General features: G+C 44.6%; 6 protein-coding genes across 7 annotated transcripts; 4 read left to right on the forward strand and 2 right to left on the reverse strand.

Annotated features, from left to right (window-relative positions):
* The first annotated feature begins 75 nt into the window (after positions 1 to 75).
* Positions 76 to 2,182, forward strand: LOC124462722 (uncharacterized protein KIAA0040). The gene has a single exon (XM_047014325.1). It carries the CDS (start codon positions 799 to 801, stop codon positions 1,117 to 1,119), a length of 321 nt encoding a protein of 106 aa, XP_046870281.1. The 5' UTR covers positions 76 to 798; the 3' UTR covers positions 1,120 to 2,182.
* A 2,657-nt stretch (positions 2,183 to 4,839) lies between these two features.
* On the reverse strand, positions 4,840 to 23,313 carry tnn (tenascin N). 2 transcript variants are annotated; one of them, XM_047014332.1, is made up of 15 exons: positions 23,105 to 23,313; positions 19,104 to 19,511; positions 18,602 to 18,976; positions 15,927 to 16,190; positions 14,955 to 15,137; positions 14,754 to 14,843; positions 11,362 to 11,625; positions 9,107 to 9,370; positions 8,576 to 8,706; positions 8,121 to 8,259; positions 7,675 to 7,826; positions 7,236 to 7,332; positions 6,927 to 7,091; positions 6,504 to 6,667; positions 4,840 to 5,818 (listed from the first exon to the last, which is right to left on the reverse strand). In XM_047014332.1, exons 2-15 carry the CDS (start codon positions 19,507 to 19,509, stop codon positions 5,732 to 5,734), a joined length of 2,781 nt encoding a protein of 926 aa, XP_046870288.1. In that variant the 5' UTR covers positions 19,510 to 19,511; positions 23,105 to 23,313; the 3' UTR covers positions 4,840 to 5,731. The 2 variants fall into 2 exon arrangements, with proteins under 2 accessions (XP_046870288.1, XP_046870289.1); XM_047014333.1 differs by lacking the exon at positions 9,107 to 9,370.
* A 7,526-nt stretch (positions 23,314 to 30,839) lies between these two features.
* mrps14 (mitochondrial ribosomal protein S14) lies at positions 30,840 to 32,259 on the forward strand. Its single transcript, XM_047014328.1, has 3 exons — positions 30,840 to 30,948; positions 31,224 to 31,388; positions 31,749 to 32,259. Exons 1-3 carry the CDS (start codon positions 30,880 to 30,882, stop codon positions 31,929 to 31,931), a joined length of 417 nt encoding a protein of 138 aa, XP_046870284.1. The 5' UTR covers positions 30,840 to 30,879; the 3' UTR covers positions 31,932 to 32,259.
* Positions 32,260 to 32,561: 302 nt separating this feature from the next.
* On the forward strand, positions 32,562 to 35,627 carry LOC124462723 (calcyclin binding protein). The gene is made up of 6 exons (XM_047014326.1): positions 32,562 to 32,726; positions 33,354 to 33,558; positions 33,764 to 33,860; positions 34,122 to 34,221; positions 34,631 to 34,725; positions 34,964 to 35,627. Exons 1-6 carry the CDS (start codon positions 32,709 to 32,711, stop codon positions 35,124 to 35,126), a joined length of 678 nt encoding a protein of 225 aa, XP_046870282.1. The 5' UTR covers positions 32,562 to 32,708; the 3' UTR covers positions 35,127 to 35,627.
* A 1,348-nt stretch (positions 35,628 to 36,975) lies between these two features.
* Positions 36,976 to 43,174, forward strand: plk3 (polo-like kinase 3 (Drosophila)). Its single transcript, XM_047014334.1, has 15 exons — positions 36,976 to 37,289; positions 38,125 to 38,232; positions 38,328 to 38,444; positions 38,669 to 38,798; positions 38,960 to 39,047; positions 39,155 to 39,250; positions 39,558 to 39,756; positions 39,853 to 39,979; positions 40,128 to 40,237; positions 40,846 to 40,963; positions 41,093 to 41,176; positions 41,405 to 41,567; positions 41,660 to 41,789; positions 41,973 to 42,080; positions 42,233 to 43,174. Exons 1-15 carry the CDS (start codon positions 37,071 to 37,073, stop codon positions 42,431 to 42,433), a joined length of 1,998 nt encoding a protein of 665 aa, XP_046870290.1. The 5' UTR covers positions 36,976 to 37,070; the 3' UTR covers positions 42,434 to 43,174.
* Positions 43,175 to 43,533: 359 nt separating this feature from the next.
* LOC124462730 (dynein light chain Tctex-type 5-A) lies at positions 43,534 to 45,693 on the reverse strand. Its single transcript, XM_047014335.1, has 2 exons — positions 45,422 to 45,693; positions 43,534 to 44,865 (listed from the first exon to the last, which is right to left on the reverse strand). Exon 2 carries the CDS (start codon positions 44,851 to 44,853, stop codon positions 44,131 to 44,133), a length of 723 nt encoding a protein of 240 aa, XP_046870291.1. The 5' UTR covers positions 44,854 to 44,865; positions 45,422 to 45,693; the 3' UTR covers positions 43,534 to 44,130.
* Between the last annotated feature and the right edge of the window lie 17,278 nt (positions 45,694 to 62,971).

Here is a 62,971-nt window from a genome sequence, read left to right on the forward strand (position 1 = left end):
GAGAGAGAGATATGGAGAGAACGAGTTCAAAGAGGGGAAGATCAAGAAAATGAATTAGAGGAGGGGGTGGGAGGTTGGGGAGGGGGGAGTCGGGAGACACCAGAGTTCATTTCACTTACCTTCTCTCTGTGTTACTCCCCAGAAATGTCCTCATTCTATCACTTCTCAATAAGCCAAAGAGGAATGGATTGAAACAAAGAGAAGGATACGAGACTCCAAAGGACGATGGGAAGACCTGGTATCCCAGAAGAGAGAGATAAACAACACTTTAGCGGCATATTCTCCCTCTGTGCAGCACAGTCTGCCCCAGCTGGCATAAGAGATCAAAATCATTAGAGCCTGGCATTTCAAAGAGGGCTATCTCATAAACAATTGATCTTCACATTGTGGGACTTTTGTAAACAATGCTTTGGTCCCCGGGCCCCCAGACAAAACATTAAAAGAAGAAAAGAGAGAATCCCCGTGCCATCTGCACTGTTTCTGATCTCTCTCTCTCTCTTTCTACATTTTCTCCATCCTCTTGTGACGAGTCCATATAACAACATCAGTAAAACCTTCCCAGGAAACGAAGACTGACATCAGATCCGAGTTGATTTAAAACAGGAAGGGATCTGACCTGAACGTAACCTTGATGCAGCTGATTGAAATGGCATTCGGCAGTGACCCTTGCGGACATCCTTGTGGACCAGTTCAGTAGACATTCGGCAACAGCGACTGGCTCAATCTTCCTTCTCCTATTCTGCGATTGGCTTGTTCTACTGATGACTCCAAAGAGAGGCTGAAGACTCTGTTTCAGCCATGGAGAAAAGGGAGGACACCATCTTGGACTTCTTCAACAATGTGTGGCACTTTGCCACAGACAAGCATGACCAGGGGGTCTACAACACCGTGTGCCTGGTGGTCCTCCTGGCGTTACCTCTGGTCGTCCTTCTCACCTCCCTGGTGGTGTGCTGTCACTGTTGCTGCTGTCGCCATGCCACCTGCCGCTGCTGCAGAGAGGGTTGCGGCGGCAGAGCCAAATCGGACAAGAAGAAGAAGAACTCAACCCATGAAGACCTGTGGATCTCTGTGAAAACGGGACCTATGACTCCAGACAGAGTGGCCCTGACTATGGTGTAGGAGAGACTGCTGTAAGGAAGCACAGGGCTGTTTTGCTGTTTGAGGCGGGCGTGATTTTTACTGTTCGGTACATGCTGGGTACTGCTGTTTAATATGCTCAAGTGAAAGACTGAGGTTCCTGACATGAGGTTCTGAGAAGGATCTAAGTGTCAAAGAGTGTCTGTGTGTGTGTGTGTGTGTGTGTGTGTGTGTGTGTGTGTGTGTGTGTGTGTGTGTGTGTGTGTGTGTGTGTGTGTGTGTGTGTGTGCGTGTGTGCGTGTGTGTCTGTGTGGGTGGGTGTGTGTGTGTGTGTGTGTGTGTGTGTGTGTGTGTGTGTGGGTGTCCATGAGGAGGTATACCCACATATGTGTCCTGGCCAGAACTTTGTCTATACAGGCCCTGTTCTCCTCCTCTGGACTTCAATAACCTTCACACAGATCTCAGAGAGTAAAACGTTTTGACTCTCATCATTAGCCAGGTACAGTTCAGTTTGGGGTTCTCAGACCTAAACCCTTAACTCAACCGTGGGTTGTTTCAAAGTGACTCCTGCCTTGATTTGGTTACAAACTTTGTTTCATGTGTCAGAATCTAGCCTGTCCAAGTGGTTGTCTTCTAAGAAAAGAGAACTTCCAACTGTTGGAGATGCAGGGTAGAGTCAAGGCATAGTGAAACGCATCAGCTTACATAAACAGCAGCTATTTATTTCCACCAATCATGTTCCCAGCTTTCAGGCATCATATTTTTCACCATTCTCGTAGTTTCCGTGACATTTGGCTAAAGTGTGGGAAAATGTATTTTCCCTCTGCAAAAGTTTTACTTTTTAGATCCTAATAGTGAAGAGGAAGGGATTTGCTGTTGGTTTGAACAGACAAGCTGTCATAGCAGATACTTTCACATTCTGTCTCGGCCCAGCTTTGATCAAACCCAATTATGCATGAGAATGTATGTTTTAGTTCCCTTTGTTGCCACCCCACGAAATGCTGAGGTGATCATTTTTTCCAGTCAATAGGACTGCATGCATTATTTATCTTGTCACATTCAATGGAGAAAACAGGGACAAATAATAAAGTATTTTTCTAGCTTTGTTGAGTTTTTGGTTTTGTACAATGAATGACATGATTTGCTGCACAAAGAATGGACAACGATGTTTCAGAAATGGATTAATTCGCCTGCAGGGAGGTCTGTGTCACAAGGGTGTAAACTATTTAGCATCTATGTCAAGGCTCATTATCAAGCCCTTGTGTATGTGACCCAGTAAGGTATGACAGAACAATGCTAGTACAAGGCAATAGGCATTTCTCGTTATTATGTAGTTGCATTAGGAAATCACACACACACGCACTCACAAACACACACTTGTGTTCAATATTGTGCTTGTTAATGAGAATGTAACTGCAATGTAATCCCTAGGATCCAGTTACGATACCACTCCACTCTGTTCCACTCTGTTCTGCTCTACTGTACTGCAGTTCTACTCTGCTCCCTCAATTCCCACTCCCACTCAACCCTGCTCTGACTCTGCTTTATGTACATCCAGACACACACACACACACACACCCACCCACACACACACACACACACACACACACACACACACACACACACACACACACAGGGGTAAAGTACAGCGTAGACAGACGTGCAGTGGAAATACTCCACCTTCAACAAAAGTCCCTTGTTAGAACGCAACCAGGCCTGCTCATGGAAAGAAAGAAAAAAACGTCATACATCATCAACTTCTTTTTTTGTTTTTGCCAATATTCAAATCCAACTACTTGCCATCTGTCTGCCAGGCTTTTTAATACACAATGCTGCTGTTGCCAAGTTTGTCTCATGAAAGGAGCCACAGTGTAGGGTGTACAGAGGGGCCATACCTTGGTGTGGTAGGCTGTGTTTGTTTTATCTGCACCCACGGTAAGTCAGGGAGTCAGGTGGCTGAGTGGTTAGGACATCGGGCTAGTAAGCTGAAGGTTGCCAGTTCGATTCCTAGCTGTGCAAAATTGATGTGTGTCCTTGGGCAAGGCACTTCACCCTTCTTGCCTCGGGGGAATGTCCCTGTTTTTACTGTAAGTTGCTCTGGAGAAGAGTGTCTGCTAAATGTAAATGTTTGTCAATTAATTGAGCCTGAGCAGCAAAGACTACATCAAATACTCTTTATTGCCTGCAGACATAAACGACCTACACTTCTCAGTGTCTCAAAGGCGTGTTGCTCTCTGGGCCCAAAATGTCGTAGTGAAAAGGTCAAGCGGGGTACATTTCCCTATGTTACAACCAGAATGTGTCTGGTGGATGCTTCCTTTTTACGTACGCAGAAAAGGCATTTTCACAACCCTAATATTCAGTTTGACACTTGATCTTGTCTCTGAACATTTCACCACACAGTGTACACAGTGCAAGTTGCATGACACATGTTTTTTCCAAGTGTAAGAGGGCACATAATGGGATCGGTTTGGGTTAAGAGCAATGTTACAATCCACTTACCGGTTGAAATCCCAACTGACCCCATTCCAGTTTCAATTGTGTATTAAGTTGTACTGCTAAATAGTAACAAAGTGAGGATGTAGCAGAATAGCAATTCCTTACAATGTTGTTTCTATAGGCCTTGCTTTCTAGTGATCAGAGATGGGAAGTAACAAAGTACAAATACTTAGCTACTGTACTTAAGTAGATTTTTCTACTTCATTATTTATTTTTGTAGTCAGTACTTCAACTTTTACTAGAGTCTTTATAAATGTGAGTATCTCTACTTGGGTGAAAGATATATGTACTTTTTCCATTTCTGTTGGTTATATGGTTGTTCATGAAACTTTAATTTAAAGTGCTGTGTTGTGGAAAACGAGAGATAGAATCATGCGTTAAAACATAACTCAGGCATTATCAGCAGTCAGCTGAAAAGGTGAACAATGAGAAAGTTGTCCTGTATATACCAGTATTCAATAATAATACAAATCTTGTTCAGGACAGCAGTCTTTTTACTAGGACTTAGTTTACAATTCCAACCATTCCATTTTTGCTCAACTTGCTTTTGAGAAGTCCCTTGTCCTTTGAAACTCTAACAAGAACCAATTTTGGTTCTGTAATTTGCAATCAGTGTGGTTGAAATTGCCTGGTGTATCAATTGCTTCTGTGAGATATTTTTTTTAAACCCAACTAGAGTATTCTACTCAAGGGGGGCAATCCTGTCATACTCCATGCTGCTTCTCTTTTGCCGAGCTATGAATATATTGTGTTCTTATTCACACCATCTCAGGCACGCAAATAACTTATCAGTGGAGATCTGTCAGACTAGTGGGATTCAGGGTGTTGCATTGCAAAATGAAAAAATGCATTCAGGAACAAACCATGCCCTCACATGAATCATTTCACACTCCCCTCCCCTCCCCTCCCCCCCCCCCCCCCCCCCCCCCCCCCCCCCTTCGTCATCCTCTCTAACTGTTGCGACAATCCCTCAGAGGGTGTGGCTTCACATGGGTTGGAGAGGTCCTTGCCATACGATCGTTTCAGCATGGGAAGAAGGACCTCTGTTCTCATTTGTCAGCATGCAGTCAACAATGTGCTGATAGGGCAAAAGAGAGAGTGTCCCATGAGAAAGGGATTAGTTGGTAAACTAACCCCAAAGGTAACTGTGTCACATGGTTCAGTAAGAATAGCAGAAGCAAAACTGTTAAACTGTTCGTTAACCGCAGTGTTCCACGACTGCACATCTTGAAACAGCGATAAACCAAAACCAACAAACCAAAGTCATGTCCATCGACTTTATTTTGATCTGAATCTGTGGCATGAATATAATACAACTATAATAATCGTTTGAAAATACAATACAAGCAGAGGACATAAAAATGTATAGATGAATTTATTTTTACATTTCCTAAGTATGTCATCTGAAAATGGATATCTAAATTAAAATAAGCTGTGGAAAGAGTTTCTATCTGCCTAGCCTACCAGCACCTGGTGCTGTTTTGAGTGTAGAGATAGTCATGCGCTGTGGAACCAGCCTGCAAAACATAATAATATAGGACAGAAGTGATTTACAAACTAATCATACACACATGTAAGGCAAACATACAGACAACTTCCAAATAACACACATTCAACCCCTTAAGGTGTGGAAATTCCTTTGCCTGTGATATAGACTATATAGTGAAAGTTTCCCTTCACTTGCTCCATATATGTAATAAACAATTATAATACAACATATCCTATTCAAAGTGTTTTGGGGTTTATGTAATAGGGTATGTTCTACTGTGTAAGTTTCTAACAGGATTTCACTTCATCCAGGTTTGAAAAATGAGGTTTACACAAGGATCTGGATTCAATTATGAATATAATAGAAATGAAAATCTATCTATTTGAATGCTTGAAAGTTAATTAATATTCAAGAAATGAAATGACTCACAGTACTCAATGAGGTTTGTCATTTCATTCACTAACTTCAATCGTCACACACTTCAATCCTCACACACATTAGGTCAAACAAATGTCTAATATAAACTAGAATTATCGTTAACTTTGACTTCCATTGACCAGTAAGGGTCTATCCATCAGTGGGTCTAGTGGTGGTACTGGGTCGACATCGTTTGGTTTCTTTACCCTGGGTCACCCTGCTTTTCTCTCTGGGTGGGAGCGACCCTGTCTACCTGGAGGCTCCAGCAGGTCTAATCTTCATCTCAGTGAAGTCCAGAGACTGGAGGTGGCCCTTCCACGGCTCCCAGTTCACCCCCTGAAAGAAAGAGTTTGGGGAGATGGAGAGAGACAAAAAGATTTAGTAGGTAAATCTCATAGGAATACAGTGGTATTGGACTTTCTACTTTCCATCTACAGAATGTCTGCCATTTTTACTTGGATATAGTTTAGTACACTGGCGTGCAATGATTCTGTATAGACGTTGATTGAATAAAACCAACAAGACGATATCAATCATTTCAGGAATGTCATAAGTAGAGGCAGGTTTTAATTTAATATAAGAGACAGTATTTCCTCTCAAAATATATATTTCCTTGCAGAAACAAGTTAAATTGAGTCAAGTCTGTATATGTGTGTTGGAGGTTGAAACTGTTGAAAATGTTTTAATCTTAATGGGAAGTGATGGATCTGGGGCATGCTGGTTCTTTCCTCGTGAAATGAAAGTTTCTAAAAGTTGACATGCTACTGCTGAGAGCATCTCATCACAGCACTACTGCCATCTACTGGACATCCCTCACACCACATCCTAACCAGACTACTGCTGCAGTTACGGCACATAGAACATGTAGAAATGTAGCCTAGAAAATGTTCTGGAACCAGTCAATGTTTTAAAAAACGACTGAGTCCAGTCAAAATCCATCCTACAGTACATTTCCATAACTTGTTTCTAAAAGGAGACTTGTCAGACTTGTCATATTCGAGGTGCAATGGGGTTTTCTCACATTGCTGTGGGTGTTGTCGCCCATTCTGCCATTGAGGTTGGCAAGGTGGCAGTTCTTGTACCACCAGGCTCCGTGGTGGGCAAGTGCACAGTTGCTAAGGGCGATGTCATTGTCCGAGTCCACTGTGGAGAAGGGCCGACCCTGGTGGTAGTTCATAGCATCGCCTAGGAGACAAAGTAAATAATGACCACACCTAATAATGAAGAGGGGAGGGAAGGCAGAGAGAACCAGAAAATGATGGAGGATGGATTATTAGTGAGATAGAGAGAGACATGGAGAAAGAGAAACAGTGAAATAAAATTGAGACAGACAGAGAAAGAGAGAGTGACAAAGAGAGAGAAATACAAGGAGAGACATAAAGAAGGAGAAGGCCAGAAAAATGAAGGCTGATGTAAAGGCTCTCATGCTCCGTTTCATTCCCACCTGCTGTTCCACTATATTTGCCGATGGTCAGTTTGAACTTCTGCCTGGCCGTAGCAATCTTGAAGTTGTCGTAGACGGCATAGGCCCTCTCTGAGCCCAGCCCCAGGTCCACCCTCAGCTCATACTGTGTGGGCGTATTGGTCAACTGATAGATCTTTTCCAGACCTGCAGGAAATGTTTGCGTTTCCATCATCCAGAGAGGGGGAGAGAGAGAGAGGATACTACAATGAAACAATCATCCAGTCATTACATATATATAGACCCTACGTTATCCCCCGTGCAATCCACATATCGATCCCCAGCACTGACCCAGCCAGAACTCATCCGTCATGTTTCCGAAGCCTGGCACGTACTGTCTCCAGCCCCTCTTAAAGTCCAACTTCCCAGAATGACGTCTCTGCAACACCTGGACAGGGTCCACACATCACAGCCTGTGAGTTTGCATGTCTCATACCTCTGTTCCAGTCAGTGGTGAATGCAGAGTGATGATGGTCAGTCATCAACACCTGATGGAAGTCTTCTCATTAGCATTGTACCCAATAAAGAAGATTCATTCAAATGCATAGAGAGAAGGTGTCTTTATCTGAGACATTTCTCACAGTCTCTGCCTGTACTTTAAATGACGTCTTCAATCCATGAAGTAGATAATTATGAACCATTATCCAATCACCATTAACGTGTTCTCATCAGTTCGGCAAAGTACCTCCACTCCAATCAAGTCGTTTCACAGTAAGTGGTGTCCCCTTACCACCCAGCCTCCTCCATCAGTATCCATGTCACAGAAGACCTCCATGGCTTTGGACTGGTCGCTGTTGACGTAGATGGTGTAGATGCCACTCTGCAGGTTCCCGTTCTTCATGAGCTGGGTGCAGTCCATGGGGAAGGGGTACATGAGGCCCACTGGGAACGAGGAACAAACAACACAGGAGTCAGACATCCAGTGGTCATCTGGTCAAAGAACAACCAATGACGTGACACCTGTTTTAAACAGATATATCCTGAATCAAGAGATGATGAGTCCAGTCAAGTTTCCATAAAATGTTAAAAAGAACCAACATGTTATGTGTGGAGAATTCAAACAAATTCAGGTAAGGTAAAAGAAAGAAGGCTAATCCAATTGGAATGACAAGTAGCGAATCACGACAGAGAGAACGTTGCCGGTGTGGGAGGATGATGATGGATGGCGCAATGTACCTGTTTTGAAGACGGTCTCCACCACTCGGCTGCGCTTGGCTCCTCTGTATGCGATCAGGGTGACGATGTAGCTCTTGCTCATTTTCAGGTCTGCCAGGGCGAAGCTTCTCTCGCTGGCCTTCAAACGCCTCTCCACAGTCTGACGGCAGGACACAGATCAAACACATATCACTGTCTGTACCCAGGCATCAGGAGATACACAACTGTTTACACTGACACTCAATCCTACTCCACGTACTGGCACACACACACAGAAACAAACAAACACACACACACAATAATTTTAAACTTATAGACTCATACATTTTACACTGCTGTAGATGGATGAAGCATATTGTTACCCACACAATATGGTGCTAAATGACTAAAATGACTAAATGTTACCACTAGGGGTCAGAGTGTTTTTTTCCAGTTGCCCACTAATGTCTTCTTCTAAATGGCACACAGCACAGTACCTCCAGGGTGCTGTCCTCAGACCGGTAGGTGAGGATGTAGCCCTCTGTGTCCGCCAGGGGGGCCAGCCAGGTCAGGGTGGCAGCATTCAGCTGGACCCCCTCAGCCTTCAGATTCTTGGGAGCATCAATCTCTACGGACGGAGAGAGAGAACGAAAAGATCCAATACAGCGATGTCAGTCAGAGGTTTCGCCGTTGCCTTTCATACACAGCATGTTACCACCAAAGAAGAAGAAGTTCGATGTCATTGTTTACTGATCAATGACACACATGTGGAAATCAACCTGTAAAGTCATAACTCCTTTTTTTCCGTTCCTCCCAGATGAATCAGCTCACACCCACAGCTTCCTGTTCTAACTCAGCCTCTATGTTTATCGTTTTCCGGTCCTGTTAGAGAGCTGACCAGACCGGGTCCCTTAAAGGTGGATCGACAAGTGTCCGTCACCTGTTCACCTTCTAATACGGAACCCAAAAGATTTTGATTTGAAGATGGGTTTTTTTAGTTTAGTTTTTTTGCGTTACGGAGTAGTGACCTGTCTCTGCTTGTGTGGAGGTCTTCCTGCTGGAGCGGGAGCCCTTGACGGCCCACAGGAAGACCGTGTAGAGGGCTCCAGGCCTGAGGCCGGTCAGCCTGTAGGAGGTGCTGTCTGCCCCCACTGGGATCTCGCCACTGGAGCCCTCAGCAGAGCTGTAGCTCAGCATGTAGCTGTCGATGTCGGCCTGGACTCTGTCCCACGACACGCTGGCTGTGTCCTCCGTCACCTCCCTGGTCAAGAGGTTAGTAGGAGCATCCAGGTCTGAGGGTTGGACAAGGACAGGTGAAGGGATGTATAGGAAACGTAAAGAGACATAGATAGATCAATAGATAGGCAGAAAGAGAGAGAGAGACATATAGACCCAGATAGAGCAAGACGGAGAGAGAGTGAGTGAGAGAATGACAGAAAAGAGAGGGAGGAAAAAAAAACGAGAGAGAGTGAGGGGGAGAGAGAGATACATCATGCAACACTGCAGAGTGAAACATGTAAGATTCAACTGTGGTCAATGTAAGTGTTCCATATAGTGTAAAGAAAATGTAAATTCACACCAAGATTTCACTTTCATTGTCTTTGAAACCCACTCCTACAGAGGAGGAGTCCTTGACTTAGAGATCCACCTACCCAGCAGCGCTCACAGACCACCCCTCCAATCTCTTCCTCTCCTCCATGTTTCTCTCCATCTCTCTCTATCTCTACCTCTCCTCCATGTTTCTCTCCATCTCTCTCTCTCCCTTTCTCCTTTTCTTCCTCTTTCTCTCCCTCCCTCCCTCCCTCCCTCCATCTCCTCCCTCCCTCCCTCCCCCCCCTCTCTCCCTCTCTCTCTCTCTCTCTCTCTCTCTCTCTCTCTCTCTCTCTCTCTCTCTCTCTCTATCTCTCTCTCTCTCTCTCTGTCCTCTCCCCCCCTCTACCTCAGAGGCTTCCTGTCCATGTGGAATCCCAGCATTTGACTTATGAGACAGGTTAGTGTAACTAACGTCTGTTTCACTCGTTTCCCCACTCAAGCACGCCGCTGCGGTCCTCCCGGCGACAGGCTGCCAATAAACACACGGGCTATCGCGGTCCCGCATCAGCAACCCCACGAACGCAGGCCTCACACACGCGCACATCTTCCCCCACCTTTAACCACACCCACACACCTCATCCATCAATTTCCACAGTCTGAGTGGAGCAGACAATTCTCATTGGGAGCCTCAGGGGGGGGGGGGGGGGGGGGGGGGGGGGGGTGCTGGCGAGGAGTTTGCTGTCCTGCAGGCAGCCGCTCCAGTGGTGATATCTATTGCACCAGGATAGCCAGTAGCAGATTTACTATTCGCTACTTTGGGTTTCCTGGCCATGTCTCGCAACTGGTATTGCACTTGAGCCATCTGTTTAAATGAATCTAACCTCAACCTAAGGATGTTCCTCTGCTCCCCCTCTCCATCTCTCATCCACACAGGCTTGTGTGTATACTGTTACACATCAGCTTTGTTTTTGCGGCCTGGTTCGCTGTAGAGTCCAAGTGTCGCGCAGGATGTCCTCTTGGTCTGTGGGTGGGTATTTGGGTTTATACTGGACAACTGGGTTGGAAACAGTGACAGCGTCCAGGTTCGTGATCTCTGCCCACACAGGAAACACAAATTGTTTACCTTTTTTTCCTAGTTGGCTGAAAAGCCCTGGACTGTCCTGAGGGCCCACTCAGCATGCTGGATCTGATTAAAGGCTCAGTGTGTTGTTGAATAGAGGGACTAGAAACACACAACAGGGCTATTAACTAAATAGAATGAAAAAAGTCAGCATGGGCTTGAATACAAGATTAGTCTTTTGTTGTCACAACAACACCTGCACCTATGGGCAATGTTTAACCATACTTAACTCCTTTCAAAGAGGTGTCCACACCTATTAAGTTCAAATACCTCTCAGGCTTAACGACAGCTTTACTCTTGTCATTGATGCTAAGTGAACAATGGAGGAGATCTAAAAGCTCAGGGCTCTTTACCGGCTTTATATTGACTTTAAATCACAGATTCTTTCACCGTCAAGAATGTTCCCTGGTAGGAATAATCTTACCCATCCACCCTTATAAGAAGCGAAGACCAGAGAGATGGGAAGCTCGAGACACAAATTCCCCTCCTACTTCCTGCTTACTCATCTCAAGCCTCGCAGATCAAAGGAGGCTAAGAGATTCCTCTGGGGAACACTTTGAGGGGGATGTGAAACCAAAAACAGCGGGAGAAGCGAGTCGGCTCCCCTCAGCCACAAGGGGAACAGTTTACCTGTCTCTGCTTGTGTGGAGCTCTTCCTGCTGGAGCGGGAGCCCTTGACGGCCCACAGGAAGACCGTGTAGAGGGCTCCAGGCCTGAGGCCGGTCAGCCTGTAGGAGGTGCTGTCTGCCCCCACTGGGATCTCGCCACTGGAGCTCTCAGCAGAGCTGTAGCTCAGCATGTAGCTGTCGATGTCGGCCTGGACTCTGTCCCACGACACGCTGGCTGTGTCCTCCGTCACCTCTCTGGTGACCAGGTTGGGGGGGGCATCCATATCTGTTTGGTAGGAGAGGGACAAGAAGATGGGGAAGAGGAGGAAGAAATACTTAGTAAGTTTCAAAGAGACTCTAAAAGCCTTAATGGGAAGTGAGGAAAGAATCAAGTCTACAATGACTGCTCCAGTAAAACTTTATCTACTGTTCTCTGAAACCTCAGGTAGCAACACAGGAAGTGATTTCTTTGGAGGCACTAAAATCCTTTTGTGAACATAAATATACAGTAAGTTACAGAAGCCCCATTGGAGCCCTTGTTCCCCACTTGATCTTTAACTAGTCCAACCGACACCACAAAGCAAGTCAATCAAACAGTGAGTGTCTGGACTCGATGGTCCAAGCTTTCCTCCTCTGAGGAGAAGAATCCAGAAGGGGCCAGCAGGGGCTAGCAGGGCAAAGGAGAAAAAACCCAGGCTCAATGCATACATGGGGAAGTCAGGGGGCTTTAAATATCGGAGAAAGACATGTGGGGTTTACACAAAGCCTGGGTGTCAGTGTTGCAGAGTTGGGATGCATGGGGGTAGGTGGTCTATAGGGGTCATGGGTCAAGCTAAATATCTGGAGAAAGCGAGTGAGAGTGGGAGAAAAACAAGAGAGATCTAGAGAGAGAGGGAGAAAGGAAGAAGGATGCAGGAAGGCACAGTGAGAGAGGGGGATGGATGGAGAGAAATCGAGAGGAAGTGAGAAGACATGCAAAAGTAATCATCATTTAGGGCTATTCCTTCGTGACTCTGCCAAGGTCAGAGCTGTGTCAGTGAACTCCCCGCATCATGAAAACTGATTAATGACTCGTACAGCAAAGGGTGGTGGGACCCTCATATCCTTTAACTGCTCTTGCTGTCTGGCTCTCTGCTCTCTCTCTCTCTCTCTCTCTCTCTCTCTCTCTCTCTCTCCTCTCTCTCTCCTCCTCTCTCTCTCTCTCTCCCTTCTCTTTCTACATCCTCCCTATTGCTACTCTGGATGCATTATTTGATAAGATAAATCATTTGCAAGTCACATGAAGGGACTGCTGTGGAAACATTTGCTTTTTTATGTTTTGGACATTTCCAGACATGCCTTAGATTGATTGACTGACTTCCTGTCAGTTGTCCTAGCACCTTCTATCACTTGTCTGTTGTGTCTCTCAGAACCCAACAGCTGTATGTTTGCACCAGCAGGAATGAAGGCAGTCACTATGGCCCAGATGTTTTGCTTACCTAGTGCTTGAACATATTAACACTGGGTGAAGAGGCTGTGTTTTCTGTGGAGGAAACTGTTAAAGACAAGCAGTCTGGCGCAGAGGCATGGTGTAGTAGCCTGTGACAGATGGATTTAGCTCAAGGTTCAGCCCTGCTAGCAGAGTGTGGAGACTACGCAACACCAGTTGTGGCTTTTCCATGTGGAAAACAACTTATCCATCAGAGCTTTACTTGCAAAGTGCTGAGAAGGCAGCTATACCAACAGACAGGCCGACCCCTTGCATGTTAGCTTTGTGTTAAATGTCTAATGACAGTAGACAGTTGGTTAAAGGAGCCTGAGGAGACGAGAAATGTCAAAGGAAAGGGCCTTGCGTGCGTGGTGTGTTGTGTTTGTGTGTGTGTGTGTATACGTGTACATGTGTGAGAGCACCTCACCTCCAGTGTATGCACACGCCTACCTGTCTGTGTACTTGTATGTGTGGTAGTAGACGATGAGGTACATGAGTTTACCCCACTAGCATTAGCAGCTCGTAACTCTTTATGTGAAGGGCCAGAGGACAGATGAGTAATTTCAGCACCTGGAGTCCTCTACAAGACAGATGAGGGCACAGGACTGGTTCAGACTCCTCCTTCGCACGCTGCCAACAGGGCGACCAGCCTGAGCTCCACAACGCCTACGAGTCCAGGGACCATATCACAAAAAAGGCTCAAGCATTTTTCCTTTGGTCCAGCCAGCTGCTGTTGGTTATGGACCAAGCTTTATTGAATTAGAATTGGAGGCAGCAGTATCAGTAGGACCTCTGGGGTGTTTATGAGCCTTGCAATCCCTTGGCAGGTTGCTGTGAAACGAGCGATTCCATCGATTCCATCTCAAAGCGTTCATTCATCATGCATCAGTCGTTGTGTCCTGCTGTCCTTGGCGAAGTTGAAACCTGACATGTGTCAGACCCTCACAAACACAGACTCACTGTCCAACACACATCAGAGACACAGAGAGAGAGAGAGAGAGAGACATATAGACCCATATAGAGCAAGATGAAAAGAGAGGAAGAGAGAGAGGAAAGCCTTTTATAAAACCCCTTAACGCAGTCAAAAGGGAATGAACTCTTTCTAAAGTAAAATCCTTAGCTGTACGTGAGGCTTAAAAGTTATTTTCCAGTCTTGCCTAGAGCCGACTGGTTGGCAAGGTGAGATGGGGGGAGAAGAGGGGAGGAGAAGCGTGTCATTTAGAAGTTGCTAGAGAAGAGAACCGGGCTGTCTAAATGAAGCCTCATTCGCAATCTGTCGGAGGAGAAATCTCACCAGCGCGGCTCAGTTTTATACCCACACCATACCCACATTTCACACGCCCTCACTAACACAAACGCACACAATGGCTGGTGTCTTTATATCTGCTCACATGGTTTTCCGTCTTATTCTTCTCTATTGGTGTGACCATTTCATCCAGAACACACCATACAGAAATAAGACGTGCCCTGAGAAGCTGTTATTTTGAACCAGCACCATGGCTAGCTAGACAGCAAGGGATTTCTCCCCCAAATCCCCTGTAAGCCTTTCGTGCAGCACCTTTCATGTAACCATGGCTTCAGGCCTAAGGATAACCAGAACAAACCTCAAAGATATAAAGAGTGACAAGAGTTCAACAAAGGAAGTGAGCAAGTAACTGGCAGAAGGACAACCACTTCATGGCAGACAGACATATCCAGACGGGTGTGTGGCACGGAATAAAATCGAGTGGGCAGGAAAGACAGCCGTGAATGGGAAGATCTTCAATGAATTCATCCTCACGTTAAAGAAATGTTTCTCAATCATACACGATGGCCGTTGAGAATTATAAAGAAAAATTGCCACCCGAAAAACGTAATCAAGAGTAAGGGCTTCTTACAGTGTGTTATATACAGTGGCTCAAATCCAAGCATCAGAGGTGAAACAGGAAGGGTTTGGCTTTACTCACCAGTTACTCCAGTCACGCTGGAGGCTGGGCCCTCGGAGGGGCCTTTGACGGCCTTGACTGTGATCAGGTATTCGGTTCCAGGCTGCAGACCTGGAACACACAGTTCAGAACACACTATCATAGCCAGTTAGGCTGCTTGCACTGGAGTGACCAGTGATAGCCAGGGTGAACTGTGGGTAAAGTGGGTTTTAGTTGACCGACCTATGATGGTGTGTTTGGTCCGAGCCTCCTGGCTCTTCATGACGTTCTGCTCCTTCTCCTGTCCGTCTTGGTCGGAGTGGGTCAGCCTGAAGTGGTCCAGATCGGCCGCAGGGTTCTTCCAATCCACCTCGATAGAGTCTTCAGTCTGGCCCAGCACCCGGATACCATCCACCCCAGACACCTCTGGAAGGAGGGTGGGAGGACGGCAGGCAGGCAGGGATGGGTGGATGGATCGATGGTTAGGTGGGAGGGTGATGTATGAATGAAATGTTATTGAGATAACTTAAGAATTGAATAAAGGAATGAAAGTCACAAATGATCACAGATTTGTAAAATAAAATAAATCCATTAAAATGTTTGCCTCGTTTTTGTCTTCAAAACCCAGTCAGCTACTCGTGTTTGGCATTCCTCGCCATGAGGCTCGTTTCAGAGCCTTTTATCACAGACATTACAGGACAGATGAAACCCATTTCCGAGGAAAACAAAAGGGCGTTACAGTATGAACTGTGTTCTTTCTCAGGGTAAAACTGTTCAGACTTTCAGGGATTTTGCGTTTGAAGTTAAAGGATCTGATGTGACCAGAGAATGTCCCGCTGTGAGCACGTCATGCCCACATGATGGGATGGTTTCTGGTGCCACGAGAGGAATGCCAGACTCAGAGGAGGCTTTCCATGGCTAACCACACTCACAGGCCCACAGCTCTGCCTTCCTGCCATGTCTGTTCTGTCTGTCTGTCAGCCTTTCTTTCTCTCTTTCTCACTCCCTCTTTGCCCACGTCCATTCTCATTAACATGTCTGTGAACTCATTTGCTTCGAATTAGACACACTGATGTCATTATCTTAGCTCGACCAGCATTTCATTAAAAACACTTCAAGCCCAGGCATCGTACCTCAGGTTGCTCATTGGTCACATATGTGATGACGAATAATGAAATGGGCTTTGCAAACCATGATCAGATGGCGTGGCCTCACCTGTGGTGGCCTGTATCCTGTCCGCTTCACTCTGGATCTCCTTGATGACGGCGTAAACGTCTACAATGTAGGTAACCCCTGGCGACAGGCCAGTGATCAGGTAGGAGGTCTCCGTGTTTGCCACCTGAACCGTCACCATGGCACCTTCTTGGCCCTCTGGGTGATGGGTCAACACATAGTGCTCTGCTCCCCTCACGGCCTCCCACTCCACCAGCAGGGACACGTCTGTCACCCGCACCAGGCGCAGCCCCTTAGGACCCAGAACTGGAAGCAACACAGAGGACGAAACAAGGTTTTGTAACAGATGTTGAAAAAGTCTCTTTTTGGAGGATATATTCATTGTATTTTTTACAAAAACCTGAGCTGGATCGAGAGTAGATATTACTTTTCTGTGGTTACAGTATGATATCTGGCCAGAAAGCTTCACTCATGACTTTGGGAAATATAGGAATCAGATACAATAGTGGTGGTGGTTTTGGGGGGGGTTTTCAATAACACAACGTGAGTCTGGAAGACAGCAAGTCAGCAGTGTTGGATCTGAGAGTTTCCACTTGTGAGCTGTACCTGCGGGTACACAGAATTACATCGACTAGAGTCGATGGTCGTTTAATTTGAGGAATTAAATCTTTTGAGAAAACGTTAACTGAACATTGGGTAAACGTAAAATGGGCGCTAAAGAGCACATTTCAGCAGGAAGGAATGCACAGCAGGTTTGGACATTGTTCCACTGTGGTGAAGGCAGGAAGCTCAATGTTTTTCTTCAATTCAGCGGGAGCTTTTCCATCCAGTAGCAGTTAATATGGCTGCTCCTGTCTCTCTAGCGCTCTCTCTCTCTTTCTCTCTCTCTCTCTCTCTCTCTCTCTCTCTCTCTCTCTCTCTCTCTCTCTCTCTCTCTCTCTCTCTCTCTCTCTCTCTCTCTCTCTCTCTCTCTCTCTCTCTCTCTCTCTCTCTCTCTCTCCCTAGCACTGACACATTAACATCCCTTCCCTTTAATAACATCTCAGAAAGACTGAGGGGACGAATAAATCAACATCTAAAAGCTGGAAAATGCTGAAAACTGTGGAAATTTGTGTCCACACTGATTGATAACAATGGAAGCATATTTTGAAGAAGAAAATTACTACCATAATATACATTTTTTTGGACGCCATAAAGAGAGTGGGACAAACATGTTGGAGCCAAAGACATTTACATTTAGCAGACACTCTTAACCAGAGCAAGTACAAGGACATTCCCCCCAAGGCAAGTAGGGTGAAGCCTTTCCCAAGGACACAACATCATTTGGCACGGCCAGAATCTAACCGGCAACCTTCTGAGTAATAGTCACATTCCCTAACCACTCAGCCATCTGACTCTATGATATAGCAGAACAGTGTTGGAAGCATTGTCAGAGTACACAAAAACAAGTTATCAATCAGTGGGCTGAGATTTGCTCTGAGTTGGAAAAGGAGAAGGGTAAGCTAGAGCACATGCATGATTCACTTGTCATAAACAGGGTGACTCAGAAGATTAAACGTTTGTGATTTTTTACTGTACTTGTGAGCATTTCTCTGACTCAACGGCCATTTCATGAGTTGGGGTTTCCTGAACAAAACAGGGGACCCTCTCTTTAGTGACTCTCACGCCATCTTGTTTTCTCTGTATCATCTACCATGGTAAAGAAACTCCCAATCTCCAAACCAGAGGCCCTAAATGGAAACAAGACCAAATCCACTGCATCTGCAGAGCATTCAACGGGTGTCTTTGAAGATTTCACTTTAATCCCATGACTCCTTTGGTGAAGAAGACTACAATAACACCTCACAAAATATTCCTTAATAACATTAAACTAACGTTCACAAGTTTCTGATATTTATCCTTATCCCAACAACTGTTTTTAATTTTTTTTGCGTTTTAAACCTCACACAAATTTAAAACAGGCCTTCACCCAACTGCCACCACTTGCGCAATGTCAATATCCATCCCCTACCTCTTTGATAAACTGCAAGGACACATACGCATAAGAACGTTGTATCTGATGATATTTTCAGCTTTTGATCTAGCTGGTTCCTACGCAGGAACTGAACTTTCCTCCCCTCTGTCTTCCTGAGAGGCTTGTGTTATTGTTGGACTCCCGCGTTCCTACAGTAGATATGTATCTCGCCTTCATTCCACAGCAGCTAAACAGCTAGATCCCCCGAGGCAGGTAGCATTGATGGCTGACGTGCCACTGTGCCCCAGACCACGAGCTCAAAGCAGACTGAGTCAGCCTTATACACAGTCAAAACCATTAAGTGGAATGATTGACAGCTGAAGAGAATAGCTCTGAGGCTGCTGCAATTATTGTCACTGTTGGGCGTGTGGGAGGCGTCGGTGAAGTGAGTTTAGCTGTCAAGCGGCTTGTTTTTCTGCTTCTGTGCGTATCGGACTAACGTCTCTGGTGCTTAAAGTCAAGAGCAAAACCGTTTGTGTGGAGAACGCTTTTTAACCCTATGGGCAATGAAATAACGCTCTGGAGATTCTCCGAATTCCACTTTTGCGGATCACTATGTCCTAGCTCTGAGACAGGACTCGAAGCAACTTGTCATTCCATATGATGTTGTTTTGTATGCCTTGTGTATGCACACCAAAAAGGACCAAGCAGAAGAAGAATCATATGAAAAACATTTCACAATAACTTTTTCCCCGATGCTCACCTTGAGAGCAGTCGTCCCCAAAGAAGCCCTCATCGCAGACACACTGTCCATCCACACACCGTCCGTTTCCGACACAGTCGTTGGGGCAGCGCTGGACGCTGCAGTCGTCGCCGGTGAAGTGGCTGAAACACACGCACTTCCCATCCACACAGTGGCCCTTGTCGTTGCAGTTGTCCGGACACAGCAGCTGGCTGCAGTCGTGGCCCGTGTAGCCGGCGTGGCACACGCACTTCCCGTCCACGCAGCGACCGTTGTCGTTGCACTCGTCCGGACAGGAGGAGACGGAGCAGTCGGGCCCCTCCCAGCCGGGGTCACACTGACAGCCGCACGTGTCGTGCTGGTACGTCCCATGACCGCTGCAGCTTGTGTCCACACCTGGGGAAGGTCAGGGGAAGGGTGGTAGATGGTGAGAGGGATGTCATGAGTGAGTGAGTGAGTGAGCGAACAAGTGAGTGAGTGACCCCGGCTTTCCCCTTCTCACAGCATCACCGACAGGCCCTACCTGTAGCTCCGGCCTTGCCACAGCAGCCCTGGGAGCACTGGGTCTTCAGGAAGCCCACCTCCTCCTCCAGCCCATTAACCCTGTACAGCAAGGACTTGAAGCTCTCCGACTCCTCGCAGTCACATTTGGGCGTCTGCAGGCGTATGTTGTGCCTGAACACAATGTCGTTCTCCCCCTCGCTGGTGGAGCCCTCCAGGGCCCCGGCTGCCTGGTCCTGGGAAGGGAGGGCCTCTACAGCAGGCCTGCAGTCGGAGCGCTGTGGAAGGTCGATCTTGTAGATGTGGCTGAAGGTCACTCCCTTCTCTACTGCTGGGGTAGGGGCGTCCTCTGCTGAGGTGTGGGGCACGGTGCACATGAGACCCAACAGGAACAGGGCCCTGAGCAGCCAATGGGGTCTAATTGGCATGGCTGGATGGCAGGGGAAAGTAGGAATATTCGTTCAAAGGCTGTGCGGTAACACTTTCGATAAACAGATCATTCTTAGAATTGTAACTTCGGTATACATAGTTGCTTTCAAGACAGAAAAAGGCTTAGCTGGTTAGACCATGAATTGCAACACTGGATGTGGTGTGAAACAGATTGACATTTTACTTATTTTAACTTAATTTTCAATGACATCATTAAATATATTAACATTACATATCCCCAACTGAGAGATTCCCACACGACACTTACATTGTTTCCATGATAGGGCTCATAAATATTAATTAGGGTAGTCTGTGTTTTAACAGCGGAATGGTTTAAGCATGTCTCCGCTTCCACAGCAGAAACCCAGGAGTCATCACTTTCACTGAGACCAACTCATTCCAAACCATTAATTGTCTTCAGCCAACCACGAGGCCTTCCAGGGGCTATTTCCAAAAGATGATGTCATCATGTGTAATAACAGTGATGCCCAATAACCTTCCTACATCCCTCGAAAGAGAAATTACATGCTATCAAAATAATTAACCATATATATAACTCTGAGAAGCCTGCCTCAGACACGGTTTGGTTCAAACCTCAGTGGTTAATAGAAGCTGACCTGTACGCCAGTGTGTATCAGACTGAAACTTTGGCTTTTGCCATACAGCTGTTTAGACATTGGTTGTGTGGCAACCTTATGGTTGAAGTTTGAACTTGTGTGGTCTGTGGAAAATCTAATTTAAGGGCCGGCATGCCCTGTTGTAAAATCAAAGTCTGTGATCCCTGAAAACAGGGAATAGCTCTCTGCCACCATACATGCTTGAATGTATTGCTTGGGTTACCTTTAAAGGAATTGAGATTGTTCCGTAGAATATGCCGTACAACGCAAAATTGCTAATGGTTTTTTTTACAATCCAGAGTTTTTTTTCAAATGGCCACAGTTGCACAAGATTTTAACTGTTGGTTTAGGAGGCTGTTTGGTCAAGCATGCTTATTTAACACAGCTTTGAACTTTAAAGGACAAATTTGTCAGTTGAACAAACACAAAATGAAAACATTGCACGATGAGCATCAAAGAGGAGGAAAGCAGACGGAGAATCTAAAATATTCTGAGGGAAACATCAGCATCCCACTGGACAAAGACACGGAACTTGCCAGAACATTAAAATGTCAACAAGTGCATTCAAAATGTGCAAATCCCAAACACACCATTATGCCATTAATTGACCTGAAAGAACCACCAAAGACCCTCAGCGCACCTCGAGTTGCTACACGGCTTGTTTGAATGGATAGAACGGATACAGCCAAAACACACAGTCACTTTCCCGACTCAAATTAATACATTTCATGACAACCCATATAAGGCACAGAGTAGGACTTTTAAAATGATACATACGTTTACAAATACCTGACCAGAGCAGACAGAGACCTTGACATTACGTCTTGGCATAAAGGCCCTTTGACTCTGACATAAATGGCAGTGGCACATCAGATCCAGAGCAACAACCAGAGAGAGTCAATGACAGCCTTCCAATAACCCACATTACAGTGCTGCAGCATGCAGGTCCAGTGGAATGGAACCAAGCAGTAGTAGAGCATGGATCCCTAACGAGCCTGTTTATAGCTCACTGTCAGGATTTTATTTGACGTCTGCCGTGCTTAACTTCTTTTCTGTGTCTCTTGGAGGAGATTTCAAAGTAGGCTTCCAGCTGGAAAGAACAGGCAGCTCCAGTGTCCTGATACAGGTAGCCCTGGTTTAGAGGCCAAAGATGACAAATCATCCTTGGATATCATCTTGGTCTAATGAGAAACATTTGGGAATAAAGCAGCAGGTTGGCTATGTATGTGGAGATAAAAACGGTCTGAATGAGTCCACTGGAGTCAATGGTGGATTTGGTTCACTGAAGCCCAGAGTGAGTAACAGATGATCTGTTAACATCTTCAGATCTTCATGAAGTTCTGAAGTTTCGATGCCAATGTGCCAATGTGAGCAGGGAGTTCCCAGCATATGGTTCACTGGTGCTTTTCAATAGGCTATAGTTCCATCCCCTGTTGGTATTGGTTCAACCAGTAATGAGCTATAAACAGGGAAGGACGACAGAAGTATATATCTAATCTGGAGCAAATTTTGGAATGGGCTTGTCACACAGTACAGAGCTTTCCCTCTTTTACAGTGACACTTTCAAGACTGTGAATGCAATCAACCTGGTCTCTGGCCTCATTTTCCCTCCAAAATTATTTACCGGTGGAAGGAAGAGAAAAGATGGAGGGAATCAAGTATAGAGGCAAGGGAAGGAAAGCAAGGTCAGACTGTGTGCAAATGCCCCCATCCTCTCCAGAGACCCATTAAACAACAGACAAAAGGCAGTCTGTTCTTTCAGGTTTGAAGACCAATTGCACTAGACCCAACCAACAAACCTGGGATATGAAGTGTCGTGTCGCTCTGGAAACCTGACAAGAGGGGGGAGGGGGGGGGGGAGCTTTGTACCACGGGCTGAGATCTCACTCTCATGACTTTAAATGTGGTCGCAAACTTGCAACGTTGGTTGAATATCCCTCTCCCTCTTACGCAATATGAGAAGAAGAAGCTGAAAGCAATTATGCACGTCTGAGCACAAACGCTGAGGGCTTCCTCATAGGATGGGTAACCCTACCATCCTAACATCAGGATCCTTGATAAGAATCACACAGTCTTATAGACACTTCATTCCCTTCCCCTGTGTTACACATACATTCTCATAACACATGCGTGTATATTGCTCCAGGCAAGGCCTCTACATCTGGTGTGGATTTTGTTGCGCTTCATTGACTTTTGTGTCAGAACAGTAGCTGTACAGTTTGAGAAACAATAACAGGTACTGTGCATGACTTGTATGAATCCAAAATGTATAACTGTAGGGGTGATTGCACTCTTTTTAAGGGAGGACATGCTCAGCAGGAGTTGAAACCACAACTTCTAAACACCATGCACAACCTACTGGACGCCAAGGCATTATCTGTCTCATCAGTCAATTGTGACACCTCAGAACAGAATGCCTTTAGTCCACTAATAGTTTTCAATCCCCTTGATTGACAGTGATGACTTGGCCCCATGCATACTTGGCTGTGCATCAGGTCACTTTGGCACCTAACACTGCCCCGTGGCCGGATCTGAGTTTGTTATAAATGTGTGTGAAGTGAGAGAATACCGGTACAGGGCACAGGCAGCAGGAGAAATACAGTCTTGGGGTTAAAGTAAATAAACGAGGAGACAAGACTGGTGGTATGAATGTCTAACTATATCAACAATCCATGTCGTTTTCCTTAATCTCAGATGTCTATTTTAGATGTCTGTCTATTTAAGGTGTCCTTGCGTTGATATTGACATCTTGTATATATCATGCACTGTTAAATATGTTGACATTAATATAGTGTCTGAATATGAAACATTAATAAAATAACTGATACACATAGATATTTATGATAATGTAATATGCTCTGAAAGACGATAAAATGTATTATGAAGATGGTATATTCACATATAATTAACCTCTCCTCAAGTGATTGTTTTAACAATAAGACAAAAATAACTATATAAACATCTCAGCTAGTCTTACCGGTTGCAGCTCGCTGTGGTGCTCTCTCCTGTGAAGATCTGGAAATATGCCCCTCTCTTCTTTTCTGACACCTGATGACAAGCTGAAGGCAGGGGTCTCCTCTGGTCCAGGGGCCCCGAGAGAACCAACCAATTCCTTTTACCGCACCTATAGCTCTCTGTCTACCTCTCTCTCTCTCCCTCTCTCTCTCTCTCTCTCTCTCTCTCTCTCTCTCTCTCTCTCTCTCTCTCTCTCTCTCTCTCTCTCTCTCTCCCTTTCCCTCTCTCTCTCTGTCTCTCCCTCTCCCTCTCTCCCTCTCTCTCTCTCTCTCTCTCTCTCTCTCTCTCTCTCTCTCCCTCTCTCTCTCTCTCTCTCTCTCTCTCTCCCTCTCTCCCTCTCTCTCTCTCTCTCTCTCTCTCCCTCTCTCTCTCTCTCTCTCTCTCTCTCTCTCTCTTTCCAGAAGCAAATCCCTTAGTCAAAAGGCCTACGGACGGTGGGCAGGTTGGGAGTGTCTCCTTTCCTTCTCCAAAATGGAATATTAGCGGAGAGAGATAATGAGAGACATTCTCTCTTCATGGACTGGAGTTAATCACATTATTCAGCATCAACATGTCCCTCTCCACCACTCCTTTCTCTCAGGTCTGTCCCACCCCTTCTTCCTAGTTCCCAGTCCAAACACTGGTCCAGCTTTATGAACGTTTTTGGGGGGGATGTGTTTCCTCTTACAGTAGCAGAGTTAGGAGGGTATTAATCACTTTACCAGGAGGAGTAGTGCTTACAGCAACCGGAGAAAGCTTTAGATTTAGTGGTGAGAGCCGGCCAAGAAAAATCTGAACATTGGAATGAATGAACATTGGTAGGGTTGGGTAAACGACTGAGATTCTGTTCTCAAACTGCTATTCCTTTTTGCTTTTTGATGTTATTTCAATTACAGTAATAATGAATAACATCAAACACTACCCTAAATTCTCCTGGGTGGGAACAAACACAACCTTTTTTTGTCTGACTTGCGCATTCTTAACATTGTGGTGTGTCAACACCGACCTGTGGTAAATAAGCAAATACAGAGACAATGCTGTGAAGAAACAGCTGGCACGCTCTCCTCAGGGTGAACCCAGAATTCTCACCAACATCAGAAATAACCCTCAGACCACATTGTGCAACACTTCATCAGCAAAATAGCAACCAATAGTCCTTTTAAGACAGAAATGATCAGCAGATCTAAGTTCATCTGTAAAGGTATTTGCAATTGAAGTGAAAACAGAAAACATCTGAATCAATCGAAACATTGGCAAACTCTGGATGAAGAGGAACATTTGAAAACTGCCAGGCAGCATCATATCAGAGTATGAATGTCAAGGTTGGGCATATCTTCACTGGTATGTTTGTCTCAAAATAAACAGCGAACGTCCCACATTACTACAATATATAGAGGCATATGTAGAGGCTGCTGAAAAATGTTCAAGTGAAACTGGAGCTGAGTCTAGTGCTAGGTGTGCTGGCGGTGGTGGTGGTGGTGATCAGCAAAGTAGAACCAGTTTTTTTACCCCTGAATTCCCTCCTTAAATCTGGACTGAATGCAGTCGGCAGAGATGACGTTAAATCAGACCGTCATCAGAACAAGCCGCCCTGTGGAGCAGATGAGACCACAGAACAACCGGATGGCTCTTAATGGCATAGTCATTAGAGGCAGTTAACACTTCCTCCCTGAATTCATACAGGAACTTGGAACAGTCAGTTCAATGTCAACCTTTTCTAGATGACAAATCATTATCTGGCACTGGTCTGGAAAAACACATCACTGATGTCCCAATCAATACCTCATATTTTCATTTGAAAGGTTTCCATTAAAACAAAGTAGGGTATAACAAAACATTCAGCTGACAGTGAAAGGGTATTTAAAAGGTTATATTGTACTGGAACAACTACGCTTATAGAGCTATTACAGAGCGGTAGGTGAGGGCTTCATGGCCGACCACCAGTACGGTTACAGTCACTCATAAACTCAGTTGTGGGAGGTAAAGCTCATTTCTTTTCTGTACAGGAATGTGGGTAATACACCGGTCATGTGCAAACATTGTGTTTTCTTAACTAATGGTTGAGTTGAGGGTTTGGGAGGCTCTGGCTAATCCCACATCTATGCCCCGGGGATACTTCTACCCATGGTTCACAGGAAAGCACTAAAACTGTAACATGACGCAAGGTGGAATGAAGACTTTTTTGGGGGTGTAAATTACAAGGTATCTCTGCAAGGGTCTCGGCACGGTAGCAGTAAAAAAAAATTGATGAAGCCTGTATGGGTGGTCTCGGGCTGTCAGGTGAAGACAGCCATACCACGTGTAGAAGATACCATTTTGTCGGACCGGCACATTTGACACTTTTACAATATGAGAAATGTATCGTTGCGATGAGTCAGCATGACATGATCTGGGGTAAAGTGAACTGATTAGGCTCAAGGTTTATTCAAGGTTGTGTTGTGTGTGCATATCTGTAAACATTGCCATTTGCATGCAGTCTTATGCTAAGATATGGAGACACAAAGAGGCAACAGGCCTTTAAAGCTAGTAGGTGGTGGGGAGTTACACAATAACTATAACAGACCTGAAAGATGTCCTGGTGGTTTTATCTTATCGATATAACCACCAGGTGGAGGTTTCAGGAGTGTGAATCAATAACAGATGGCATCTTCCTCCCTTTATTCTCATATTCAGTTGTGCTATGACTGACATTATTAAACTTCGTTCAGTGGGTGGTGAGGGTCATTCACAGGCCAGCGTAGTCTCTTCCAATTTGGTAGAGTAACACAGTACAGAGCACAGTAGGAATCATACTTTTGTTTGGCTAGCTAAAACCAAGCTTCTACCATCAGATCAAGAGGGTATCCTTGTGGTCCAAAAGGAATACTTGGACAGAGCATTGTGGAGAATGGGATTTGATCCCTCCTATACACATGTACACTTCAACTGTGATCACACGGAGTGACCAAAAAAGGAAAGAAATATTCCAAAGAGACAGAGTGACTATCATTTACTGACAGTATCGGTATGTAAATATGGTTTTAATATACCCATGGGAGCACACTACAAAAGGCTGCAGTGTTTTTATTTGATTGCTCAGACAAGGGTTAGAATGTTGACAAGTCCCAGTTGGCTGGTTTGGGTTTCATGATGATCTGACATTTCCCAAGATTCCTGTAATAGTACGTTGCTGTTCACAACCCTTTTGTCAACAATTTAACCATAGGTTTAAAATCAAATTTCCTGTTCCCAGTGCAGTGCAATTTCAAATCAATTAATACCTTATCCTCTTCAAGCAGTTGGTCCTTAATCTTATGTTTTATCAATTAGAATTATTTTTAATCATGTTTTACACTAGTCTCAATCTTTCCAAACTTGCTGTTTGCATAGCTCCAGTAGATGTCTGTGTAAACACTGAATGTAATTTATGCAACACTTTTGTATCCTTACTCCAGCATGTGTATATTTTACCGGGCAAGATAAATAGCAAGCCTCTTGGTGGCCATATATTTTGGTCAAGACAACTCTGTGTGAACGCTGTGTTCAAACTATGTAGTCTTGTCGTTAGCCCTTGCGGTTTTGTTCGAAAATTATCCATCAACACAAATCGTACTCCCTGACAAACCTCATAAATTCAGTGAATTATCGTTTTTATTATTTCCTTGCCAAACAAGTAAACTAGCACATAACTCGTCATTTTGAAACTAATAATAAATAATTGGCAGGTTATGAAGCATGTTTTGGGAAACTTTACAGTGAGTTGCCAGATTGATGGATTTTCCTTCTTAGTGTTTTGGGCAACATTCCTACTGTGTTCAATTTAGAGACACTGGTTAGTTTTATCTCAACATTCAGACACGTGCAAGCAATTGCATGAAATCACAGAAATGCACATAAAAACGCATTAACTCTTGTATCTATACACATGACAGATGTGCTTTGAAATGTGTACAATACATAAGGAGCCAGGGGCCAACTGTGGTCAGGAAGAATGAACTAACACTGAGTGCATGTTTCCTTGTGGATGCGAGATTGTTGATCGAAAACACTGATTAAAGAAGACCGATCTTTGGTCTGAAGACGTTTATGTGAAATATGTGGTGACAGATTGATCCAAACAGACAAGGCATGAAGCACAAAGTCAGGGTTTGTAGATTTGTAGTCTCAATATGGAAGAACGGTGAGTTTATTTTATCATAAACCTTTAGCTCCTTTTATATGATCCTTATGCGTCCCGCCCTATTTTTCACAATAAACCAATATTCTCCTTGTCAGCACCTTGTCACATAGAAGCAGAATTTATTTGACAGACATGGTATGCACCGAAATGTTCAATTATAATATTACTGTACCCTCGGTTTCAGAGCATTTGTTGCACAGTGGAGCCAAATCTATGTAAAACAACACGACACATGAGAAAACAACTGTGTTGCAATCTTTAGACTTGAAATGTCATCCCCTGAAGGATAAATTCATGATGATGTATGGTACTAACAATGTCTTTCTATACATTGAACCAAACAGCAGCACTGATGGACTAACAAAGAGGCACTGACAGACATTGATCCGTGTTTGAGCATGCTTGTCTGGTTGGATCTGACCCAGTCCTGTAGATTCTTTCCTTTTATCTGTCTGTGGTCTGAGTGAAGGCTTGGATTATGACTCTGGGTCAGATCCCAAACCTGTACTTTCACTGCTAGAGTGACAAGACAATTTTATATTGTTATACAATGTTGTCATATTGTGAATGCCAGGTATAAACCATTGAATGAATTTGATGAATGTGTTTTAATACACAAGGAACGGTTTCTGTTTATACACTTGGAATTGAATGAAAAGACAAAGAAAGGGATTTAAGGACCCACATTGAAAGAAAACAAAAAATTACACCTTAAAAGTTACCCTTAATGAAACAATACACCTTTTGGGGGGCAGACTATGTTTTCTTTTCTCTGGGACCCCAGCACTTCCCCTAACAGTGGTGGTCCCTTTTTAAGTTAATTCACAGATGTTGCAGCAAAACAATCTAGAAACCTAATGTGTCCACTATCATTTTGTTTGGCATTTTGATCCAATCTTCTGAAAGTGGCTTTGTACTGGCTTGAGTTAATGAGATTAACAGTCAGTTCAGAGGTCTGTATTGTGATGTTTGGCTAGAAGTTTTCAGCTCTCAAGTATGTCTCTATATTCCCTTCATGGAAAAAACAGGTGTTGTACAAGCACACAAAATTCTACGCCAGTTGTGCTTAAGAAAGCAAAATCAACTATCACTAGGAGTAGAAACATCACAAAGCAGAATGGAGAACCGTTTGTGAAAGTAAGGAAAATCAACAATTGTAAAACTGGTATGACCTGTCTTAAAATCCCAAGTTGAATTGGACCAAAAAAAAGGTCAGCTCATATTAACACAAGCAGGCTTTTCCAGGAACCTGCTTGCGTCCTTGATCAAAGCAGGAGCACTGGTATGCGGTGTGTTACAGATGATGGTTACTGTAGCCTCAGAACAATATGACCAAGCCAGGGGTATTAAACCTAATATGCTGTTTATTCTCCTAAAATATTTTGGATCTGTCGAGCTCAAGGGGTGGAGAGAAGGTGGACAAAAGGGATCCTATTTGGAAGACCAGCCTAGTGACAGAGGATGAGGGGCTGAGGTTTGACTCTTCTCCAGGGCAGTAGGAGACATGCCCAAGGCGTGGGGGCCATGTGGCTCTGCTTCCCAACAGCTGCATGACCCTGTGTTGAATGAGCTGGGTCATCAGTATAAGTGTCACTATTGATCACAGTCAGTTGAACTGTCCTAATGAGGATATTGGCTGTTTGGCTGAATCAATAGAACTAAAAATACAAGTATGTTTATGTCTGGCAATGTCCAACCAAATCTTGCCAAATTAACAAATTGTTGTACATGTATGTTACACATGTCCATACTAGTTGAAGTTAGTAAATAAGTAAAGAATACAAATAGGTTGGAAGCTGAACCAAGTGCAAGTTAAAACTCAGGTCTAACGGGGGAAGCCATGTGGTTAACAATTGACTTGAAGTCTCTCTATTCTTGTGCCCTTAAAACAAACCTTCACATGGTAGTAATAATAATAGGGTTATTTTTGTTTGTTTAAAGACATTGTATACACTATAAGCATATTCTTGCCATGAGGTGTGTTAAATTTAAGGGGTGTAAAATGTTGATTATTTTTTTACTAGCATATATGAATGGTTACATTGTCAATCCAATTTGTTTTAATCTAAAAATAGGTTATGTGCTGTTACTTGTCTATGGCAGTTTGTCAAAGACATTTGGAATGAAGTAATGGTGGCCTGTTGAATGTTTGCGCAGTGCAGAAGGTCTAAAGCCTGACTATAGGTGGTTTACGACATCCTGCAGAGAGTAAGTCATTTAATTTAACTGCAGGGACTGAAATAGAGAAAAGTATCAATGATAGGCTACACCTTTCCTGTAGCTATACTCTGGTAAGCCATGTGTATTTTTTAAAGGTTCTCAAATATAAAATATTTATTTTGTTACAGTTCAATTTATGACACAAGATTCATTTAAGAAAAAATTCTAATATATCTAAACATTATTAACGAACATTTAAAAAATCTCTGGTGTATCCATCCAAAATCCCTTAAAATTCCATAGCTCGAGCACAGAAAGTAGGCCTACAAAGACACGTTTGGGGTTGTTCAAAACTTTGAGCATGTCGGCGTATCTTGTTTACGAAATAAGACTGATTTGTTTAGTATAATTTTCAGAAAGAATGCCTAAACTCCTCCGGCTGAAAGCGTGTTTGTTGATCTGCCAGACACATGCTCTCACAATGATTAAGAACCATATGGTTATGCGGACGTGTCTTTGATGTGCTTTACAGTACTGAAGGAAAACACGTTTAAACACAGTTACGCTAAGCGATCTTTTAGGCTTTATACAACCTATTCTTGTCTATCAGGACGAGGTTGTGTAAGGTAAATCATGAACAGACCAGTTCTCTTTGAGAGTTGTAGCCTACAGTTGTTTAAATTTATAACGTGGCTTTCTTTTTTGAATGCATGCAATTTGGCATGTGTTTGTATTCATCTACCGGACATCTTTTCTTCAAGAGACTCCTAACAATGATAATTACTTGGGAATGAGAAATCCACTTGTATTGTTTCATGAAAGCTTACGGTCAGTATTCTTAACATGTGAGACAAATAGAAAAGGACAACTTAATGTTGTGGTTTTCACTGTCATTGGTTATTTTCTGATGTTTGGTAAAAAACAATGACTTTGGTTGTGAGGCACAAATATTCTTAGAGGCTGACTTTAATGTAACACCGCAGTTCAGACACTTGGTGGATCTGTATCTACTTGAAAGCGGTAGTTTGGATGCGTCTGTTTGAGCGCGGGTGTTTGTGTGTGATTGCGTGTTTGGCAGTACAATTATAAAGGACTACTGCCATCCTCAGGGTGTAAGTGGTTCCTGCAAAGGTTTCTCTCTCTCAAACGTCAACCTCTAGATGGCATCAGTAGACTAAATGTAATGTCGTTGCCAGGTTCAAAATTATGCCTCCCGTTTGTGTTTAACGAGTCCATAAGGGATGTAATGTATGTAAGAAATAGAATCAGTCATTAATGCCACTTATATGTATACAACATACTCACATACAGTAAATATCTATGAGAATATATTAGAATGCTATAGTTGTAAAACTAAAATAATGTAGGCTATGGTAGTTCACTCTGTGTGAGGGTATTTTTCAAACCTGGCATCCATTTAAGGCAACCTTGGTTCAAACATGGCTGCCTGCAGGATTATGTTTTCGGGGTTACATTTTATTCAATCCAAGCTGTATGTACCCAAACAGGTAAGGTGTATTATTGGGAACATGATTGTGACCATGATTGTTAACATGGTAACAAATAATTAGCATATTAGAGACCTTGTTGTTACGTGAAGGCTACGTGAATACACTGACATGCTAACTTCAAATGAGACTCATGCTAGCTAGCTGTAAACATCATAGAATTGTGTTTGTCATTATGGCACGCCACCTAAACAACAATATGCAATCTGAAGACAAAAGCATTTTTTTTTTTTTTCTAATAGCTGATTTTACTCATGTGTTTCCACCTTTACCAGGCTGCGTGCAGCGGCTGGGGTTGTCTGGAGCAAGTCAGGGGGTACTATGTAAACTGGAAGATGCTCCGAGACGTCAAGAGGAGACAGATGGCTTTCGACTTTGCCGACGAGAGGCTTCGTATTAACGCACTGAGGAAGAACACAATCCTGCCCAAAGAACTTCAGGTACTAACTGTCTATGTAACCATCTATAATATTATAGCTCCATCTGAAAGATAAGTAGTAAAATAACTGATGTAAAATGTGTCCCAAACCAATTTATTGGTCAAACCTGTGGGCTTGGGAAATGTGTCCTAAGTCCTTAAAAATGCACTTTTGTTCAGCATGACAAAAACAAACTTAGCATAGTGTCATTGTAATAGTCTGAAGCATGTGTAATATGTGTAATATACGTCACAGCTTTCTCACAACTGTTCTGCAGTCACAGACAGAAAGCACCATGTGGACACCTAAAATCTAAAAAGGCCCCTCCTTGAGCTTCAGTTCAACCTCAGGGTAGATACCTTAACTGACATGTATTTTCAGGAAGTTGCAGATAAGGACATCGCAGCATTGCCTCGTGACAGCTGCCCAGTCAGGATCCGTAATAGGTGTGTGATGACATCACGGCCACGAGGAGTAAAGCGCAGGTGGCGTCTCAGTCGCATCGTCTTCCGTCACCTGGCTGATCACAATCAGATGTCAGGGATCCAGCGCTCCATGTGGTGATGAGATGGACCTACCTACACACTTTAGTATGTGTTACGCTGACTAATATGATTTGCTGTATTGACTGCTTGGTTACAGTTTCAAGTTCTATCTCCCTGTCATTTTGTGTGGATCTATCGCCAGATTGTCACACCTCACATTGGTACAATGACGTGCTTTTGTTGAGCCAACATGGACATTTTTCAAGATGGGCTGGTATGGCTGGAACCTTTTCCTTCGGCTCTTTCCCTCTGAATGATGTTAAGTATGTTAATGACTGCAACTGACTGCTTTATAAGAAAGTGTAAATTATGCAAGGATAGACTGTATAATAAATTGTTCAATATTGGTTCCTTCTTGGGTGTTTTTTCATTGTGTCTGATAATGCCTAAAACGAATGTAGGTAATTGTATGTAGTCTAAATGAGCTGTTTGATTATCAAATTAATATTACAGTACGTATATTCTTTATTTTCCATTAATGTTTTTATAATGCATATAATATTCTACATTGGACTGACATGACTGTTAACGTGAAATGTGCTGTTGGAATATAGTAATGTATACAAAAACGGGGAGTGTGTCCAGTAAAAGGTTTATAAACTCAATTGTAAGTGCAATGACATTTACGTATGGCATGCGGAACCAAAGGAAAAAATCACTTAACGAAGATCGGCGGCCTTTGGCAGTAACTCCCTCTGCGGGTTGTTGAAATTTGCTATTTCGTTTCTGTTTCAGTCAGTATGCTCTCAACGAGTTAGGTCACTGATTACAAATATATAACAAGACAAGTGCTTCAATGGACCTCAATGAACAGGTAGTTATGTGGTCGATTTGATTAATATTAAATGCGGGTCATGTATAAATGCCATGTAGTCTCACGTAATGCAGAAACATGTTTGTCAACTGCTAGTAGCTGTGCTAGTTTGCTTGATAGCTAAACTACAGGCTACAGTAAACCAAGCCAAACGCAGGCTACCTAGCATGTATTGGCGGTAACACTCACTGTCAACGAAAAGTTGGAAATATTGGGTGTTGTGAGAACATATAAGTTAGACTATAGAGCTGGTACTTCAATAATCATGTTCACCGCTACAAATCGCGATCCTACTAATAATACAAGGAATATGTTTGATCTTTGGACGATAGCTTACAACAGCTTGCTAGGAAGCGGCGTATACTCATTGCATTGCCACTACCGGTGGAAGGTTCCAGACAGTTACAGTAGCTAGCTACTCATTCCTAAAAGCTTTCGAGCCCGAGTCATACTTTTCAGCAACTATAGAAATCATAGTTTTGATATATACTGTAATATTAAGTGCAGAACAATGCTATTTGCTATATCAAACAATGTATCTTGCTAGCTTGCAACCAGTTTTTAGGAAACACCTAAATGATCACGTTGAAGACAAATATATCTGTGCCAAATCTTATTCCCTTGCAGATTAACCAGCTGGAGGCGGACCTGCTGGAGATCTCAAATCTGCTGGAAAAGGCAGAGAGAGAACGTGTTCAGGATGTGTTAAAACAAGAACAGAAAAAAGTGGAAAAGGAGATTTCAGCAAAGAGATTGCAGAAGGAGCAACAAGCCAAGCGAGAGGACCCAACGTCTTCCTCAAAAGCTTACACTGTCAAGATCAATAACTATGGTAACTGCTTCTTAGTTGTTGGGGATTTGAGTATACCAGTAAATGTGGTTCCACCATGTCTTTTGGCTGGTGTTACATTGGAAACACCACAGTTGCTTCCATCTGACCAATCCACTTGGGTCTTCATAAGTGCTCAGGCTTGGGAATATTAGGTGCACGAAATAGATTGTTAAATATTTAAAAATGTTCTCCCTTTTTAATGCAGGATGGGACCAGTCAGATAAGTTTGTCAAAATCTACATCACACTCAAAGGAGTTCACAATGTAGCACCTGAGAATGTAAACGTCAGCTTCACTGAGAGGTAATATGAGTTTTCTCCTCAGCTGCAATCACTAATTTTTTCCATTGAAGTAATGCAATCTACATGGACTAAACAGTAGAAGTTCCATACACATTTTTCTATTGAAATTAGGTTTCAGTTTAAAATTGACTGGAAGTCCATTGATAGTAAGGCGTGGAACCCTGATCACGATGTACACACGAGTTCACCTTTACAATGTACAGTTTTGATTGTAGCTTAATCTGAAATTCCTGTTCTATGGTTTCCCTTCCCTTGCCACAGGTCTTTTGTTGCATTGGTAAAAGACCTTGATGGAAAGAATCACCAGATGACTATGAATAATCTGCTGTGCCCCATAGATGTTCAGGAGAGCTCTAAAAAGGTGAGTGGAGTCTTGCACCTGGGACAAGACATGTTACATTGATTTACTCCATGTGTGCTTATTTTCTTGGTTCTTTTCTGTTCATTTGTTTAACCTGTTAACGAGTGAGTTCTAAATATTTCCGACGCTTCCACCAGAGTGAGTTATTTTTGCAAAACGGAAGCTAGCTAGCTTTAGTTAGCTTCCGTTACTTAGCAGCCTAGCATAATACTCGTAGCTATGCTACTACCTGCTAGTGCTACTTGTTAGCCTCCTAATTGTAAATTTTAAAGCCATATTATAGCGTTTGTCATATAGTTTTTGTCTATCGGAAAACAGTCGGATGGAATGTTCAGAATCACACGTGTGACGGTACTATGTGGGGCCCGCTTTCGAACGATCACATATGTGTGACGCTACTAATTAACAGGTGAAAACAGACATGGTCCTGGTCATGTGTAAGAAGAAGACGGCCAAGCAATGGGAGTGCCTGACTCAGGTGGAGAAGAAAACAAAAGAAAAAGAGTGAGTACAAGAACTATATATTTAGCAATGGGAGACATGGGGTTGAGGGTCAAGTGAAGTATCCTTGTTTAGGCGAGGAGCCCCGATCACTGCCACACCCTACCTACAACAGAAGGTTTTCAAAAGGTTCCAGTGGATTCTTTTGGAACCAAAAGGATTGTCACTTGGCCTGCTTCAAAGATAGGTCTCATCTGGTGAAAAGAAGGGTGTATTACATTTGATTTTCTTGCATTCATAGGAAGCCAAATACCGAAGAGAATGCAGATCCAAGTGATGGGTTGATGTCCATGTTAAAGAAGATCTACTCTGATGGTGATGATGAGATGAAGCGCACCATCAACAAAGCCTGGTCGGAGTCCCAGGAGAAGAAGGCTAAAGGAGAGCAGGTGCCGGACTTCTAACAGGGATTCCTGATGTGCCCAGTCTTTAAGTGGCCATGCTTAAATACCCTCTGTGCATCGTTTTCTCATTCCTGATCCAAAATGGTGGGCCCTCTGAAACTTTGTACTCAAAATTATAACCTATCCTTCCATGTTGAATAGCGGCTTTTTAAAAGAGATGCGACTTCAGACAGGGTACGTAGGTTGCTACTTAGCAGTAGCAGTCTGTTTAAGAAATGTCTTCATTGTGTTGTTCATGCATTCCAGTTACTATTCAGTTACTAAGTCCAGGAATTGTGATTTTAACTTTGGACAGATTGGAATATATTTAGCCATTCCCAAATTACTGTTGAAAATAGGCCTATGGAAGTTCAATTTCTTTGTTTGTGGAAAATGAGTTTTTCACACTCATGTACATATTCATATGTGTTCAAATGTAAGACTTGCCAGTGTCTGTCCCTCTAACATTGTGTCTCGCTTCCACTCAGGTTTATGTGGTGTAATAAACATATCTTTCCTGAAGCAAATATACTGTTTTTGTTATAATGTAATGTCACATCTACTCATGACCAGAGATGGGAAGTAACAAAGTACAAATACCTTTATGTACTTCAGTAGATTTCAGATATCAGTACTTCACTTGCACTTTTTACTTTTACACATCAGTTTTAAGCCTCAGTTTTTACACTCATGACATTTTCAAGCCAGGCTTGATACTTTAGTTTAAATCTTTATTTGGTGACATGATCAATACTATTTCTTGTAATTGCAGGCCCTTTTTCATTTCACAGCTCAAACATAAGCTATGGAGCAAGGCAGAAGGCACATACTTTTTTTGAAAAAGAAAATTCAACCTTTCAAAACTTTTCCCCCCACACAGTGAGAGGAGAGGGGAGAACTGAAGCCGAAAACAGAGTAGAGCAAAGCAGAGTGCAGAGTTTAGTGAGTCCTCATCATGTACTTATTAATGATGCAAACTTGAACATTTTGCATTTAGTAAAGAAAGAACTTTAGTAGTAAATAACTTATTTTTAAACTTTAAATACTTTAATAACTAAAATACATGTATTTTTTTTACTTTTGAAAGGTTGACAAATACTTTTGAAAAATACTTTTGAAAGATTGGAAAAATTATTTAGAAAAAAAAGTTTGTCAGAGCCCATCCTTCTTTACTTTAACTTGAGTGAAAAAGTGTAGTCAGCACTTCAACTTTTACCAGTATTTTTAAACTTGAGTATCTACTAAAGTGAAGGATATGTGTACTTTTGCCATTTCTGCTTATGACTAGTCCATTGGGATGGTAATCAATTGAACATGAACTAAAATGATTACCGCCCAATTACAAATTGGAGCTACTCACTTGACCACTAGGTGGCGAAATACTCCGTTTTTTACTTGGAGTGAAAAGATGTGTCTGGGCATGTCAAGTAGGCCCCCTATGTCCTTTCCGAAAGGATGTTTCACTAGTCTTAATTCGTCTCATGTCAAAAATATGAGAACAAATTAAAATAAAAGATACATTGATCACAGTCATCATATGAGCGTATCATCTGAATGCCAAAATATGCGATGTGCACTTAATGGGCGTTTTGTCTGCAAAATAATAATCTAATTTTTATCAACATGGTTTGTAAAAAAGACTAACCACTCATCTCTACCAGTCATTTTGTTCTCATGGTAGGTCTACAGCAGCAGGACGCACGACTGGTTGAAATGTTCATGGTTTCATTCATACTTTTACATACAAAGAGAAATAAATAAACAATATGTCAGAAGCAGGGTACTGCGAGCAATGGGGATGACTCGTCAGTCTCAGTAATTCACCCACCCTCCTCCATGACGTCAGAGACAATTTATATAGCCGGCGATGGTGAAGTATATCCATACCAGATGGATACAATTGAGGTTGAATGAACAGCACCGGTTGAACAAGAGCGCTACTGTGAAACGTTTTACAGCAAATGAATGGATACCGCTTGTTTCACAGCCTCTCATCGCATTTCATGTCAAACCATGAATCCGGATTTATTTAAACAGTGTCCAGAGCGTGGGCAAATTCTGCCTAATTCCGCCAAAACGACCAACAACAGGACTAAATCGGAACAAATTAAACCAGAACTCGCCCAGGTGATCACAGATTCGAAGACTGGAAAATCCTACAGCAAAGGAAAGCTTTTGGGAAAGGTACTACCTTTATTTTAATTTGTCAACGGAATGGCTAGGGGGATAAGGCTGATAATTTAGTCGCATTTTATTTGCAATGACTGTTCGTCTGTGGCGTTAAGTCAAGTCAGAATTATGTGATAACGACATCCCTTCCGTTTCAAAAGTATATATATTTAGAGTAGTTTTAGCACCTTGCCTTCATCCTCAAAGTTGCACCTCAAATGTGTTAGATTGCGGATTTATGACCTCGTGGAGGATATGACAAACTTGCCTCTCCCTTCAAGCGTCATTATTTCCCCGCACGGGAAATCCAACGAGGTGTGTCTCGTGTGCTAGCTACACGTTTCAATAGGTAACTTCGAAGCTGTGATATAAATTGCCATACCATTACTAGATGTCGTGCATTGGCAGATCATGTCTGTCATAACCTTAGTCGTTATTGATATGAACATTTTGAGGCATTTTACTTGGCTGCAATACGAAGAGTTAATTTTCACAATAGGCAATGTAGCCTATATCGCAACACGTTGGACATTGTATGATCCGCAGGTAGTTGTCTGTCTGCCGCTGCCGCATAGCGAGATTTTCTGGTCAATTTGAGTGTCAATGCAGTAGTAATGCATTTAAATAACGGCCAGACGGTGCTGACTAAACCGAGTACATACAGGCAAAGTCTTATCTAAGGGTTCAAGTTATTTGTTTCTATCTGGTTACAACACGTCATTGTTAAATAGGCAAATTATTGTTGGTACAGTTGGTACAAACGTGAATGCCTTACTAGTGATATTGAATGAAAATATAGATAGGAAACATGCAAATTAGTAACATGTTATTTACGTTTTCTCTTGCCAAGGGTGGATTTGCACGATGCTACGAAATGACAGACCTTGCCAACAACAAAATGTATGCTGTGAAGGTGATTCCACAGAGCAGAGTGTCCAAGCCTCACCAGAGAGACAAGGTAGATACTAATGAATACGATTCCCTTGCAGTGACACATGCCGCACAAATCTTTACCAGCCTCAATGACATTCTGTTTCTTGACCCTATCGACAGATTACCAATGAAATCGAGCTCCACAAAACCCTCTCACATAAGCATGTGGTGAAGTTCTCCCATCATTTTGAGGATCAAGACAACATCTACATCTTTTTAGAGCTCTGTAGTAGAAAGGTGAGCAACGCAGCACTGTCGCGGTTTTGTGCAATCACATTATGTCCTTGTTTGGGTTTTGGGATTATTTTATTTTTTTAAACCCTGATGGCAAAACTGTACATCGGCAAGGACAATGTGTACCTTCACCCACTCATTCACATTCCCCCAAGATGCACTCCCCGTCTGGAACAGGATAGTTAAAGTAAAATGTATATTAAATCTACATCCTAATGTCCTTGCAGTCTCTGGCACACATTTGGAAGGCAAGACACACGCTGACCGACCCCGAAGTGCGGTACTATTTACGACAGATCATATCTGGCCTGAAATACCTTCACAACAGAGGTATCCTCCACAGGGACCTCAAACTAGGTATGTGGTCCTAGCTTTATCAGGCTGTTATCTTAATCTTCAGTTGTACTTGAATGGTATGCACAATGTAACGTGTTTCACATAGTTTATTTAGAACATGCATGGCCTTATCCACAAAACAAAATGTGGTCCTAAGCTGAACTTGAATGATTGTTTCCCAGGCAATTTCTTTGTGAACGAGAACATGGATTTACGTTTGGGAGACTTTGGCCTTGCAGCAAAACTGGAGACTGTCGAGCAGAGGAAAAAGTAAGAAAAAGTCTCTCTGGCTTTAAGCTCAGTTTCACAGAAAACCAGGACAAAACCAAGCATTAAAACATACCCTAAGGACCCTAACAAACCTGTTTCCCCCTCAGGACAATTTGTGGAACTCCTAACTACCTTGCCCCCGAGGTTTTGAACAGACAGGGCCACGGGACAGAGTCTGACGTCTGGTCTCTAGGCTGCGTCATGTAAGTGTCTAGTCCGGTCATGTGTAAAACACCCCTTTGGGAGCATTCTGTTTGACAATGGTCATGGCACCAGGCCAAAGTCGACCCACTAGTTGAAGATTTGTCAGTCTAAAACAGTCGAAGAGAACGCTTTGCAAACGAAGGCTAGGGGGTTTGACGAGATATGACTGACACATTTATGGCACACCTCCAGTAGGTGTGTCAGTAGTTGAGGACCAGTGAGAAGGCTCAGTTAATCAGTGACGTTTGGTAGCCTTTACTGCGCTTCAAAGCCAGTACTCAACCCGTATCGCTTTTTTCCCATCAGGTACACTTTGATGTGCGGCAACCCTCCGTTTGAAACTTTGGATCTGAAGGAAACGTACAAGTGTATCAAGGAAGTGAGGTACAACATCCCCTCCACCCTCTCTCCTGCCGCCCAAAAGCTCATATCAAGCGTCCTCCAGAAGAATCCAAGTGACCGTCTCACACTTGACCAGATTCTAAATCACGAGTTCTTCAGCAAGGTACGTGATCTACACCCTCAATTTACTTGGACTAGAGTGTTCTGATACGTCATCTATGGATGTTTGAATAAAACAATACAATGTTCCTCCACCCAGGGCTTCACACCAGATAAACTACCTGCCAGCAGTTGTGTGATGGTGCCAGAGCTCCATCCTCCCAGCCCTGCCAAGAAGTTCTTCACCAAGATGGCCAAGAGCTTCTTTGGCAAAAAGAAGGCCAAAGGTAAGCAGGACTACTATAAACTTGTCTCAAGTTTGACGTTTCACCTCCTGAATGAATTTCTACTGGGAGAGTTTCACCTGGATCTTTCATCAGCGCTAAGCTACAGCAACGGTCTCTGACACTTCTCTTTTATTTGGCGTTTGTGCAGTGGAGAAGATTCCATGCGAGGAGAAGGATGACATCTCCAAGCTGGTGTCTGGTATCGTGAAGTGTTCCATCAGTCGTCAGATGAGCTATAAAACTGTCGGTGCTAACGAGGTAGGCAACCTCATCCAGGCACATCTGGTCATCTGGGCACCAAAAAAACAGCTTCCACAATGTCCTTTTTATAAATAGAAGTGTTCTTCGATAATCCAATCTTGGACAAAAATGCCTTTTTTAGAACAGTCCAATTATATTTAAATAGGAGTTTGCTATGCCTAGGTTTAATATTTTTTGCTAACTGCCCTAAAAGTACCCTCAGTAAAGAATGTATTCGAGGCTAATGAGGCTGTTTCTGTTGTGAGTTGATGGTTAGCTGTCGACATACTCGAATTTTGACACTGTTACAGGACTGTGGTTTGGGAGTATGTCTCAGAATAGTGTTTGTGCAGCACTCTGCAGAGTCCATTTTTAGCCAGACATGCTATGAGAGAGCAGGTATTCTACTTGACCCAGCTTTTAACAAGCCTCTTTAAATTCAAGACTGTGGAAACAAATGGCAAAAGCAGCAGGAAAAGCAAACTACCAGCCCATAATCCTCCAGTCTTAGACTTAAAATGGCGCAGGAATAATAAAGCTATGTAGAAATGGTGTACTAGGGAACACCGTAATACTGGTGAAGGTCCAATCATGTTCACGTTCTGTTGTCGTTGCTTCCTATCCAGGTGACATCCCCAACAGGACAACTGGTCAGCTCTGGACCAATGGACACTCCTGCTGAGGAAGAATCGAGGAAGTCAATATCCCGCTCCTTCAAAGGCACTGTGGCCAGTAGCACTGAACGTGAGTTACCGTCTTCAGCTGGACTCACAGACCTGACAAGTGGCTGAATCGGTGTGCTTGGCTGTCACTACGTGTAACTGTAAATATGGTCTTGTACTCAGCCAGTGCCTGTTCTACTCTCTCTCTCAGCGTGTGAAGACATTCTGACTCCTGCAGCGGTTGCTGACTCGGCCATGAAGGTCCTGAACAGCTGTCTGTCCTCCATGCCTGCAGGTGAGTTGTGCAGACAGCTAACGTCTCTCTAAGCTCCTCAGAACAGTCTTGCTAGACACTTATGGGCCTCCAGCTCTTTGGTTTGCTTTTGCTGTATTTATTGCAATATTGACTCGTTGGGTTGTTTTTAACTGCAATGTTTACTCCAAATCTTTTTTGTATTTGTTCCTTTTCTTGGTGCTTTCTTGTGTCTTAACTCTCTCCACCTTTCTTTACCCTCTTCTCCAGGATCCAGAAATCCTCCTTGTCTCTCCAGATCCAAGCCCTTTGTCTGGGTCACAAAATGGGTCGACTATTCCAACAAATACGGCTTTGGCTACCAGCTGTCTAATCGCAACATCGGCGTGCTTTTCAACGACGGCACCCACCTTAGTCTGTGTGACGACCGCAAGTAAGAACCCTTTTTTAAATCGTTCATCGCTCATTAGTCAAAACGTTCAACATGTTGACTAATGAGGTTACTGTGTGTTTCCAACCTTTTAGGACGGTGCACTACTGCCTGACCAACAACAAACACTTCACCTTCCAAGCCAGTGCCCTCCCTGAGCAGCTGCGCTGTCAAAAGCAGATTGTGGAGCTCATGGCTAACTACATGGAACAGAACCTCATGGAGGTATGACAAAACAAGGGTGTTGTGGGTAATGTAGTTTAGTGTACTTATGTCTTGTAAGTGAACAATGGGCCAACCGATCAAACTTTCGGGACATTGTTGGATTAAGCACAGTCCTCACTATGGAAACCTTAATGAATCCATCCATACATGTTTTTAAAATGGATTCTCTTGTTGTTCGTTCAGGGTGGAGACATCCTCTGCGAGGACCAGCCTCCAGCCACCCCTCTGCTTCTGCAGTGGGTGAAGACCGACCACGCTCTGGTGATGCTCTTCAACAACGGGACCCTGCAGGTAAAGCCTCACTGCTGCCTTCTCCTCTCCTCTTTCCATGCTCAAAGTCAACTGACCAGCCCCCTCCTAAAGCATAGGTAGTTGGTGCAGCCTTCAGTTGACTGCATAATGTAATTTGGCTAACTTTCTCCATCCCCCCCTCCTTTCTTCAGGTGAACTTCTATACGGACCACACCAAGATTATCCTGTGCAAGTCTCCATCTGACTCAGCCTGGCTGCTCACCTACATTAGCCGAGAGCGTGTCTCTTCCACCTACCTTCTGAGCATGCTCACAGAGCTGGGCTGCTCGGCTGAACTGAGGCACCGCATGCGCTACGTCGTGCAGCTTCTCCAGCACCACGCTGATGCCTGATTGGGCCGCATGCCTGAGGAGCAATCGGTTTTGGAACCCGGGATGCCCCAACCGGGTGGGAGTTGTCACCTGTTGGCCAATAGCATGGTTCTGAATAGGAAAGTGACTGACCCTGGGGGGCGGGGATGTCCAGTGATTCACCTCACCTTTGACTGACTTACCTCTACCTTCCTTACTCTTACACACCTTCCTGGTTTGGTCCCCAAGCTGTCCTGTCCCTCCCCCACTCAAAGACCCTCTGCTGCTGTTTCTACCCCCACTGGGAGACCTTCAAACTGAGGAGGGGTTCAGGGGAGAGGTGCAGAGGAACCCCCTCACTCTCTACAACTTGATTCTGGTCTCTGTGGACTGTGGTGCACATTTTTATTATTATCGAACCAATTACCAGATTACACGCTCACACTATTGGCTAGACCACACAAATGCACACCTGAGCAACCTCTGGACTCTGTTGCCGAGACACAGACTGGATATGGGACACGGCAGGGCTGGGATCTGCAGTCTAAACTGGACCAGAGATGGTCTATGGTTCTTTTAAGCTTCAGTGTCACTTTGCCTTCTGTTCTTGTTTTTGTTAGTTTTTTTTTTAAGATAAAACGAGCATTACAGGTCTGTGCACGTCTTCATGCAGAGAGGCATGGGTGTGTGACACTGCACTGTTGGTTTTTTTGAGCAGCAGTCCTTTTTTGGTTTTGTTTTTTACGACAAAGTAAATAGCGGTTTTTATTTATATTTTAGCTATACCAAAAGGTGGATTTTTTTTTTTTTTTTTTTTTTTTTTTTTTATAGATTCACAGAGGTGATGAGTGAATTACACCATGCAAAAACAGGTGGTTAGTAGGGGGATAAAGTGCCTTTTTGAGGGATGTCTGTATTGTGCAATAACAGCTCTGTGGAATGTCTAGCCGTAGATACAAATGGGAAGACAAACTGTAGGAGTTGGGCTATAGAGGAAAATACATTTTTTTGGGGGGGGGGGGGGGGAATTGATTAAAATGTGTTCAAGAATACTACAGTCTCACTACCTTGTTAAACTTTTGGTGAAATGGTATTATAGCCTGTTCTGTCAATGGTAACAACATATGCTTCACTGTACTGTAATCCCTCATTGGTTTACATTACTTTTTCTGCCCAGACTTGTGTCCTTAAAACTGTGATGCTGAATGCAAGTATTATAGAACACACATACAGGTATTGTTGTTGTGTTTTTGAGAAATCCAACATTGTGAAAGCCATCTGCTATTTGAGAAAATCTTTATTTTTTGTCACGTATTGTCTATTTATTTTTTATTTATACATTTTTTATTTATTGTAAGTGTTTAATATTATGGTCTTGACACGGGAAATGTTCAGTATGATCACTTTTTATGTACTGTATTTGGGAGAATGGGAGTAGAATAAAGTTTATGGAAATTCTATAGTCTGACACAAAATTCTTGTCAATCATAACTGTCATACGCCACACCTTCAGACATTACCAAACATGTACAACAAAACCTTCTTAGCAATACATAAACTGACAAATGACTACGAGTCATTATACAGATTTAACCACCAGTCACCAAACCTATGACACAAAATGCCACACAGGATTTCCCCATGATCTATCATGCATGTAGAGATGATGCTACCTACCACTAACTGTTATTATTATTATTAAATCATTTATACCCATCTCCGCTCCATCCAAACCTTGATCACTCACGATAAACCCCATGAACTATTGCCAGAACAAAGAGAGAGGCATTCTGGAACGTGGCAACCGCAAAGTCGTCCAGCAAGTGGTCCCACATGCAGCGACTGACCACGCGGACGCCATGGTTCCCATTCTGACCAATCACCACTTGACAAACGATCTTGTAGCGTGGCGGGCACACCTCCTTTACCTTATCCCTCAACATGTCTGTCAACACCTGCCCAAGATGGCTGCCAGCGGTAGGGCTGTAGCAGACCCCTTCCATGTAGCTATCCAGTGTAGCCTGGAGGAGGTTCTGAATGGGAGCTGCCTTGAAACGGCTGTCCTGATCAGGCCCGGTCCGGTAAGTGCTCTCCAGCTTCACTTCCTCTTCCACAGCTGGGTACTGATGAAGAGTCAACCCAGAGAAACTGGAGCGTCCTCCCTGCAGCCAGCCAAAGGAGAACCTCTTGCTCAGGGCCCCAGACTCCCGCCGGAAGAAGGGGGAATTGGGGTTGCTCACGTTGGAGCCCCTGGGGGTTCCACTACCACCAACCCCCCCAGGGTGAGCTCTGAGGGGCATTGGAAGGTGGCAAGGAGGCCCCTTCCTGTCCCTGGGATGGGACTGGGAGCTGCGGAGGGTTGAAATAGACCCTTGGCGTCTCCGCGGTGAGCCCCAGGGTTCTGTGGTCTGGTTGAACTGGGCAAGGACCTCCTGAGAGAGAGCTGGCTGCTGGTTGGACATGGCAGAACCAACCTGGAACACACACTTTGTATCAGGTAGAGTTCTGACTGATAGTCGGAACTACTTCTACAGCTAAATCTCGAATAGAAACTGAAGACCAAGATTTATATATTTATATCTGTCTTTGTTTCAAATTCTCTTCAAACTCTTCTTCTTTACTGCCAGTATATTTACATAAAGAGCCCCTAAGGAAAATATCTGTGCTAATATATCTTTATGTTCAGTGACGACTGTCCATATAGTTCACGGTCAAAGCATTTTCTGTCAGGTCATATGCAAATGTGAGATTTGAATCAACGCAAAAACAGAAAAGACACATGACAGGAATGCATTTCAAATGATAGGAAAGAACGACATCTATAAGTGATAAAAAATATTTAACAAGTTATTCAGTTGTCTGTGGTACAAATGCTACTCTGCACCATCATCCTCCTGATGCTCTTTGACTTCTACTGAGTAGTTGGCATACCATGAACACTCTGTAAAAGCAGCAATATTTACACAGCATACAAATGCTTAGCACGCCCAACAAACGATCAAAGGCTAGCACACTCCTCCTAAAACATACCTTTTAAAATCACCTGTGAGTGCTGTTGGGTATTGTAAAGCCTTCGAGTGAACGTATGAACCTGCAGAGCAAGACTCCAAACTTTGTTCTCCACATGAGAATGTGAAGTCTCACAATCAGGGTTGTTTTAGACTGGGTGTGTTGCTCAGTAAGTAGCCAGGCAGCCAGGCAGGCATCTACGGTAAATTATTGTCCACCAGAATCAGTGATGTGGGTCAGCAAATACAATGGGCTGAAACACAGCAATCTCTCTCTCTCTTCCTCTCTCAAGATGGCCCCTCTCTTACTCTCTCTCTCTCTCTCTCTCTCTCTCCCTCTCTCTCTCTCTCTCTCTCTCTCTCTCTCTCTCTCTCTCTCTCTCTGTCTCTCTCTCTCTCTCTCTCTCTCTCTCTCTCTCTCTCTCTCTCTCTCTCTCTCTCTCTCTCTCTCTGTCTCTCTCTCTCTCTCTCTCTCTCTCTCTCTCTCTCTCTCTCTCTCTCTCTCTCTCTCTCTTCCAGGTTGAGAAGGATCTGGCACAGGGCCACGTCCTCAGCTGTTGTCATGGTGAAGATGCGTTTCCCTCCGCCAAGCTGAGCAGTCCTGCGTTCTGCACCAGTGAACTTGACTTCTGCTATAAGGCCTCTGTCTTGATCCAACGGGGGTTTGGTCGTAATGTGGGAATTTACTGTAGGCCCATCACTACCAAAGACCTCGACCAATAGTCTAGGCCAAGGAAAGAATGAAGGGCAGTGGACCTGGAGTGCACCCACAGCCTCTCTCGCTCCTCTACTTTAATTAGAGATGCTATCTACCAAGTACCACGCTAGTTTAGCGATTGCTGCCTCTCAATACACAGGGGGTCTTCTGAGTGTTGTCAAACGCTTGACTAAGGAATCTGCAGAGTTACTGTTCCTTGTCTATTTACCATCTGACCAGAGTTTTCTGTCACTATGGTGTGATGGTCAGAGCGCCATAACCTTGACATGCCTGGGCATGTGTGTGTGTGCGTGTGAGCATAGGAGCTGATTAGGGTCAGCTGTTTGAATGGGTTGTTTACCAAACTTTGAAGGATAAGATCATGTTTACTCAGCTGCTGAAGCGTCTGAAAAACCTGTATTATGTTTGTTGTTTGGTGATATCTGTCAAAAGAGTAAATGAAGACCGTTGGACAAGGTGTTTGCTAATGAACACAGCGGGCTGGTGAAACTCGTACACGATTCTAACACGTAAAAGCTGCCGATTTCACGAGCAGACGATCATTCTAGGACTGAAGATCTGGTACTAAAAGCCTTGGTATTCAGCTGTGTGGGTCACACAAGTCACAGACTGACTGACGGTACAGAGGCAGAGACACATTTTGTATCAGTGGTTTTAAATCCCCTCACTTGCTTCTGACCTTTCTGCAGTAAGCTGAAGGATCTTTGGGGCTCTGCTCATCTGGGCTGTTCTATTTTTGTCACGGGTGCAGTCGACTCACGTTTTTACATCTGGGACGCTTGTCATTAGGATCTGCTTTTCAAAGCCATCTTGTCTCTTTCCCTTTCATCCACCCCCCCTCCCCCTCACACACACACACACACACACACACACACACTCACACTCACACACCGCACCACCATGTTGTTTTCATCTCTGGAAGAAAGGAAGAAAGGAATGGCTTTGTTTTAAAAACAGACATAATTTCCCAGGAGCCCTGAGGAGGAAGCAGGATTGGTATTATACAGACCTTCATGTCATCTCTTTTGATCTCTTATACACGTTGCTTTTGTTTCATCATGCCTCACTTTGGGAGTACAATGTGAATTTTACATGCAAAGTTAATTGAAGACTTGCGCAATACAGCCACATGTGTTCTTTGTTCAAGATTTAATAGATTAATTTATAATCAATGTGTAACTATACACTATTGGTTAAGAGTTTCATTGTGAGCTGTTTGACTCGATGACTTGTCTATGAACTCAGCTGTGTATCCTCCAGGAACAGCGTCATTTCCGACCGTCTGTGTCACATCCTTAAGGAGGTCACTGACAAAATCCAAATCTCCTCTCCTCTGCTCTCTTCGAACAGCCTGGTTGGCCGCTCCAGCTCGTGATTTAGGCTGAGGTTTGTCCTCCATCTGGGATTTGGTGTGTGATGTCACTCATGTGCCAGGAACTTAAAGATAACCGGTGGCATGTGAGCAATGAATCACCCGGGAGAAAGTCAAACAGGAAGTCTGTAGTGCAGGAAGTGTGTTTTCTTTTATAAGTTCCCTCTGTTTCTCATTATGTAGCACAAAGGAAAACATCGCCCCCGCCTCTCTGACATAGTGTTACATTTTAGTCACTTGGCGAAGACAAATTTAGAGAGAGTCTGTGGAGTCAACATGCATAAACATCCAGGTTGTGTTCATGTACGTAAAAAAAACTTGAACGGTTTGGTGTCGTCTGATATTGATCTGTTTAGTTCTGTTTGGGTTGTATTGTGTTTCATGTCTTTTCATTCCCAGATAACGATAAGTGTCACTTCCTTCCTGGTGGTTCAACTAAGTGAGGAGTCTGAGACCCACCACAGCAGGAAGTGGAACATCTGGAAGCTGGCACCAATCCAGACTATTTGGGCTGTGGGAGAGTTTACCCTAATGATTAACTGATGTGCTTCTCAGTGGCCTTGCAATGGAGGCTTTGTGAGCCCCAGTCTGATAGTGGGGGCCATTGTGATGCTCTGGCTAAAGCTCTACAAAGACAAGCACTGTGTGGGAGGTGACTGGCTGGCTGGCTGGCTGGCTGGCTGGATGGCTGGCTGGATGGCTGGATGGCAGCTTGGCTCGCTGGTCCGGTCGCATGCACCAGCGCATGTGTTGGATCATAACACTGCATTCTGGATGTGTGTGTTTCCAAGCTTTTGAGTGGTTGAGTCAGATCTCTACTTTGAGACATATATGGGCTTGATCTACAAGAACTGAGCAGGGGAAATGTTTATTCTGAGCAAGGATTGATGATTGATGTCATTGTTAGGTCCGACTAAGTGTGTGGAATGCTGCTTTACTTGTTCAGTATATTGTCACATAGAAAGCCTGGACATGCACAGCTGTGTCTAATGGATGGGAACCCTGTTTATTTAGACATGGATGTCTTGAGTCATGGACTTGATCATGTGAGAGTGGAACTGAATGACCTTATTCATACGTCACAACAAGAAAACGAGAAAGACTCCATTCAAGGCACAGTCAAATGGTCTGTGTATTCATCACATTGTTGATTATTCACATGATCACTCATACTGACCGACTTTACTACGCTGCATCATTCAGCTGCTTTCCGAACAATAGACATTTTCTATCTAAACTCTTATGATTGCTGAAAAAGTGCATTATAATAAATTATCTTAAATAACCAATGGCACTTTGTCTAGAAACATGTAACGGTTCCTCATCTTACAGTAAAATGATTACATTTTGAAGTGATACTGGGAACCAGCGGGGGCTTGTTTCAAGACCTGGCTGGGATGTTGTGTAAAGTGTGTTTCTTCACCACATCCCCCCTCCCCAGATTGCACGGCTCTGTTTTCCAGCCTGTTCTGATGTGTCAGCGGGACTGCTATCTGCCAAACACATTAGGGGGATTAGAGCCCTGTCTCACCCAAGGTGTCTCCCCAGGATCCAAGGGTGTGGACTGTCTTTGTCAAAACTTAGATAGACGGCTGACTGGCTGGATGGATAGATTACAACTTTATACATTCTCAGGTGGGTAAATTTGGGGAAAATATTCAAATTCTCTTGCTGGTTCATTACGAAACAAATGCATTACATTGCCAGAGAATGAATGGACTACGTGGACTTCTTATTGTAAACAAAATGTTCAGAGACATTTTAACTCATCCTTCCACTTTAAGAGTCAACAGAGGATAAACAGTTTTGTAGCTCTTGTCAGATATGTTTATATCTCCACATCTTTCCTCATCTAACCGTGACATGATCCAACTGCCAGTAGAATAAAGCAGTTGAAGAGGAAGATGGAAAGTTCCTCACCAGATGTGCACACATGTCTCTTTTGTGCAACTTTATTTGGCATCAGTTGCACTTCCTGTGCACCTGCGGTAAACAGGATGTAAGATGAGCGCCATCGATCTCCATGCGAGGCTGCGTCATTACCACAATGGTTCAGGTAACTTATTCAATACTATAAATAGTTATTGTGCATACTTTAAAGCAACATGAGCTGGGCCTTTGTTTGGTTTTTCTCATCTCTGCATTATTAATTACATTCTTACCTTTTTCTCACAGTGTTGGTGTCATTTACCATCTGGACAGCATGCATCACAGTGACGCATGCAGAGACATGACCAGAATACTCAGGGTGATATTAGGACACCAGACAGCAGCAACAGCTCTGCTGTAGGTAGAAGCCGTGAGACTTCAAATCGGAGCTGGTTAGGGTTTGTCTTTGAGGCATGTCTTCAACATGGAAATTACGTGATTTGTGTTTTCAGTGGAGCTGATTGGAAATCCCCAAGATACTGTTTCAATAGTAGATGTGTAGATGTGTAGGCCCTTTAGTGATTTCAGTGAGATCTCTAACCAAGTGGGAACAGGTTCCAAATCCAGATTAAGAAGCAGTGCAGTGTGGGTAATGGAGTGTGAAGGATCTAGGGCCACAAGGCAGTAATAAAAATATGATTTTCATTTTTGTCATTATTATCCATATTTGTATCCTCCTCTCAATTCATCCCCACGGAAACAGGGAAAGAAAAGGAAAAAGAGAGGCAAGGGAGAGATTCCACACAGACAGATAAGGGGGAATTCCCACACTCGAGGGACTTTAATCATTCGGACAGACTCCAAGCCCCACAGATGTGCAAGGTTCAGGCTAGATGAAGAGTTCATGTTACAACTATGTGTCTGGCCCTGGATTCTAGCTTTGGCTCTGATAAAACAGGCAGATATATTTGTGTTTAAAGTTTATTTTTGGAACGATAAAAGGAAAGTTGTTTGATTTATTGTTAGGGGAGTTCCTCCCTGGTATTTCCCCTTACAATTGGTACTTAAAGAAAATGGAGACTGCAGGTTGTACCTTGTGATTTTTTCCTTTTTTATGGAATAAAGGAACATGTGTATAAATGGGGAATGTGAGGGTTAACTGCTGTAATCTTTGCGCAGAGCACGAGGTATACTAATACCTCATGTAAAAAGCTTGATAGGGTCCAACCGTCCAATAATCACCATCCGATTTAGTCAACAACACTCCACCGCTCAACAAATGTATGCCTGTGTACCACTGTACCACTGTAGACGTCAAAGCTGAAGTCGATTTTGTTGTTTGGTAAAAGGCACAAATTCCATGTAACTGTTAAACGCTTCCGTTTTACAATGTGGTGCTTGTGTTTCGCGGGTATTTCTCAAGTACAGAACAGTTTGGTTTTAGAAAAAGATGCCAAGCTTTGGTTTCAGTTTCACAAGATCATACTTTCAGTAACTTTATTGATATAGGGAAAATTGAAAAATAGGTGACAGAAAAACCACGCTCTAGTTTAGGCATAACAGACCTTTGTCAATGAGAAGAATAGAATGTGGGAGCAGGACAACAATGCAGCACTGAATCAGCAGAAATACCCACTCAGTAACCCACCCCTCCCCCATATGGGTATCTCCGTGATGTCTTACAGCCATTTCAATTGTCTCCCCATTTCAGCCTGGGGCTGTCCCCAGCCTGCCTTCTACCACACTGGGACTTTGTGTGGTCCCCCTTTGAGAAGTGTACCTGCCGTTACAGTAACCTTCTACCACACAGGGACTTTGTGTGGTCCCCCTTTGAGAAGTGTACCTGCCGTTACAGTAACCTTCTACCCCACTGGGACTTTGTGTGGTCCCCCTTTGAGAAGTGTACCTGCCGTTACAGTAACCTTCTACCACACAGGGACTTTGTGTGGTCCCCCTTTGAGAAGTGTACCTGCCGTTACAGTAACCTTCTACCACACAGGGACTTTGTGTGGTCCCCCTTTGAGAAGTGTACCTGCCGTTACAGTAACCTTCTACCACACTGGGACTTTGTGTGGTCCCCCTTTGAGAAGTGTACCTGCCGTTACAGTAACCTTCTACCACACAGGGACTCTGTGTGGTCCCCCTTTGAGAAGTGTACCTGCCGTTACAGTAACCTTCTACCACACTGGGACTTTGTGTGGTCCCCCTTTGAGAAGTGTACCTGCCGTTACAGTAACCTTCTACCACACAGGGACTTTGTGTGGTCCCCCTTTGAGAAGTGCACCTGCCGTTACAGTAACCTTCTACCACACTGGGACTTTGTGTGGTCCCCCTTTGAGAAGTGTACCTGCCGTTACAGTAACCTTCTACCACACAGGGACTTTGTGTGGTCCCCCTTTGAGAAGTGTACCTGCCGTTACAGTAACCTTCTACCACACTGGGACTTTGTGTGGTCCCCCTTTGAGAAGTGTACCTGCCGTTACAGTAACCTTCTACCACACAGGGACTTTGTGTGGTCCCCCTTTGAGAAGTGTACCTGCCGTTACAGTAACCTTCTACCACACTGGGACTTTGTGTGGTCCCCCTTTGAGAAGTGTACCTGCCGTTACAGTAACCTTCTACCACACAGGGACTTTGTGTGGTCCCCCTTTGAGAAGTGTACCTGCCGTTACAGTAACCTTCTACCACACAGGGACTTTGTGTGGTCCCTCTTTGAGAAGTGTACCTGCCGTTACAGTAACCAGGCTTCCCACCAAAGCCACAGGTCAGCAGCGATCTTAAGACAGGCACATGTCATTAGCATAGCCAAATGACTTTCGTGGGGGAAATCAAAACAATTCTCATAGTCAAAACTCTTCTTATCTTCTGAGGCCGTCGTGACAGAAACTGTTTACTGACATAACAAAGCCTGTTTGTTGGAGTGTTTTATGTGAGGGTGGATACATTTGGTATTTACTGCCTTTATTGTCTGGAAACTTTGCACCTTGGGGATTTTATTGGTGTATTTGTTGTCTTTACTTTTAAAACAATAAGGCGCTCCGTATGTGTAGAGTTGAAACAAGTAAGTAATAGATTGTTTACAGTATCTATATTAGGGATGTGTGAACTCACAGGTCTAAAAGTAAAGTTGTCACATCCTTTAGTCTTGAGCGGATATTACATTTAGATAGACACCCCCAAACCCAAGCTTTTTGGTCAGCCAAACTGAACACACCTTCAATGCTCTGAATTCTGTTTTTATTGGATTGTTATTCAGCCTTAGGCATGAGAACATTTGATATGAGTTCATCACAACCCTTTCTTATCTAGTTATTTATCAGTCCAGGGAACTAATCAGATACGCCTTTGATATGTTTATGTGGTCATCATACTGTAATTTATCATCAAAGGCCTCTGCCTTTAATGATCTATTCCACTCTGCATATGGGATACTTGTTATGGTGGGATCTGAGTGCCTTGTTGAATCACAGCGCAGTGGGAGCAGTGTTAGCTGATGACTAGACAGGCAGATCACACCCAAGGTCGTTACAAGTCGCTCCTGCAGAGAAGGATTCTCGTTGGCTTTCTGCTCACACACTCACCGAGCTGTATTAAGTATACATACGCTCACACCAACACCTTCTCCCTCATACACCTACGCACGCAGACACACAAACACACACTGATGAATGCGGGAATGCGTTTGTCAGCGGTCAGTTTAAGGAGTGTCTTGTTTGCCCTGCCGTTCCAGAAGCCACTGCAGACACAGTGGTGCATTGTCCACCGCTGTGTCATGTCTCCAACTGCAAATAGCTCACCGCTTGACAAACCTCTCACACGTTGGTAAGATTGAAGAATCCCCAGTACGACTTGGACAAAGACGCAGAGTCATTTCCATTGTCAGAATGTGTGAATGATGTGGGAAAACTCGCTCCTCGTCACCGTTTCCGCAGTGACAAACTTTCCTCTTCTTCTACACATATTAGATTTAGGAGACCACGCCGTTACAGTACGCAACTGCTCGGGGAATCAATCGGAAGTGTCTGTGTGACTCACTTTGGGAGCAATGTTCTCTAAGGCGTCAATGGTGGCTCTGCAATTAGGATCCAGCTGGGTCGTGCCATCCCCCTCCTCAACACACACACACACGCACACACACACACACACACGCACACACACACACACACACACACACACACCCTAAACACACTGGTGATGCTGTCCTAAACCCAAACCAGGATGCGTTGCCATGGGAAACATCTCAACCTATAATCAGGCCGCTGTGAGTCACCACAAGGCGTCAACTCATATTTTTATCCATCTGGGTGAGCTGTCGTAACCTTCCCTGGCTCCTGCTTTGTGTGTGAGTGTGTGTGTGAGTGTGTGTGTGTGTGCATGTGCATGAGTGTGGGTTTGAACACTGAGTGCTTGATTCCTTTCACGGACCAGGGACTGAAGGTACAAATCCTGTGGAGTAGGATGAGAAAGAGTGATGTAGAAGTAGACAAAGAAAAGGATGGACAGTAAAATGCTGGCTCTCGATGCAAACAAACGCCTCTTCTCCCCTCTGCCCCTGCCCCTGCCCCTGTCCCTGTCCCCCCCCCTGTGGATGCACCCTGCTGGCTTTACAGGCCCTGGTGTGAAGACCCTCAGATCTGGGCTGCATTCTCAAGCAGTAACAACACGTTCTGTGCTTGTCTTCTGTCTGAATGCCCTCCACATGCTGGTGTGAACGCCTGGCAGCTGACGTGACTCGAGCTGGGGCCTCGTGCAAACCACATCTTCCTTTGTCATTTGGATCTGGTGTGTTTTGCACAGTTGTGTATTGCATTCAGACTGGCAATTGATGCATTTTGCATTTGGAATGACACAGGTAGCTCCTGCTGTGTTTCTCGACAATGAAGCGTCCTGATTAGGGCTTGATGTCTTGTTAGGATGTTCTGTAAAATGGGATGGTTGATGGGTGACTCACCACTTTGTCTTTGGGAGAAGCAAGGTGGTGGCAAAACGGAGCATACATTAAACAAACAAGCTGCCAATGACTACCAGGGATTCAGATGACTGAGCAGTTAGGGAATCGGGCTATTAATCAGAAAGTTGCCGGTTAGATTTTTGGCTGTGCAAAATGACTTTGTGTCCTTGAGCAGGGCGCTTCACCCTACTTGCCTCGGGGGAATGTCCCTGTACAGTCGCTCTGGATAAGAGCATCTGCTAAATGAATACATGTAAATGTGCGGCTGCGATTCTACCTTTGATGTTTAAGAAATGAACAGGCACGACACGACGGGTGTTTTAGAAGGACAGAAAGAGATGGAGGAAGAAAATGTGAGGGAGAAGACAAAGGTGAGAGACAACGTGTGTTTGAGAATCTCCTACGAACATTCCACCTAACGTGCTCACCGTGTTTGAGCGTGAAAAAAAAAACTTCTGATATTATCATCTGGTTGCCTTGACAACTTCTGCTTGGTTACCCGCTGTGTGTGTGTGTGGCCTTCTTGCCGGGTGGAAACTAAGCTTCTCTGAATGTGACGCGCACCCAGTGCGTAAGCACGGCAACTAATACCTGCCATCGACAGTGCCCCGTTGCAGATGGAGAATCCTCCAGTGACGTCAATATCACTTCAGACATGCTGTAACCCTACTCTAAATGCATCTGTACTTTTTATGAGTTTGTAGTCTAATAAGGTTGTGAGTATTCTAAAATACTTCAGTTTCCTTCAGGGTTCAACTTCACCTAGACAACACAATGAGTTTGTTAGGTCTTGGCTCGCTGGTCTACATGTGTGAACTCACATGACTGACCTTCCGTTCCTGGTATAACTCTGATGTCTCGAAGTGTCGGAATTATTTGTTTTTACTCGCTTGAGGAATTCTAGAATGTACTGATAGGGGCTTGATCTCTCCCTGAGAGCCCAGGAGGATTGGGTTATATAAACACAGCTGACTGGTTGAAATATTTCTTGAAAGGTTGCAGGGATAGATTCAGTATGAATGTTCACCTCGAAAATTGTTAAGAAGGTTTTGGTACCCAGTACCAAATGCCATCAGAGTTTTGGATAGGCCTGTGACAGAAGCATCTTAAGAATCCAAACCCTGGCAGTTTGCTTCTGCTCCCATTGTTCCATTTTCACATACCTGCCATCACAAAGAGCATCACTATAACTCCAAAAAGTGTTCTCCAGAACATTCATTCAATGTTTAGCACAGCAGGGACATACAATCCAGGACCGCAAAATCAACAAACCCAGACAGACAGCAAAAAACACAAAATAATCAATGAATGTCTTCAGAGAAACATCTACCCCAACATTGAACAGCTGTCATTTCAGGAATGTGGTTGCCTCCAAACACATTTATCAAAGATCATTTTATCCTTCTGAAATCTGATCATAAAATAGAGAAGTCGAAAATGTATCATTTGGTTGAAAATACGACCTACATCTCTCTCTTCCAACCTCTTTTGCTGTCTCTCTCTCTCTCTCTCTCTCTCTCTCTCTCTCTCTCTCTCTCTCTCTCTCTCTCTCTCTCTCTCTCTCTTTCTCTCTCTCTCTCTCTCTCTCTCTCTCTCTCTCTCTCTCCCTCTCTCTCTCTCTCTCTCTCTCTCTCTTCCTCTCTCTCTATATCTGTCTCTCTCCCTCTCTCTCTCTCTCCATCTCTCTCTCCCTCTCCCTCTCCTTCTCTCTCTCTCTTCCAGTCTGTCTCGGTCTACATACAGTAGCTTGGATCAATAGGAGTCAGACAGCAGAGATCGACACATACCCTGGAGCAGCGCATCATCTCTCTGTGTACACTGGGAATCGACCAGTAAGAGAATTAGGCCTCACTTCACGTCATTCCTGTTCCAGAACCTCACCATTCTGATCAGGAAGGTTGGCTCACTCTGTCAGACTGAGCTCTTCCACTGTGGAATAAATTAGATTCAGGCATACACAAAGATGCTACACACAAATCTTATAATTGCTTCCTTTCGCTCCGTTTCCATCCCCTCTCTCTCCTTGTCCCAGTGCTCCCAGACAGACGGACGGACAGAGACAAGGAGGGAGGGGGGGGGGGGGTGGCGAGGGAGGAAAGGAGGAAATGAGGAAGTAAGGGGCCGTGGAGGCAGTTCCTCAAGAGAGACAGAGATGGATAGAGACCAATAGGGCAGACTCACATGAATGGAGAGAAGACTCAGTCTACATCAGGATATGACAGAGCTTAGGTGAAGGAAGAGAAAAAGAGGGAGAACGTTTGTGCGCGTGCATTCACGTGTCTGCACGCACGCACACAAACTGTGTTTGTGTGTGTGAGAGACCGAGACAGACTGGAAGAGAGAGAGAGAAGGAGAGGGAGAGGGAGAGAGAGATGGAGAGAGAGAGAGAGGGAGAGAGACAGATATAGAGAGAGAGGAAGAGAGAGAGAGAGAGAGAGAGAGAGGGAGAGAGAGGGAGAGAGAGAGAGAGAGAGAGAGAGAGAGAGAGAGAGAGAGAGAGAGAGAGAGAGAGAGAGCAAAGCAAGTTCCACAGGGACTGTGGTCCTGTGGAGAATATAGATCCCACAGGTTGTGCAAAACAGAACACACTGGCATGCATGCACGCAGGCACATTCACACACACGCACGCAAGTGCACGCGCACACACGTACACACACACGCAGTGAGAAGAGAGGGGTCCCTCTGCAGCAAGAGCAGCATACAAAACAGTGATGTGACACAGCGCTGTGATGTCATCATCCAGCTCTCTCTCTCCACAACATCACCACCAGAGACATCAGCCCCAGCGGGCCGCTCTCATGTTTAACCACCATTTTTATTAACGATATTAAGGATCACAATCTTTAGAAGATTTTAATATTAAATCTTATACAGCAAAGAAACTGGGTAATAGAGATAAAACTGATAAGGCCAGCATGATGCGGGCTGAATGTTTATCAGCAAGTGCACAATTCACGTGGTGTAGATAAGGTTCAACTCTGGTTTTCTCTTTCTCTTTCTCCTGAACGTTCTCTGCATTTCACTTTGGTTTCTCTGAGCTCACAGCAAACTGGAGTTTGAGTACTTTCCTGTGTTCCCCCCGTCACCCTGGGTCCATTACTCCTCCAGTGAACCTCCGCAAGCAGGCGACAACACACAGACACAACCAGCCTCCACATCCACATGCCCTGTATATTTAATGAAGCCGAAGACTGGCTGGTGTACTGCGCTGGTGGAAAGAGACCGTTGGAGAGGAGGAGATTGCCTCCAAGCTGCATAAGCAGCAGCTGTGAATACTTCATATTCATATGACCTCTTGGTATGTATTTTAGAAAGCCTTCTAAAGGCAGTTTTTCTGCCCTGGTCGACAGAGAGAGGTTGAAGAAAGAGAAAAGAGGCCGGGGCCTCCAGGAGGGCAGCAGTCTGCAGCTCTGGGCTTTGTGACGATACAGCGCTGCTTTGTTTGGCCCTTGGCAGGTGGGGACCCACCCCCCTCCCACTACACGCACACACACACACACACACACACACACACACACACACACACACTGGAGCTTAAGCAGGAAGAGAGGGCTCCAATCCCCATCTGCTGCCTCTGACAGCGGGGCTCACGACCTTGCAGTCATCGCTGCCAAACCCTGAACCTCAGAGATGAGTGAGTTAGGGCCACTGGGCTCCCCTGGGCCCCCCTGGGCCCCCCCGGGCTCCCCGGGCCCCTGCTACACAAAGACGGTCTGCGTGTCTGTCACCCAGGCTATTGAATACCAGGATGGGCCTCACTGACTTCCATTCACTTGACTGAATTCAATTATTCAAATTGTCATCCAGGCTATGTGACATATGTGCGGCCAACGTCCACACCTGTCCCCAGGGCAGGCTGGCCGGCTGGCTGGCAGACTCACTGGCTGGTTGGCTGGCTGACTGGATGGCGGGCTAGCTCGCTTGCTGACTGGTAGATTGTCTGACTGGTTAACTGGCTGGCAGACTCACTGGCTGGTTGGCTGGCTGACTGGATGGCGGGCTAGCTCGCTTGCTGACTGGTAGATTGTCTGACTGGTTAACTGGGTGGCAGACTGTCTGACTAGCTGGCTGGCTGGCCAATTGTCTGTCTGTCTTTCTGTCTGACCGGCTAACTTGCTTGCTGACTTGCTGGTTGACTGGCTGGTTGACTTGCTGATTGTCTGTCAGACTGGCTGGCTAGGTGGCTTACTGGCTGGCTGCATGGCAAGCTCATCGGCTGGCTGGGCAGGGAGAGTCCGGGGAGGAATGCCTAACAGGCTGTTCTATGAGCCCATTTGTCTGTGTTAGACGAGCCAATGGAACAAGGAGCTCAGAGTCAGCAGGGTCTGGAGACCACAGGTGTTCTCAACACTGGATGTCCCAATAGGACCTGTGTGTGTCTGCATTCCACAGACTAAACATCTGGGTACATGTGCACGCACACGCACACACGCACACACACACACGCAGGGAAGCACGTGCATGCACCAACACACTGCTCATGTTATGTGACCTGCATTGATTGCTCTGGTCTGAAGGGCTCTCGGTGTGCACTAGACTAATCAATCGTCATCCATTAGATGGTCTGTGTCTCTAGCTAGAGTAATGTATTCACGTTTAAGAGTCTATTGATTTTGTGTCAATTAAAGCATACACATAATAAAACATACCCCATAGAATGCTTAATTGTCAGCTTTACTTACTCCACTGTGGTTAGTATGAACCTTAGGAATGGGTGGGGGTTGATTTTGTTTTCTTTATCCATCAGATGATTGTTTCTCCCAAAAATCTTTCTGGGCCTCTAAGCCTGGGTGTCTTCTATTATTCACTGTTGGCAGCTCTGCTGACACAGGGGGAACACGTTTGAACACACTCACACACACACACGCACACACACACGAACACACACACATGGATTACAGCTCAACCCGGCTAAGGAGTAAACTTTGACTAAGGTTCAAGTTTCTTTCTTATCATCACCACAGCAAAGTGACTTCATAACGATGGGACAGAAATTGTACACTTGACTGATACTCTCTGACACACTCACTTGCTTCTATACTATATATCGATATTCACATGATCCAGTACATCTCAATTACAGGGACACAGGGGATGTGTCAATTGGACTGTTCGATAAATGATGAAAGACATGTCTTGATGGCTCCAAATCACTTGACCTCACACCAGTGGAAGTCAGTAAGGGCTCTCTGTCTTTAGGATATCAAACTACAGAAGATCCTTATCTTGTTAGATCAGGAGTGATACCAGTGTAGCCAGCAGGCCGACAGGCAGGCAGGCAGGCAGGCAGGCAGACAGGCAGGCAGGCCGACAGGCAGGCCGACAGGTAGGCCGGCAGGCAGGCAGGCAGGCCGACAGGCAGGCCGACAGGCAGGCCGACAGGCAGGCCGACAGGCAGGCCGACAGGCAGGCAGGCGAGTCCTGACAAGAGGAGAGGACGACGATCTGCCTGGATCCTGGATTACAGGACGGATCTGTCAACTCGACACACTCTCCTTGGAGAGGATGATTTACGACCCACAGACAGCCAAGGAAGCGTGGGTTGTTAATCCCACTCCCTCCCTATGACCATCCCTCCATCCTTCCCTCGGCTGTTTCCTGTTTCCTCTTGCTGTGGAACACGCCTGGACTTGTTGCATTTTAGGACAGGGGTTTGGAGATTCACTTGTGTGTGTGTGTCAGTGTGTGTGTGTGTGTGTGTCAGCGTGGTGGGTATGTTGGTGTCTCACTGAGTGTGATGGTGTAAGCGTGCATGTGTGTGTGTGTTTGTTCTTCCGTGTGACTGTTTCTGACGTGGACTGATTGACCTGTGACCTCCTTCCTGCCCCCAAAGACAGTTGTCCCCAGGGCTCTGTCCAGAGATAGCCCCATCTGTCGCCTACCACCAAGGGTCAGACCGGGGGTGTGGGCGGGAAAGACAAGGGGAGGAAACTTCTTTTCACTTCATTAATCCCTGACTCAGGCACACTTCTTCAGACAAAGGACTGTTAGACCACAGACTCCAACCCCACCGCAAACCCCACTCTGCCCCCCTCCCAACCCACACCAACGCCCTGCCCTTGTCCAGTAACAAAAACACTTTCCATATCTGCATATTCATCCCCACGAAGTCTCACAAGATTACAATGCACACACCCAGCTTAATCTGTGTAAATCTGTTCAGACTGACGACATCAGAGAAACCTGTCCGTGAATCCAGGCGGCAGCCGTCCATAAAGTCCCCCAGCCTGAGCAAGTTTTCTCAGCTCGTAAATCCAAACCCATCCCCGTCCCTGCCTCGTCTCCGACGTCCTGGCTGCCTGGAGAACCCCCCCCCCCCCCCCCCCCCCCCCCCCCCCCCCCCCCCCCCCGTGCTCCCGCCAAGCTCCATCTAAAACACTCTGACATTCCTGGTGTCAGTGGGAATGCATGACGTGAATTATTAGACCTTCAGATCTTATCAAGCAAATCAAAACTACTTGGAGCGACCTGTAAGATTCGGCAGAGTCGAGACCAGTGAAAGCTGCAGAAACTAGTTTAAAACACAATTCAGGTCAGCCAATAAACATTATGTAAACAGATTTTTTAGAACCACACAGTGCAGGCTCTCAAACACAGATTAGTGAGAGCCAGTTTCCCTCTTCCAATTAAGTTTTTTAATCTTGTTGGTACATTGGTCATGGAAGCTTTTAACAGTGCATTCGACCCTCTCTGTCGTGTATGTATGTGTATATACATATAGATCCATGTTCAGGCAATAAGCCTACAGTAGTTCATAAAAGAAATGTGTCCCATTCTGCATGTGTACTAGACTGGCATCTCTCAACATCATCGTCTCTTTGATGTGTCCACCTACCCACCCACCTACCCACCCAGCCAGCCTTTGGATGCTCCCTCCCACCCCCCAGACACCTCACCTAACAGGGATGTGTCTGGTCTAGATAGCTGGGTTTCATGTGCGTCAGCAAGTTGTGATGCAAGACAATGTTGGTGTTCATGCATGTTGTCTAAGAATCATAAACTTACCAAACAATGACTTTCGGTCGAGAAAAAAGCCAGGTTATGGTAGCTGTCTGTGAATGTTTGTTCACAGATTTATGGTGGTTTTGCAGAGAAGGGGGCAGGGTGTGTTTTTCTGTGAACTGAGAGCCCTTGCCCTGGGGAGGAGAGAGTTTCTGCAGGTGGGCGTTGTGGTGACACAGTGTTCTCCACTGCTGTCATGTGATTGAAGTGAAGAGGGAGGGGGAAAGATCAAACCCAGAGCTTCCTTCCTCTCCTTCCTCCCCCGCTCTCCCCTCCTCCCTGACCCTGCCTTCCTCCCCCCAACTCCCTCCCTCCCCCTTCCTCTCCCGTCCTCCTTCCTTGCCATGACGGAGGCATGTGGGTGGCAGAGAGGTAGCTGTCGCCATGGAAACAAGGTGAGATCAGTGGCCAAAACATACTCTCTCTCTCTCTCTCTATCTCTCTATCTCTCTCTCTCTCCCTTTCTTCTGCCAGTTTTTTGTCACACACACACTCCAATCCAAATTGAATATGCACCTCTATCTTGGGCATCTACATTTTTTTCTGTTGTCAACAAAGGGGAGGACGTGTCCAGGAATAGTCTTGGAGTTTGACTTGTTTTTTGATCAATCTTCATGGAATGTTGTTTTTCTATCCAATCTGTCATATCATGACTTCACATTTATTCTGTAATTTTGCCCAGGCCAGGATGATGGAGAGAGCGAACAAGCCCTTGATCTAACTTTGCACTCTCCTTTAGGATTGCTGGCTTATTCCAACCAAATTACTGATACACAGATGGTCGGAATGTTGAAAAAACAGGACACAGACAGGCATCCAGTGTAACCCAGCAGAAAGGCTCACACAAAACAACCACCGCCTAAGCTGATGTGTAAACATCTTTACCGCAGGACAACAGATGTCAGGCGGTCTGTCAGAGGCGTGAACCGTGGTGAACCCTGTCCACCCTCACACCGACACGTCAGAATACACCTCTCTTCTCCTTTCAGGCTTTATCACAGAGTCCTACTGTTCATACCCTGGCCTCTCCTGTGAAGAGGGTGGCTCTGCTCGTCAGATGGAAGACGTGAGACAAACACCAACCTCGTAAAAGTTCAGGATAAATCAGTGATGTCAAGACAAGCTTGTCTGTGCTGGGCTCAGGTGAGGGCTGTGACAGAGAAGAGGCGCTGAGCTCCCCGCAGCTGTGGAACATTGTCGACTAAACTGGAGGCAACCGCGTGCAACGATGCAAATACAACCACTCAGTCTAGTGTGTAATTCATGAAGCTTTTTTAAAAACTAGATCATCTTAGTTTTCACCCCAGATGGCTAGCAGGCAATGCAACTGCGAATGTGTTTTATTGCCACACTGAACTCATCAACACCAACAAGTTCCACATGCTCTGTGCTCTGTGTTTTTGTTCCATCATTGAAGCATCGTTCTTCAACTGCGAACTTTCAGCGTTGTGTTAAATAACTGAAAGGTTTAATCAGCCTCCTGGAGTCATTGTGAGTCACTCCTTTGGTCTGCTGTTCTCTCCTGCTCTGGAACAGTGCAGGACACTTGACCCGTGCTTCACCTTGTGTTCATGTGACCACACAGACGTATGACGTATAATCTCAGTCAGTCAGCTTTGTTGAGCATGTGTGAGGCACTGTAGTAACAGTCACCCAGGCA

Source organism: Hypomesus transpacificus, unplaced genomic scaffold, assembly GCF_021917145.1.
Source record: "Hypomesus transpacificus isolate Combined female unplaced genomic scaffold, fHypTra1 scaffold_236, whole genome shotgun sequence".
Lineage (NCBI taxonomy): Eukaryota > Metazoa > Chordata > Actinopteri > Osmeriformes > Osmeridae > Hypomesus > Hypomesus transpacificus.

What these genes read in the sequence shown, in the direction of transcription:
- LOC124462722 (XM_047014325.1), top strand. Translation starts at nt 799, where the DNA reads ATGGAGAAAAGGGAGGACACCATCTTGGACTTCTTCAACAATGTGTGG.
- tnn (XM_047014332.1), bottom strand. Translation starts at nt 19,509, where the DNA reads ATGCCAATTAGACCCCATTGGCTGCTCAGGGCCCTGTTCCTGTTGGGT. An exon ending in GACCAAACACACCATCATAG is followed by an intron (nt 14,844 to 14,954) that starts GTCGGTCAACTA and finishes TGTGTGTTCCAG; the next exon opens with GTCTGCAGCCTGGAACCGAA. An exon ending in CAGCGTGACTGGAGTAACTG is followed by an intron (nt 11,626 to 14,753) that starts GTGAGTAAAGCC and finishes CCTACCAAACAG; the next exon opens with ATATGGATGCCCCCCCCAAC.
- mrps14 (XM_047014328.1), top strand. Translation starts at nt 30,880, where the DNA reads ATGGCTGCCTGCAGGATTATGTTTTCGGGGTTACATTTTATTCAATCC. An exon ending in AGCTGTATGTACCCAAACAG is followed by an intron (nt 30,949 to 31,223) that starts GTAAGGTGTATT and finishes CACCTTTACCAG; the next exon opens with GCTGCGTGCAGCGGCTGGGG. An exon ending in TCCTGCCCAAAGAACTTCAG is followed by an intron (nt 31,389 to 31,748) that starts GTACTAACTGTC and finishes ATGTATTTTCAG; the next exon opens with GAAGTTGCAGATAAGGACAT.
- LOC124462723 (XM_047014326.1), top strand. An exon ending in AACGTCAGCTTCACTGAGAG is followed by an intron (nt 33,861 to 34,121) that starts GTAATATGAGTT and finishes CCCTTGCCACAG; the next exon opens with GTCTTTTGTTGCATTGGTAA. An exon ending in TTCAGGAGAGCTCTAAAAAG is followed by an intron (nt 34,222 to 34,630) that starts GTGAGTGGAGTC and finishes ACTAATTAACAG; the next exon opens with GTGAAAACAGACATGGTCCT.
- plk3 (XM_047014334.1), top strand. Translation starts at nt 37,071, where the DNA reads ATGGATACCGCTTGTTTCACAGCCTCTCATCGCATTTCATGTCAAACC. An exon ending in AAGGAAAGCTTTTGGGAAAG is followed by an intron (nt 37,290 to 38,124) that starts GTACTACCTTTA and finishes TCTCTTGCCAAG; the next exon opens with GGTGGATTTGCACGATGCTA. An exon ending in TGTGGCCAGTAGCACTGAAC is followed by an intron (nt 40,964 to 41,092) that starts GTGAGTTACCGT and finishes TCTCTCTCTCAG; the next exon opens with CGTGTGAAGACATTCTGACT.
- LOC124462730 (XM_047014335.1), bottom strand. Translation starts at nt 44,853, where the DNA reads ATGTCCAACCAGCAGCCAGCTCTCTCTCAGGAGGTCCTTGCCCAGTTC.